The 61,113-nt window shown below is 49.5% G+C and overlaps 3 protein-coding genes across 4 annotated transcripts in view; all 3 read left to right on the forward strand.

Moving 5' to 3' along the window:
- The first annotated feature begins 217 nt into the window (after nt 1–217).
- On the forward strand, nt 218–18,897 carry IQCA1L (IQ motif containing with AAA domain 1 like). Its single transcript, XM_049772598.1, has 22 exons — nt 218–228; nt 568–895; nt 2,547–2,666; nt 3,097–3,282; nt 6,056–6,145; nt 7,247–7,434; nt 8,287–8,371; nt 8,688–8,795; nt 9,000–9,008; nt 9,168–9,243; nt 10,242–10,348; nt 11,779–11,865; nt 11,931–11,986; nt 13,699–13,781; nt 14,050–14,157; nt 14,681–14,880; nt 16,166–16,252; nt 16,721–16,898; nt 17,276–17,511; nt 17,770–17,829; nt 17,939–17,992; nt 18,814–18,897. Exons 1-22 carry the CDS (start codon nt 218–220, stop codon nt 18,895–18,897), a joined length of 2,541 nt encoding a protein of 846 aa, XP_049628555.1.
- A 464-nt stretch (nt 18,898–19,361) lies between these two features.
- Nucleotides 19,362–31,287, forward strand: ASB10 (ankyrin repeat and SOCS box containing 10). The gene is made up of 5 exons (XM_049778005.1): nt 19,362–19,671; nt 19,787–20,054; nt 25,769–26,288; nt 30,305–30,418; nt 31,102–31,287. Exons 1-5 carry the CDS (start codon nt 19,362–19,364, stop codon nt 31,285–31,287), a joined length of 1,398 nt encoding a protein of 465 aa, XP_049633962.1.
- A 9,502-nt stretch (nt 31,288–40,789) lies between these two features.
- The window catches only part of GBX1 (gastrulation brain homeobox 1), a 35,637-nt gene continuing 15,313 nt past the window's right edge, over nt 40,790–61,113 (forward strand). Inside the window, exons 1-2 of one of the 2 annotated variants that reach the window (XM_049778030.1) lie at nt 40,790–41,363; nt 52,397–52,399. In XM_049778030.1, coding sequence (XP_049633987.1) covers nt 40,805–41,363; nt 52,397–52,399 — 562 coding nt within the window. In that variant the 5' untranslated portion in view covers nt 40,790–40,804. The remainder of the gene's footprint in view (nt 41,364–52,396; nt 52,400–61,113) is intronic. The other variant, XR_007498240.1, reaches the window with a different exon arrangement.

Below are 61,113 nucleotides of genomic sequence, written 5' to 3' on the forward strand. Positions count from 1 at the left end.
CCCACTTCCTCCTAGTGACTGGCCACGCAGCACTGGTGGAAAGGGTAACCTCCAGGATGGCCTCTGAGACTGCTATCTGCAGCCCCCTCTGCCACCCTCTTGAAGCCTTAGAACATTGGTACAATGGGACAGAACCCATCAAAGCAGGTGGTTCTGAGGGCTGGGAGTTCCAGAAGGTGCCAGACCAACACAAATTGCAGTGTGAGGAACAGGCACCATGTCTGAGAGGTAAGTGAAAGGGCCTGGAGAGCTAAGAGCGAAGCTTCTGGCAGGGAAGGATGGTGTGCAGAGGTGGACTGTCCAAGAATTCCCTGAGTGCCCCCTGCTGGCTTCCCTCCAACCACCAACACCAGCTGCAACTCTTTATCCCACTTCCCACCCACTGCAGCATCCCAGGACTGAGGATCCCCCTTGTACAACATGCCCCATACCCGCCCAGTGACCCTATCTCCTCTGTCTGAGGTTTACCTGACTCTCCACCAGCTTTAATTCTTGGGCACTCCCACCCACTGGCCGCTATCCTGGAGGCTCAGGGCGTGGGGGTGCACACGGTTCCCTCCCTTCCAGAACTTACCAGCAACTCTGGGACTTATCCCACGTGACGCTGCAGGAGTTGCTGGAGCAAGAGCAGCCCTTGCTGCAGCCAGTGCCAGAGCGCCAGCGCCGCGCCTTGCTACACCGCCTTTCATCGCTCTACCTCGTCTATCTGGGGCTCCTGCGCCGGTTCGACACCCTGTATGACCAGATGGTGCACCCTCAAAAACGGCGGCTGTTGCGGAGCCTGCTGGACAGTGTGGCCGGTCGCGTGCTGGAGCTCAAGGACGAGATGGTGCGAGTCGAACTGAGCGAGACACACTGCCTGGACCAAGAGATGTTGGAACAGGGGCTCACTCCGGTGAGCTGTGGTCATCGACATGCTGACTGTGCTCCGTATTGGGCCATGTGGGTGGCGGAGTCCTATCTCATGGGGTCAGAGCCCAGGTCATGTGGGGTGAGATTGACCTTAACTCTGGGGGTCCATGCAACTAGCCAGGCCCCTGGAAGAAGTGATGGGATGGGGAAATTGGCCCAGACTTGCAGCCTTCAGGTCTAGTTTGGGGGGACAATGAAGGCGAACTTTATTTGGGCCCCTGGATTCTACTGGCTCTGGAACAGCTGGAAGGGAAGAATAGGATAGATAAAAGAAGGGTGCTTGGGCCAGAGAGCTAGTAAAGGAGTTAAGGCACTCACCTGGCATAGTGACAACCCCCGTTCGATTCTCCACACAGCATGCCGTCCCCTGAACCCAACCAGGGGTTACTCTTGAGCAAAGTGGGTGCTGGAGAGATAGTATAGAGGGTGTGTCTCTTGCCTTGTATGTGGCTGACTCCGATTCAATCCCCGGCATCACATATAGTCGTCTGAGCACTGCCAGGAGTGATCCCTGAGTATAATAGAGCCAGGAGTAACCTCTGAGCATCACCAAGTGTTGCCCTCTCACACACTCACACACACAAATAGGTTTACCTTCTGAATAAGGATTTAAGGAGTGAGGTATATTAGGTGCATGTTTAGCTGGAAGGCTACACTGGAAAGTCCAGCTGCCCTTGTATCCCCCCTATAAATAGCAGGAAGGGGCCCTGTCAGCTTTGGGGCAACAGTGTAGATCTGCTAACTTTGCACCTGTCTTCTAACAAGACCATCAGGTGAAGATAGCATACAAAACCACCCATGTGCCATATCTCCAAGCCCAGGTGAACAAGTCTGAATCAGGGTCATACAAGAAACAATCCAGACCAGGCTGAGGGTGACACATATATTCTGGCAGTCTTCTACCTAGTATGGAGCTTGCTGTCTGCCAGAACTACCATTTTTATTGAGTACAGAGATCACCCCTGAGTGGGGCAGTAAACCCACCCAGTTTTACAAGTAAGACAATCTTTTGTTTTGGGTGAAACCAAGTTGTGAACAAACAGATACAAAGAAACCAGGGATAAACTTTGTTTTAGGTAAAATAAGGTGTCACCCAATAATAGCACAGTAGCTAGGGCTCCTGAGTCCTCCACGAGTGATCTCTGAGTGCAGAGCACCTGAGCATAGGTAGGTGTGCACCCCCCCAAAAAAAAAAACACAAAATGAGGTCCTCAGGTGATCTATGTGTCCATAATTTTGTTGTCGTTGTTGTTGTTTTGGGCCATAGGCGGTGACGGTCAGGGAACTCCTGGCTATGCGCCAGAAAATGTTCCTGGTTTGGAGGACCATGTGGGATGCCATGGTCTTTCATAGGCTAGCACCGGCAAGGCAGACACCTTACCGCTTGCGCCAAAGCTCCGGCCCCATATACCCACAATTTTAAGACCATAGAGCTTCAAGTAGTACTTGGGACTTGAGCCTACCAAACCCTTGGTGCTGCCCATCAGTGGCACTGAGGGGCTCTGCCCTTTCACCCAGTGGCTTACTGCCCCAGTCTCTGCCAGGGTCAGTGTTCATCACTGAAATGCCATCATCAATCAGACAACCACACTTCATTGGTTCCTGACCTTCCTCTTCTCACATAACCCCTTAAGGCAGACCTGGTGGTTCCGATCCCCAAATATTTTCTCCGAGAGCAGTCAATCGAGTTGAAGGAGCGTGAGGAGATGCTGACAGAGATCCTGTCCAGAGTGAAACCAGCAAGTCTCAAAGAGGTGAGTAGGGAAAAGACCCCCAGACACCCTTCAGTCCCCTCCTGGGATAGAGAACCAGCCTTGGGAGGTAGAGCGAGATCCACTCCAGGGCTGGAGTGATAGCACAGTGGTAGGGCATTTGCCTTCACATGGCCAACTGGGGAGGGGCCCAAGTTCGATCCCTGGCATCCCATATGGCCCCCAGGGCCTGCCAGGAGTGAGTTCTACGTGCAGAGAGACCCACTCTGTGCCCTATGGGTCACTGTTTAGGGAGCCCTGGGCCTCCTTCCAAGCTCTTGCATATTTAATGCCCTTCTAGTGTCAGAGTGGAGCCACAAAGAACCAGAGGATCCTCTCCTTGTCCTTTGAGAGCTGACTTCACAGCTGCCCCAAACATGCAGCCTCTCCCTTATTTTCCCCCTCTTTTCCTCCTCAACCATGCTCCATACAGAGCAATATAGTAATAAGCCGGACAGAAGCCATCATCATAATCCAAATGATTGAGCGAGCCAGGCAAGGCCAACTACGAGCTGCCTTCATGCGGGAGATTCGAGAAGATGAGGAACGGGAGCGGAGGAAACGAGAGGAGGGGTACCCCAAACTCACTGTGGATAAAGCAGCTATCAAAATACAGAAGGTAACCACCCCACCCGATATCCAAGTGGAAATGTGATATAGGGTTACCTTCTTCCTGGAAGCCTGCCTAGCTGAGCATCTGATAACAAAAAGTGTAGGTGTTTGACTTGGAACTTTAATCAGTCAAAAAATCACATACCAGGATTAGAGCCATAGCTCAGCAGGAACTTGCATGCAATTGACCTGGGTTTGACCCCTGACATCCAAATGGCCCACCAAGCCCCACCAGAAGTGATTCATGAGTGTAGAGGCAAGAGTAAGCCCTGAGGGCCCAGAGAGATAGCACAGCGGCGCTTGCCTTGCAAGCAGCCAATCCAGGACCAAAGGTGGTTGGTTCGAATCCCGGTGTCCCATATGGTCCCCCGTGCCTGCCAGGAGCTATTTCTGAGCAGACAGCCAGGAGTAACCCCTGAGCAACACCTGGTGTGGCCAAAAAAAAAAAAAAAAAAGAGAGTAAGCCCTGAGCACTACTGGGTGTAGCACAAAAAACAAATAAGAAAAGCATCCATTATATTTATTATTTTCTCTCTATACCTAGTATGAAAAGTCTTAAGGTGAGTGAGTGAGCATAAGAGCTCCAGAAGTAAGAAATAAGGGCCGGGAGATAGCACAGTAGTAGGGCATTTGCCTTGCATGCAGCTGATCCAGATTGAATGGGGGTTCGAATCTTGGCATTCCATATGGTTCCCCAAGCCTGCCAGGAGTGATTTCTGAGCACAAAGTCAGGAGTAATCCCTGAGCATCACCAGGGTTACCAGACCCACCACCACTCAACCCCCCAAAAAAGAAGCAGATCATTAAAATAGGGGTTGGAGAGATAGCACAGTGGTAAGGTGTTTGCCTAGCAAGCAGCCAATCCAGGATGAACATTGGTTCGAATCCCAGCATCCCATATGGTCTCCCATGCCTGCCTGGAGAGATTTCTGAGCACAGAGCCAGGAGTAACCCCTGAGTACTGCTGAGTGTGACCCAAAAACCAAAATAAATAAATAAAGATAGGGGGCTGGAGCAGTGGCGCAAGTGGTAGGGCATTTACCTTGCATGCGCTAACCTAGGACGAACCACGGTTCGATCCCCAGCATCCCATTGGTCCCCCAAGTCAGGAGCTATTTATGAGTGCATAGCCAGGAGTAACCCCTGAGTGTTACCAGGTGTGGCCCAAAAAGCAATAAATAAATAAATAAATAAATAATAAAGAAATAAAAAAGTAAGAATAGAGGCCCCAGTGATAAGATAGGGATAAGCACTTGCCTTATACCAGCCAACCCAGGTTCCCTAAGCACCACCATGATCTCTTGAGCTTAGAGACATGACTAGCCCTTGAGCCCTTCTAGCTATGGCCCAAATCTGCACCCCCAAATACATAAAATTTGAATAGAGGGGCTAGCAACAAAGTATAGCAGGGAGGGCTATACTATGCCTTCCACTTGTCTAACCCGCCAGGGGGTGTCTGGGGCAGGCCACACACCAAGGCTATCCAGAACCACTATTATCAGGGGCCACTAATCCTATTTCTTCTCTAGTGCTGGCCTTCCATGAGGCACTGCAGATACTATGGGACCTCTCTCAGATGTCTGTGAAATCCTCTAACTGTCCTATTTGCTGTTCTTTCTACAAGGGGCCTAGGGTCACTTAAAGACAATACATCTGAGGAACACCCCACTCTGAATCCCAGCATTTGGGTGACTGCCCTGCAGATGGCAAAGTGAACCTCACCTGTAGGGTCACCAAAGGAAAACTTTGGAGGAGGGTCAGTCAGGAATACTAACTACCCCCTACTCTACCCCCAGCTAGAGCCCACAAACCTTCAGTCCCTGATGTCAAACATCAAGCTTGTAGAAATGCTAGAGCCAGAGCAATAAATCAACATGGAAAGCTCTTGCCTTGCATGCAGCCAACCTGGGTTCCATCCCCAGCATTCCATATGGTTCCCCAAGCATGGCCAGCTGTGATCCCTTTGATCAGAGCTAGGAGTAACACCTGAACATTGCTGGGTATGGCCCTGCCCTCCAGAAGACAAGTGCATAGAAATACTGTTGCATGGCCAGGAGAGAACTCAGGACTGGAGCTGGGCTCTTGCAGTATGTCTGGGCTGTTTCACCCCCTGCATCTCATGGCCCTTGAGTACCCTGGGGAGCAACTTACCACAGATAGTGATCAGCCACAGAGCATAACCAGAAGTGCCCCAACTCTAGCACCAAGTCCTGAGGCCTTTCATATGCCAGTCAGGAAGCAGGAAGACCCTAGGGTACTCTTGTACCCCAAAAACATAGCTAAGAACAACCACTGATGATAGTCCACACTAGAGGGGACACTTATTCAAGGTGTTTGGGCTGGTCTCAGCTTAGCAAAGACAGGCTCATGGGCCTCAGTGTCCTTCTGTCATAACAGTAGATGTGATGCCTGGAAGCCCTCTGGAGTGTACTCACAGGTCTAGGCTGAATCAAGTATTTCTTTCTGGAGCTTATGAGGGGGATGTACAGTGCTGCTGGAGTACGGGGGAGTGGAACCAGGGTTGCCAAGCCAGACAAGGGTTCCCTGGCTGAGCCACATACCCCTCTCGGGGTGGTGTTCTGTGAGAGGGTGGAGATGAGAATTGGGGGGGGGGGGGTGGCTCAGGGAAGACAAACCTTGGAGCTGGGGAGCTGTGATTGTTCGAGGGGACCTGCCTCTGCCCAGACTTCCAGGAGGGAGAGAGTGGTATCTCTTTCAGGGCTCAGCCATATTCTCATGTCCCTGCATCACACAGTCACACAGCCTGCCCCTGCCCCCAGGTTTGGAAGGGGTACTTGAAGAGAAAAGACATCCTTCTGGACAAGCAGACGGAGATGGAGCTCATCGGCATGGTGGGTGCCCCACTGCATGTGTCCCTACCTGCTGCTCCCACAGTCCTAGCCTCAAGCACAATGGAAAGCCCAGTAGTTCAGAGAGTGGGGTAGTCATGGGGCAGAGCTGATGAAGGTACTGCACCTGTTGCAGCCTCTGGGGCATCTCAAGTGGGAGGGGGGAGTCTGGTGCTAACACACTTCGCCTCTCCCTAGTGTTCTGGGTCTTAGGCTCATGTGCCTTGGGTGTCTCACACTTAGCCCTGTGCTGTGCAGAGATGATCAGTGAGGAAATTGCCCTGCCAGGCTCCAACTCTCTCCTCTGCCATTTCCCCTCCTGTGGGTGGAAGACAGGTGGGGCGCAGGTCTTGCTCTCTGAAAGAGCTTTGGAATAGGTGGAAGCCTGGTTGATAAAGGGGTGGGAGAGCTTGGGGAGGCGACTGGACGGGGTGAGGGAATGCTGAGATATTGGAGTCCAAGCTGCAATAGAATAGGGACCCAAGAGGGTATAGGACTTCAGAAGTAGATGAGTACTGGGGAGGGTGGGAGGTACTGGAGAAGTAACCCCAGGAGGTGGGAGCAAGAGGCTGGGTCGGGCCTCTGGGGCGGGGGGCAGGGGGCAGGGGGCCAAGACACACGGAGGGTGAGGAATGAGCGTGGCCGCCTGGGCACATCAACAGTGTGAGCTCAGCGTTTTCAGTAATTGTCTCCGCGCAGAGTGATATTTAAAATACATTTGGGAGCCAATGAGGCGGGAAAGTGGCTGCCGAGCCGCTGCCAGGCGGTGCAGGGTGGGTGGGGGTAGGGCTGGGGCCGGAGGCGGGCGGGGGCAGGCGTGCTAGGTGGGGGTTTGGGGGGGCTCGGGGCGCAGGATGCGCGCGTGGAGCAAACTCATTATGGGAGTAATTTACACAGACGTTTCGGCTCCAGGCCCCGGTTCTCCCGATGCAAGCAAGCCCGTCCTTTTCCTGGGCTCTCCAGGCCTTGGCTGGGATGGGCAGTGAGGGGGACAGGCGTGTGTGTGTGTGTGTGTGTGTGTGTGTGTGTGTGTGTGTGTGTGTGTGTGTTTGCAAGGGGGGGTTAGGGGAGGTAATCACCTGTCTGCCTCTGCCCCAGGCTCACCCTTCCAAAAAGGACAAGGCTAAGCACTTGGGAATCCAAACTAAGGACAAAACTCAAGAGAATTTACAGAGGCTCCGACAGGCGGAGAAGGAGGAGGAGTATCAGCAGGCCCTAAAGAAGGAATACGAGATTCTCAGAGACACTGAGGGGCCTGAGATAAAGGAGAAGCTGACGGGGCAGATCCGACAGTGGTTCATCGAGTGCCAGTCAGTGTCCCCAAGTTTTATCCCTGCCCCTTCTCACCCATCTCCTCCACACTCACTGACCACCTGACCTTCTCCCCCTATGTTCCCCTACCTGGCTCAACAGATAGGATCATCTCCATGTGCTCCATGGAAAATGCCAGAATAAGATGGGAAAAGAATCCAAGTGGAGTCTCGAAAGAAGTCTATCATTTCAATTTATAGCCATCAATCCTTCCCTCTCTCTCCCTCCCTTCTCATTCTTTGTCTTTCTCCATCTTTCTCTCCAGCTGTCTATCCACCTGCCCTTCTACCCAACGATGCACCTGTCCATCCATCTTGCTATCTACCTATCCAACTGCCCTTCCACACACCCACTCATCTGCTATATCCATCCATCTGCTCTTTAAACATCTAGTTATTTGTATCTACCCACCTATACAAACATGCATGCACAAATTTATCTATCCATCAACACACCCATCACCCATATATTCACTCACTACTCTTCCATGCACCTATTCATCCACTCACCCATCTATCCATCCACCCATTAACCCATCCACTACTAGTTCATCAACCCATCCTTTATTCATCCGTCCATTAATCATTCATCCATTCATCCAAACAACCATTCATCCATCTACCCATCTGCCCACCACTCATCCATCCATCCATAGTTGTTCATCCTTCCATCCACCTGTCCATCCATACACTCACCCTTCTTTTTATCCATCATCTATCCATCTACCCACCCATCCATCCATCTATCCATCTGTACCCATTTACCCACTCATCCATCCACCATCCAATAGTCCATCCATCTATCTGTCCATCAGCCCATTCACATGTTCTTCTGATCATTTTCTCATTTAGTGCTTTCACTGGCCACTTTCCTGATTATCCAGATGAGTCTCTGGGTGGATCCAGCATGATCTTTGCAGAAAAGACTCCAGAGCAGGTATTCTGGAGGTGGTGGCCAGAGAGTGTGTGTCCAGAAAGTAAGAGGTGACTGAGAGTTGACTGAGGGTGGCAGTGGGAGACACAGGACACCTGTGGAAAAGGGTCCCCATGTTTGCAGGAAAGTCCCCAGCAGGGAAGTGTCTGGTGAAACCTGACCCCTTGGCAGAGGGGAGAGTCACAGTCTCACTGGTGCCCCTTTCTTCCTGGACCCTAGAGTGGTTTCTGGTCTCAAATCCTGGGTACACCCCTCTACTGCTGGCTGGGTGCTCATTTGATTCCTGTTTCTCTGCCATGGTTTCTTTGGCTGGACACAGGTGAAGAAGGAACTTGATCTGCTGACACAGGATGTCAAAAAAAGGGTCCAAAGAAGAACCAATGAAATGGAGAAATCAGATCAGGCAAGGAAGAAAGAGAAGAAACAGGTAAAGAAGTTTTCTTAGGGACCAGAGAGATAGCATGGAGGTGGGGCATTTGCCTTGGATACAGAAGGATGGTGGTTCCAATCTCGGCATCTGATATGGTCCCTCGAGCCTACTAGGAGCGATTTCTGAGTGTAGAGTCAGGAGTAACCCCTGAGTGCTGCTGGATATGACCCAAAATCTATATAAAAAATTTTTTTTTCTTAGAGGAATGGGGTGGGGGGGGGAGGCGAAGAACCAGAGCAAGCAAAGAAGTAAAAGAAGATCAGGGAGGGGTAAGGATGGTTTCCTGGAGTGGGAAGTAGGTCTGGGGAGCACCAAGGCATGTTGGCTCTAGGTGAGGCAAAGTTCACGGTCAAGCATGTTTCTTCCCAGGACACAGAGGTCATGTGGACAGTCCAGCCATCCAAATTCATCCCCAACCTCCAGAGTGGCCACAAGGAGTACAACGGTGAGGGAAAACTATAGATGGTGCCTGGCCAGCGTGGCATTGTGGATGGTACTGTTGGTCTTGGGAAAGGGCTCGTGTGGGCATATGTAGAGGCAGAAGGGAGAATCCCAAGGAGGGAGCCTGGTGACTCTTGGGATGTGACTTCCTGAGATGGTTTGTTATAGTTTTGCTTCTGAACCCTTGACTGACAGAATGAGAATATAGCTCTTGTAGTCTGGATAGAGGCAGGGCCAGATTGCAGGATGAGGTGAAGGTGTGGGTGCAAACAGGCCACTAAGTCTTTGTGTGTAGGTATATGAGTGAGCAGGGAGGGGACAGAGTGAGAAAGAAAGGAAGACAGTACCTAGGGTACTTGCCTTGCACTTGACAGACCCGGGTTCAATTCCTGACATACCATATGGTCCCCTGAGCCCACCAGGAGTAATTCCTGAGTGCAGAGCCAGGAGTAAACCCTGAACATCACCTGGTGTATCTTTTTTTTTCAAGGGAGGCGGGCAGAGTGGTGGCGCAGTGGTAGGGTGTTTGCCTTGCACACGGCTGGCCTAGGACGGACCTTGGTTCAATCCCCTGGCACTTCCCAAGCCAGGAGTGATTTCTGAGCGCATAGCCAGGAGTAACCCTGAGTGTTATTGGGTGTGGCCCAAAAACAACAACAAAAAAAGAAGACAGATGGGGCCAGAGTGATAGCACAGCTGTAGGGCATTTGCCTTGCATGTGTCCAACCCTGGAAAGACCACAGTTCGATTCCCAGAATCCCATATGGTCCCGAGCCTGCTAGGAGCTATTTTTGAGCACAGATTCAGGAGTAACCTGTGAACTCAGCCAGGTGTGACCCTCCCCCCCCCCAAAAAAAGAGAGGCAGATTGGTCTAAGTCAGCTTTTTATCTTGGTGTGTGTATGTGTGTGTGTGTGTGTTTGTGTGTGTGTGTGTATGTTTGTGGTAACGTGTGAAGTACCTGGACACTGACAACACACCCTTGCTCTTGCTCTGAGGTCAGAAGTATGGAAGAGCCGGTTTGAGGCTACAAACCCCAATCAGAGCTTTGACAATGAGGTGCTCCACTTGATGAAGAGGAAAGAACTAGAGGCAGAAATTCGAGTCCAGGTGTGCCAGCTCCATCCCCCTCTGTCCATCCTCTGTGGCCTCCCCAGGCAGGGACATTCTTGCCTCAATCTGATGTGACAACTGGCTTTCTCAACCTCCTTAGGGGCCTCTCTCCCCAATTGCAGGCCCTGCACCAGAGAGGGGAGGATGGGGGCCTGAGCTGAGGTCTTGGCCAAGATACTTCAGTAGCATAGAGTCTTGTGTGTGGCCACCTGGGCCACTTCTGGTGAAGCAGCTGAGGGGACACAACTACTCCAGTTCTGCATGTGAGAACTTAGGTCCAGAAGGTCCCTGCAGTTGCTCAAGGTAACACCAGGTTTAAAGAGTGAAGTTGAGAGCTTGGAGTGAGAGTACAATGGGTAAGGCCTTGCGCATGGCCAATCTAGATTTGATCCCTGGCACCTCAGATGGTTCCTCAAGCACTGCCAAGAGTGATAGCTGAGGCCCGGAGAGATAGCACAGCGGCATTTGCCTTGCAAGCAGCCGATCCAGGGCCAAAGGTGATTGGTTCGAATCCCGGTGTCCCATATGGTTCCCCGTGCCTGCCAGGAGCTATTTCTGAGCAGACAGCCAGGAGTAACTCCTGAGCACCGCCGGGTGTGGTCCAAAAACAAAACAAAACAAAACAAAACAAAAAAAGAGTGATAGCTGAGCACAGAGCCAGAAATAGCTCCTGAGCACCGCTGGGTGCAGCCCAGAAACCGAAAAATAGAGGAGAGGCAGGAGCAATAGCACAGTGGGTAGGATGTTTATCTTGCATGCAGCTGGCCTGGGTTTGATTCCCAGCCTTGTATATGATCCCCTGAGCCTCCCAGGAGTATTTTCTGAGCAAAGAGCCAGGAGTAACTCCTGAGCACCACCAGGTGTGACCCAAACACACACACACACACACACACACACACACACACAAAGAGTGGAGTTGGGGGACCCACAGGCATAGGATGGAGTTATAAAATTTTCCTGGCACCCAGAGAACTCCAGTTTAATTGCCAGCAACATAAGAAGTGACACACAGAACACAGAGCCAGGAGCAGTCCCTGAATACTTCTAGCTGTGACCTAAAGTCACCACCCATACACACGCACACACACACACACACACACACACACACACACACACACACAAAGTGGATCGGGGATCCAGAACTATAGCACAGCAGGTAGGGTGTTTGCTTTGCACATAGCTGACCTGGGTTCAATCCCTGGCAACCCATATGATCCCCTGAGCACTCAAGAGTGATTCCTGAGCACAGAGTTAGGAGTAATTCCTGAGTACTACCAGGTGTGCCAAACATACATACACACCAAACAAGTGTTCCCCTGGACAGGGAGAGGCACCCAGGCAGAGCACCCCCAAGTGTGGACAGAAGTAGTCTGCTCTTCTCTGGGGCTCCTTACCCCCCCCCCAATTCAGTGCCTATGTGGTTATAGGTGGATGAACTCATGCGACAGGAGCTGAAGAGCCTACGTCTGGCAGTGGACAGGGCGGGCAGAAAACCTTCAAAGATTTTAAAGAAGGTAAGATGAGGGGCAGTAGCAGAGATGGGGGTGGAGCATACCTAATGGCACCTCTTTCCAACCAGAAAACAATAAAGACGAAAATGGGGAAAAGGAAAGAAAAAGACATAACAGCCCACAGGTAAGTCAGGTCTTGGGTACTCATATATCTGAAGCTCAACTATACTCATGAGAGGGTGGGCATGACCCAATACAAGCCTGAGAGAGCTTCAACGATTCCCATAAAGATTCTCATAGGGTTGACTTTTCAGATGGGTACCCTGGGCTATATCCCCAGTATCCCATGAGCATCCCTGGGAGTAAGATGGGTGTCATTCCAAAGTTAAAAAGTGCTCAAAAAGGGCGGAGAGATAGCATGGAGATAGGGTGTTTGCCTTGCATGTAGAAGGACAGTGGTTCGAACCCTGGCATCTCATATGGTCCCCTGAGCCTGCCAAGAGCAATTTCTGAGCTTAGAGCCAGGGGTAACCCCTGAGCACAGCCGGGTGTGATACCCCCCCCAAAAAAAGAAACAAACAAAAAGTGCTCAAAAAGGGGCTGGACGGGGCCGGAGAGATAGCATGGAGTTAAGGCGTTTGCCTTTCATGCAGGAGGTCATCAGTTCGAATCCCGCGTCCCATATGATCCCCCATGCCTGCCAGGAGCAATTTCTGAGCATAGAGCCAGGAATAACCCCTGAGCAACTGTTGGGTGTGACCCAAAAACCACAAAAAAAGGCGGGGGGACTGGAGTGTTAGCACAGTGCAAAGCATTTGTCTTGCACAAGGTTGACTCAGGTTTAATCCCAGCATCCCATATGGTCCACTAGGAGTAATTCCTGAGTGCAGAGCCAGGAGTAACCCCTGAACACCACTAGGTGTAAACAAAAACAAAAAAGTGCTTAAAGAAAAGTAGGTTGAGGGCCAAAGCAGTAGCACAGCAGTAGGGTGTTTGCCTTGCAAGAAGCCGACTCAGAACAAACCTGGGTTTGATTCCCATTATCTCTAATGGTCCCTCAAGCCTGCCAGGAGTGATTTCTGAGCCCAGAGCCAGGAGTAACTCCTGAACACCGCCAGGTGTGGCCCACTCCCCCACCTCCCCTCAAAAGAAAAGTACTTTGAGTATTGTCCTTCCTGATCCTTCCATTCTGTCCCTCCTAACTTTCCCTCCCATCAGGGCCATCTCCTCAGGGAAGTCCATGCTAGGACACTGAGGGGGGCATCAGTAGTCCTCTCCCACCCCCCTGCTCCCTTCCCTGGCACAGTGAGGTTTCGAGCCCATTGATGGTGGCACTTTCAACCACACAGGGGCACATCCCACAAGTGGCTTCATCATCATGAATTGTAGCAAAGCATTCATCTTGGGAGGATATGGGCTTTCTCTGTGGGTTTTGGAGAAAGGCTGCCATGTCACTTTGAGAACTATAAGTATCTCATGCCACATCCCAAACTAAAGATGTTTTGACAAGGTACCTGGCAGTGCATACGTATTACATTGTATGACTTAAACTCAATACTGAACAAATTTTTAACCATGGTGCTTAAATAAAGCAATTCAAAAAACATGCATATTTCTCTAAGTTCTTTCCCCCTCCTTTTTTTATTGCCATTTTTCTCATTCCCAGGTTGCAGTGCACACATGAACATGTGTGGGCATTGCAACTACAGATACCTAGCTGGAACTCAGCCACAAGGGCAGGGAGTCAAACTTGCAGACTTGCCCTTGCAAGGTGGTGGCCTCCCAGGGAGCCATCTCAGATTCATGATAGCTTTTTGGGCAAGAGGCACCCCCATCTCTTTCTTTTATGTCTCTGTCCTCTTTTGGTCCTCTGGGCTCTCTGCTTTCTTATACCAGAACTCTGGAGTCGCTGTTTGAAGAACTAGTCACCTGGGGCTTTCTCATCAAGAACCAGGCAGTAGCACTGAAGGATTACATTGGTGAGACCCCTACCATGGACACCCCTGCAGTGCCCTTTTATTCCCCCATTTTTTTTTGAGCTACTCCCAGTAGCTTACTCCTAACTTTGCACCCAGGAATCACACCTAGATCACATGGAATGCTAAGGGATGAACCTGTGTCCGTCTTGTGCAAAGCAAATGCCCCCCACTATATTATTTCTCTGGTCCATGAACTCTCTTTTCAAGGTACTGTTTTGCTGGACCATGCCAGCAGGGACTGCTCACCAGGACCCACATGTGCCTGCAGGTGACTGTATCTACCTGGGCTCTGCCCTGAATCTGGCCCAGAAGCTGCCAATGCCGTCCTTGTTTGACATTCGCCAGAACATGGCCCTGTATGCAGTGCTCCGGCTCGGTGAGAGGCGCCCTTAGTGGCAGTGGGAAGAAAAGGCAGCTGAGATCAGCATGATTCCTGGTTCCAGGGAGCAACTTCCCCATTCCCCTCACTGCCTTTCCCAGGTTTTGCTGGAGGTCTCACCCTGTTGAGGCCATACCAGAAGTCATGTGGACTCTTGACCTGCTAAGACTCCCTATTATCAGATTATTTCTCAGTTTCCTGGGGCCCTGAAACACAGTCCCGAAACACCAAACCCAAGAGCTTTCTGGAAGAGTTGGCCTTGTCCTTTTTGAGCCCCACCCTCTATAAGTAGAAGATAATGAGGTGGGCTCCCAAAGGACATTGCATAAGGGAAAGGGCTCCCTCTTGACTCCCATATACCTCCTGGCCAGCCGATGGCCACATCCTATAAATCCTCAGAATTGCTTCTGTCCGCTAAGCAGCTCTGGAGATGACTCAAACGTTTGATCTTTAGGGTCTTCCCCTAAGGTCCACAACCACTGCTGGCCCACCACCACCTCTGGCCCCTGTTTTTTTTCAGGCTCTCCAGATATCCATGCCCTGGCACCCCACATCCGTTCCATCCTCCTGGTGGGCCCAGCCGGCATGGGGAAGAAGATGCTGGTTAAAGCTGTGTGCACAGAAACTGGGGCCAATCTGTTTGACCTGTCACCCCAGAACCTGGAGAATAAGTATATGGACAGAAACGGGACAAAGATGATTGTGCACATGGTCTTTAAGGTCAGAGCTCTGACCTGGCATCTCTGATTCTCAGCCTGGGGCAGCAGCCACAGTAGCCTTTGAACTTTGGAAATACAGTCACGGTTTTCAGAGCCCTCAGGTTTCCTCCTGCCATTCTCGGAGCCTGTGGGTCCCTGAAATCTGAGGGTGAGGGGTGAGGATAGAAGTGGAGCTATGGGGCCCGGAGAGATGGAGCATGGAGGTAAGGCGTTTGTTTGCTTTGCATGTGGAAGGTCGGTGGTTCAAATCCCGGCATCCTTTTTTTCTTTTTTTTTTTTTTTTTTTTTTTTTTTTTTTTTTTTTTTTTTGGTTTTTGGGCCACACCCGTTTGACGCTCAGGGGTTACTCCTGGCTATGTGCTCAGAAATCGCCCCTGGCTTGGGGGGACCATATGGGACGCCGGGGGATCGAACCGCGGTCCTTCCTTGGCTAGCGCTTGCAAGGCAGACACCTTACCTCCAGCGCCACCTACCCGGCCCCAAATCCCGGCATCCTATATGGTCTCCCAAGCCTGCCAGGAGCGATTTCTGAGTATAGAGCCAGGAGTAACCCCTGATTGATGCCGGGTGTGACCCAAAAACCCAAAACAAAACCAAAACCAAAAGTGGAGCTATGGGACTGGAGCGATAGTATAGCAGTAGGGCATTTGTCTGGCATGTGGCTGACCCAGGATGGACCTGGTTCTATCCCCGGCGGCCCATATGGTCCCCCAAGCCAGGAGCGATGAGCACGTAGCCAGGAGTAATTCCTGAACATTACCAGGTGTGGCCCAAAATAAAAAAAAAAAAAGTAGAGCTGCTTCTCCCCAAGGTAGAGATGAAGCTTAAGAGGCAACACAGTGGGGCCCGAGTGGTAGGGCATTTGCCTTGCATGTAGCTGACCTAGGACAAACCTGGATTCAATTCCCAGCATCCCATATGATTCCTGGACCCTGCCAGGGGCAATTTCTGAGCGCAGAGCCAGGAGTAACCTAAATGCCACCAGGTGTAGTCTAATCCCTCCCATCCCCCATAGAAAACCTGTACAGTGGGGGGGGGGCATTTGCCTTGCATAGTCACACAGGGATCAATCCCCAGCATCCCCTAGGTGTCCTGAACCTGCCAGGAATGGTTCTTGAGTGTAGAGCCAAGAGTACTCCTAAGCATTATCAAAAACAAACAAGAAAGGCAACCTGGGCCCTGGTGAGTGAGTGGCTCTCTGAAGCAGAGGTGCAGGGTCTGAGGGTGTTGGATTGGATGTGGAAGTGGCCTGAAAGTTCAATCAGTTTCTCCTCTAAATTGCTCAGGCAGCCCGGCTCCTCCAGCCATCAGTGATCTGGATTGGGAACGCAGAGAAGAACTTCTACAAGAAAGTCCCTAAAGAAGAGAAGCAGGTGAGGAAATATGGTTGGGCTGAGAGGTGCGGAAACCTGGACTAGGTTTGCAGGTGGGGATGCAAGGGTGGACCTGGGAGCAGTTAGGCTCTGGGGGAATTGGGAGGTGAGAAAGCACAGGTAAATTGAGGAGACGGTATTATAGAGATGGGTGAGGGAGGTGATATTACAGAGGTGGATTGGGAGGTGATAATGCAGAGGTGGGGTTGGGGAGGTGATATTGTAGAACTGGGCACCATGCCATCCTAAGGCTTGAACCCAGAGTTCTTGCAAAGCAAAGCATAAGTTCCTGTTCTGTGATCTATCTCCAGTGGCCCATATTTGGCTCCATAAAGTCACCCCAAATCTCTCCCACTAGGTGACTAGAACCAGCCTCACCCACTCCAGGCCTTATCTCCTCCTTAAAGCAAAACCTGGAGCCTGGGGCTGCTGAGTCAGCTAGTCCCGGTGACTCTTTCCCCAGAACAGATGGACCCAAAGCGAATCAAGAAAGACCTCACCAAGGCCATACACCTTCTGAACCCTGGGGACCGTGTGATGCTCATAGGGACCACGGAGCAGCCATACGTGGCTGACCTCAGGGCACTGTGTCGCGTGTATGAACGTATCCTCTACCTGCCAAGACCAGACTATGCTTCTCGTTATGGTGAGACCCCAAGTGGGAAGAGGACATCTTGCACTCTCTTCCATCACCCAGAACTGCTCCTTCCCCTGTGAGTCACGAGAGCTATAGAAGCACAAAGTGGGGATCCGGAGAAATAGCACAGTGGCGTTTGCCTTGCAAGCAGCCGACCCAGGACCTAAGGTGGTTGGTTCGAATCCCGGCGTCCCATATGGTCCCCCGTGCCTGCCAGGAGCTATTTCTGAGCAAATAGCCAGGAGTAACCCCTAAGCGATGCCAGGTGTGGCCAAAAAAAAACAAAAACAAAAACAAACAAACAAACAAAAAAGAAGCACAAAGTGGGCAAAGGCGCATTTTGCCCACATTCTCCCCCAACCCTTCCCTGTGTTTTTAATCCATAGTGCTCTGGAAGCAAACGGTGGAGACCAAGGTCCTTGTGAGCACAGACTTGGACTTCAGCTCCCTAGCCAAAGTGTCTGATGGCTACACAAGCGGGGCCATCATCCAGACCATTCAGTCTGTGCTGACTGAACGGAGACTCCTGCATATGGCCAAGCAGCCCCTCGTGGCCTCAGAGTTCTTGGGGCCTCTGGCTAAGCAGGAACCTGTGTACGCAGAGGAGGAGGAAGTCTTGAAGGTGAGGGTTTGGGAATACATGAGGAATGGGGTTTCTTCATCTGCTTCCTATGCAGACTCCACCCCCTCTGTGCAGTTCTAACACTCTTTCCCAAACCCCAAGGCAATAGGATTCTCAGGGAGGGGCACAAAAGTGAGGGCTGCAGTTGACTGCTTGAGTGGGGAGCACATGGTGCCGATGGATGGGAGACTCCTAGGGAGGAAAGGAATGGAAAGGAATAGGGGTTCGAGGTCATGGACTAGCCCTTCTGCCCCCAAGGAATGGTACTTCAAGACGCCTTTGGGCAAGTTGCGAATGAAGATGCTCCAGGATTTGGAGGTGGCTGCTGAGGAAGCCAAGCAGGGGAAGTAGTGAAGCAGAGGCTGCAGGCTGGTGGGAGGGCAGGGGCATAAACTGCTAACCTGCTCTCTTTGCCTCTGTCCGTGAGCTCCAGTTGGGAATTGCGGGTGCAGGGACAGCCCTGCCGTGCGGGGGAGAGGTTGTGAGTGAGAGGCAAATGTCCCCACATCCCAGGTGCAGCTGCTTTCTTCTCAGTGAAGGAGACCCCCAACCTGGCCATATGACTCCCACTCTCCAGCTGGACCCCAACAACCACAACAAACCCAAGTGCATAGAAAGGGCCCAGGGGTTAATCTGGTCATGGTTGTTAGAACTGAGGGTGGACATTGGGGATCAGCACTGAGGGTGGATTTGGAAGTCATTTCTGAGGGTGAACACAAAAATCAGCACTGATTGTGAACCTAAAATCTGCTTCCAAGGTGAAGTTGGAGTCTGCAACTATGGTGGACATTGGGGGGGTCAGCATCTAGGGTGTGTTACAGAAATGACAATTGGTCTGGGGTGGCATCAGGGATGCATGATTTTGTTTTGTTCTTGCCTTCTGCATCCCTTGGGTAAGAGCGGGTCTGGGAATCTCCCTGGAAGGAGCTCTAATGGACTTGGGAGGGCAGGACCTATGGGGGCGTCCCGACTCCTCCCTCTGGGGCCTGGGAGAAAACTGTTGGAATGGTGCATATTGGGGTTTACTCTTCCTGCATAGATGGACCCTCAGGACCTAAACCCTGGAGCCCAGGTGTGTGTGTGTGTGTGGGGGGTCTTATACACCCAGAAGTTTTTAAAGACAGTCCTGGGGACCATATGGTGATGGGAAGATCCCAGAGCTCCAGCAGGCAAAGCCTGGCACCCATTCTGCTGTCTGTGGAAGGCTCAGCCCTGCTTCTCCTGGCCCCTCCCTGGGTCTTGCTGGACTCTATTTATGGGCATGGCTGCAGCCCTGTGTGCCTCCTGCTCCTCCTCCACCAGCCTGCCTGGCTGCTGGCCCAGCTCCCAGCAATCATCCAGGGCCTCACCTCCTCCGACTACTACTTTGGTTTCTCCTCTAGATAGGGCCATGCCGGGGGACCGCAGTTCCTACCCTTGCTGGTCGCTTAGGGTAGGGTACCAAGGGCCACCGCCACTGCTGTGCAGGGACATGGCCCTGCAGAATTCTCTGTACACGGGCAACCTGGCTCGGCTTCAGGAAATCTTCCCCCCGCACAGCACCGCACACTTGCTGCTGGAGAGCCGGTTGGCCGAACCACGCTGGGAGAGCTGCCAGAGGGGTGAGGGGTGCTGGGGCGGGCACTGGGGACCCTGAGAGTACCTGAGGGAAAGGGAAAACCTGCGCTGTTCCCCACTCCTACCCCTACCCCCACTCCTGGACTCTGCGCCCTTGACCTGGCTGAGGATAGATTCAGAAGTCACGTGGAACCCAGAATAGCAGGACGGATACTCAGGGAAAGACACCGTGGCCGTGTGCCTGCAGTCTCCCCTTCTCTAGTTAGGGGTCCCTTCCTTTACCTCTTTCCCTCATGAGCCACACCCCAGAAGATTATGGGGTGCAGGGAGAGGCCCCTGGTGATGGAAACCCCCTGTGCGCCAGGCTGGTAGACAGGCCCAACAGAGAGCCCAAGGGGTGCCCGGAGCCTGGCCCAGGCCCCATTGTCGCCTGCACAGCCTCCGGGCCTGCCCTGGCCTTCTGGCAGGCTGTGTTGGCAGGGGACGCAGGCTCCATCTCCCACATCCTCTCGGACTCAGGCTTGGGCCTGGCCCCGGATTCAGTCTTTGATACCAGCGACCCTGAGCGATGGAGGGATTTCCGCTTCAACATTCGTGCTCTGAGTACGGGGCTATGGGGGGTTGTGAGAAGCGGTGGGAGGGTCTGCATGGGCAGTGCCAGCTCTGGGTCTTTTCCCATTCCCTACAGGACCCCGATGCACCTCTCTCTGCCACCTAGGACTCTGGTCACTGACCTACGAGGAGGAGTTGACCACGCCGCTCCATGTGGCTGCCAGCCGGGGCCATACAGAAGTGCTACAACTGCTGCTGAGGCGGCGGGCACAGCCCGACTTCGCGCCTGGGGGCCACACGGCTCTGCACGAGGCCTGCACTGCTGGCCACGCGGCCTGTGTTCACGCACTGCTGGTGGCAGGAGCTGACCCCAACCTCCCTGACCAGGATGGGAGACGCCCCCTGCACCTGTGCCGGGGGGCTGGCACCCTGGAGTAAGTGGCACCCCACACCCCATCCCTGCTCCTTTGGGGGGATGTCAGGGAAGGGGTTGGCTTGGTAGGTCAGCTTGGTGGATGCATCAGACAGGACAAGGTGTGATTCCTATCCTAACCATGCAAACATTAGCTTTGTTTTGTTTTGTTTTGGGGGGGTCACACCCGGCAGTGCTCAGGGGTTACTCCTGGCTCTCCGTTCAGAAATCACTCCTGGCAGGCTCGGGGGACCATATGGGATGCTAGGATTAGAACCACCATTCTTCTGCATGCAAGGCAATCGTCCTACCTCCATGCTATCCCTCCGGCCCCAAACATTAGCTTTGACGTGTGAATTCTGACCTGTGAACTCTAGAATAGCTCGATATCAAGCAATTTTGGCTTCCATATGGGTAGAAGAAGGTTGCACATAGGGCCCATCTTTGTGACTTGTCCTGAGATGATGTCCTGGTCCATGGTAGAGTGTACTTTAAAGCTTCTGTATTTTTTCTTCTTCTTTGTTTTTTTTTTTTTTTTTTTTTTTTGGTTTTTGGGTCACACCTGGCAGTGCTCAGGGGTTACTCCTGGCTCTATGCTCAGAAATTGCTCCTGGCCGGCTCAGGGGACTATATGGGATGCTGGGATTCGAACCACCATCCTATTCCATGCAAGGCAAACACCTTACCTCCATGCTATCTCTCCGGCCCCATGGATCACTTCTGGCAAGACTTGGGACCATATAGGGTGCTGGGGATCGAACCCAAGTTGGTTGCATGGAAGTCAAGTGCTCTGCCCACTGTACTATTGCTCTGAACTCAGCTTCCACCATTTCTGAGCTTACCCCATTCCCAGGCACTATGCTGAATGCATCGTTCACAGATATGGCTGTGTCCACAAGGAGCCTTCAGTCTAGCCAGGTGTAGAGAATAATGGCTTCCAGACAGAACCAGGAACAGTCCCCAGAGCCAGGGTCTCTTTCAAACTTTGTCAGGTCTGACATTTCTCACAGCTAGAATCTGAGCCCAACTAACCAAACTCACAAGAAACTATCACCCCCAAGACCCCAAGAGAGACAGCAAGTTATTTCTTTTTTTTTCTTTGTCTCTTCTTTTTTTATTTTAATTTTTGTTCTTAGCAAGTTATTTCTGAGTGAGAATATCCCTTTGTAGTGACCCAAGTAATTATGTCATATAGGTAGGGAACTTTGGATATTGAGCGTTTTCTGATGAGTCTCAGTGAACCTATGAAGGAACCACCTCTGTTGTGAAGGACTGTCAGCAGAGGCTCTGGGTGGGGGCTGTTGTTGGATCCTGGGCTCCCCTGCCTTTTATTCACACCCTCTTTTTGGACGGGTTGGGGCCACACTCGGCGTCAGCGCTCAGGGGTTACTCTTGGCTCTGTGCTCAGAAATCGCTCCTGACAGGCTGGGGGGACCATATGGGATGCCAGGAATCAAACTCGGATGTGTGCTGGATTGGCTGTATACAAGGCAAATGTCCTACTGCTGTACTATTGCTCTGCACCCTCCCTAACTGCACCAGCCTCAGAGGATCACATGCATCTAATTGTGGCTAACAATGAGAACATGACATGAGGCACTAATGGTTAGCAAAAGACACAGACGGGTCACATTTTTCTAGCATTCCATCAAAACACAGAAAATAGATAGGATTCATTTTTCAAATTATGATGAAACATGCACAAAAATGTGCTATTTTAAGCATATCTAGGTGATTAGAGATACTAACTTCCCTTTTCTTGTTGGGCAGCCAATCAATTCACTACCTGAAGTGTTTTTTTTTGGGGGGGGGGGCTTTGAAGGTCACACCCACAGTGATTGGAACTTACTTCCACCACTCATGGGATTATGCAGTGCTGGGTACCAAACCAGCACTGGCTGCATGCAAGGCAAGTGTCTTAACCCTGACACTCTCTCTCTTTGCTCCCCTGAATGTATTTTTCATCTTGCGAAGAAAACGGTTTCCTTTGAATAGTGACTTCCCCCCCACTACCTCCTCCTGCCCTCCCCCACCTTTTATTCTCACTGTGAAGTTAAAGATTTCGTGTACCTGGAGTCAAAAAGCATATGTTCTTTTGTGAAGGTTTCTTTCTCTGGCACAATGTCCCTGGCTTCAAGGGACTATAGAGGTGTCAGAACTTCTATTCTCCATTGTATAGAGATGTCATTTCTGGTCCCATCCATTCTTCTGTTGATGGATGCAGTAGCTGCTTTTCACTCTGGCCACTGTGCCTGAAGCTGCTAAACAGCTGCACAGGAGGCTGATCTTACCCAGGTGTTGGATTGAACAGTATTTCCGAAATGTGACTTGAACATGTCAGCAATAAAAAGCAAATGTCTCTATTTTATTTTTTTGTCTTGTTTTGCTTTGCTTTGCTTTGCTTTTAACCACACCTAGATGTACTCTGGGCTTACCTGGCTCTACATCAGGAATTATTCCTGGTGGGGGTGGGGAACCATATAGAATGCCAGGATCAAGCCCAGGTTGGCCACATGCAAGGCAAAGTGCCCTACTTCTGTACTATTGCTCCAGTCCCAAATGTGCTATTTTTTGTTCTGGTTTTTATTATGATGATTATGATGATTAATTTTGTTTTGTTTGGGGGCCACACCTGGCAGTGCTCAGGGCTTACTCCTAGCTCTGAGCTCAGAAATGACTCCTGGCAGGGCTCTGGGGACCATATGGGTTACCAGGGATCAAATCCAGGTGGGTCATGTGCAAGCGTAAATGTTCTACTCTCTGTACTATAATTCTAGTCCCAAAATGTGCTATTTTCTGCCCTGACTTTACATCTTTTCAATGCAGGCATGTTCTAGACACATACGACAATTCATGCAAACCACAGATGAGCACACAAATGTCTCTCCATGTTCACCTTCCACATAGCTCATCTCATGAAGCCTGAGTGTCAGCCATTCCCCCTACCACACCATCCCCACACTTGGGGATACTTCCCAGGGGGTCCTGTGAGGGCAGAACCAGCTTTTTCATGGGTTCTCCCCTTTGACTCACACAGCTCCCACACTCACTGCAACTCAGCTTCTTGTCAGTGTGAGATGTGCCCCACTCAGGAAGGAATCCAGGAATCTATAGGACAAATCACTCTTCTCCCCTATGCCAGCCACCTCCAGCATCAAATTCTGGAGCTGGAGTTTAGCATCAAAATTCTGTGCTATAGGGTGGGACTTTATTTACAAATGGAATTTGCCATGCATCCTATTGGTGGTGGCACTAATCATTCAGAAAACTTCTGAGAGTGAGTTTAGTTGCTTTTTTAATTTTTTTGTGGGGTGGGGTGCAAACTGGTGGGTACTCAGGGGCTGGGTTATTCCTGGCTCTGTGTTCATGAATGACCGTTGGCAGTACTCAGGAGACTGTATGTGGTTGTTAGGGACTTGAACTAAGGTTATGGCTGCCCAAAAGCACATGCTAGGGGCAGAGCAGTGGCTGAGCAGTAGGGCGTTTGCCTTGCATGTGACTGACCTAAGACAGACCAAACCAAAACCAAACCAAAACCTCACACATGCTATACCTCCTATGTGATCTCAAGGCACATGCTACATGCTACATCTCCTATGTAATCTCTCCAGCCTAGAAAAGCTGCTATTTTATTTCAGAACAGAAAAGGAAAAGTTAGCACTATATTAATTGTTATTTTATCAAATAGATAGGACAATATAGCTATTTTCTCTTGTTTGGGGGGCCATACCCAGCAGTGTTCAGTGTCATTCTAAGGTACTCAGGAGACCGTGTGGTGCCAAGGATCAAGCTTGGGCCTTTCGCATGGAGAACACATGTTCCAACCCTGAGCTATCTCCCATGTCCAGGGTTAGAGATTTTATAATCCCTTCTCCTTTATAAAGCTATAATAAACTATACTTCTTTCTTTCTTCATTTTTTTTTTTTGTTTTTGTTTTTGGGCCACACCCTGTGAGGCTCAGGGGTTACTCTGGCTATGCGATCAGAAGTTGCTCCTGGCTTCTTGGGGGATTCGAACCGCGGTCCCGTCCTCAGGTTAGCGCAGTCAAGGCAGGCACCTTACCTCCAGCGCCACCGCCCGGCCCCTCTTTCTTTTTTTTCTTTGTTTGTTTTTGGGCCACACCCAGTGATGCTCAGGGATTACTCCTGGCTATGCGCTCAGAAATTGCTCCTAGCTTGGGGAATCATTTGGGACGCTGGGGGATCAAACTGAGGTTCATCCTAGGTTAAAGCGTACAAGGGCAAACTCCTTACCACCTGTGCCACTGCATGGCCCCTTCTGATAGTATTTTTATAATGATAGCTACATATTTAATTCTGGGACACAAGTGAAAAAGAGAGGAAAGAAGAGAGGGATGGGGCCTGGAGAGATAGCACAGCGGCGTTTGCCTTGCAAGCAGCCGATCCAGGACCAAAGGTAGTTGGTTCGAATCCCGGTGTCCCCATATGGTCCCCCGTGCCTGCCAGGAGCTATTTCTGAGCAGACAGCCAGGAGTAACCCCTGAGCACTGCCGGGTGTGGTCCAAAAACCAAAAAAAAAAAAAAAAAAAAAAAAAAAAAGAAGAGAGGGATGAATAAAGGAATCAATGCATGAGAAGCTGTTATTTTTGTTGGTGTTCATTTTGTTTTGGGGCCACACTCAGCAGTGCTCAGGACTAACTCTTAGCTCTGCACTCAGGAATAACTCTTGGTAAGTTTGGGGTGCCATTTGGGTATGCCAAAGATCAAGACCCAGTTGGCCACATGTAAAGAAAGCACCCTACCTACTGTACTATGTCTCTATCTCCAATTGTTTCTTTCTTTTTTTTTTTTTTTTTTTTTTTTTTTTTTGGCTATTTGGGCCACATCTGGGGCTATGCTCAGGTATCACTCCTAATCATGCTCAGGGGACCATCGGGGGTGCCAAAGGTCAAACCTGCGCCAGTTATATGAAAGGCACGTGCCCTATTCTCTGTGTTCTGGCCCGTACGTACTGTTCTAATTATGCATGCCAGTGGTCTGAATCCCACTTAGGACATAGGGCATCCCCTGCAATTGGACTAGTAAAGAAGCCATTGTAGGGCTGGAGCAACAGTACTGTGGGTAGGAGTTCCTGAGTGCAAAGCAAGGAGCTATCCCTGTTCAACGCTAGGTATGTTCCCAAAACAAATAAGAAACAAAAATCATAAAGAACAACAAAAAAAAAAAAGCCGTTGTGGAACCTGCAACATTTTTCTGGTGATGGGGACTGACAGAAAGGACATGGCCAGGCAGACAAAACTAGGCACTTGTTTTGCTAGGAAAGTCAGGAAGCAGGGGTAAATATCTACACCCAGTTTCTTTTCTTTTTTTTTATTTTCTTGGGGGGATGTCATACCCATTGGTGCTCAGGAGTTATTTCTTTCTCTGCACTTAGGAACCCCACTCTGGTGTGTTGGGGGACCATATTGGATGTAGGATATTGAACCCAGGTTAAAAACATGCAAGGCAAGCATCATACCTGCTATACATTGCTTCAGCCCCTACACCCCCCCCTTTTTTTTGTTTTTTTTGGGCCTTACCCAGTGACACTCAGGAGTTATTCCTGGCTATGTGCTCAGAAATCGCTACTGGCATGGAGGACCATATGGGACACCAGGGGATCAAACCGAGATCCATCCTAGGTTAGCGTATGCAAGGCAAATGCCTTACTGCTTGTGCCACCACTCCAGCCCTTGTACCCCATTTTCATTCTCCCCACTGTCTTACCCTGACTAGATGTGCGAAGATGCTCCTGCGGTTTGGGGCGAGCGTGGATGGTCGATCCGAGGAGGAAGAGGAGACCCCTTTGCACGTAGCTGCCCGTCTAGGCCATGTGGAGCTGGCAGACCTTCTTCTGCACTGGGGTGCCTGCCCCAATGCCCGTGATGTTGAGGGCCGGACGCCACTGCTAACTGCCTGTGATACCAGCTGCCCAACCCCTGTGGAAGCCAAGGCCACCACTGCCTGTTGCCTCCAGCTCTGCCACCTGCTACTCTCTGCAGGAGCTGATGCTGATGCTGCCGACCAGGACAAGCGTCGGCCCCTGCATTTGGCCTGTCGCCACGGCCATGCACCCATCGTGGAGTTACTTCTATCCTGCGGCGTCAGCACCAATGCTATGGACTATGGGGGGCATACTGCTCTGCACTGCGCTCTGCAAGGGCCCCTTGCAGCCATGGCCCAGAGCCCAGAGCACATAGTACGAGCTCTACTCAACCATGGTGCTGTCCGAGTATGGCCAGGTGCCCTTCCCAAGGTACGGGGCTGGGGAAACAGGGAGAGTCATGATGCTGGGAACACAGGAAGATGCATGCTGCCCCTTGCTTGGACAGTCTGGATGTCAATGCTTCCACACCTTGGGTAGGGGGAGTGGAGTGTTTATGCCACATCTAGTGGTGTTCAAAGTTTACTCCTGACTCTGTGCTCAGGAATCACAGCTGGCAGGGCTTGGGGACCTACACAGTGTCCAGGGATCAAACTCTATCTGTTGTGTGCAAGACAAAAACCTTATTTTGGAGAGAAGGCACACTTATTGGGTTTAGGGGTTACTCCTGACTCTCTACTCGAAATTACTCTTGGCAATGCTCAGGGGACAATATAGGATGCTGGGAAACAAACCAGGGTCAGCTGCATGTATGACAAGTGTCTTCCTGGCTGTGCTATCCCTGTGGCCCCCAGGTCTTTGTCTTTCATTTGACAAGTAAACAGAGCCCCCTCTCTGCCCCCCCATCCCCAACCCCAGTCCAAGGCAAGGACTTTTGGTAGGAAAGATGCTTACATCTGTGAGTCTATCTGTGCACATACATGAACAGGATTCCATGTGGATCCAAACATGAAGGCACACATGCATTTTTTTGCATGATAAGATAGAATGTGGGCAATGGAGTTATACTACAGTGTCTGAAAAAACAGGGAGAGCCCATGTTCATGAAGGAAACTACTAGAAGAAGCTTTTTAGAAAATGTCTTCAAGCTTTGGACAGTCTGTTTCATAAGAGACTCTAAGCCCAGGAGTGATCCTCCTGGACCATTGAGGTTCTCTGCCTCCAGGCTGTCTCCTGTCAGTTCTGGTTCTGGAGAGCTGAGAGGACCAGCACCACATAGACCAGTGACTTTTGGCCCTCCACCGGAAGGACAATGGGCACTTTCTAACCTGCATCTTTTTGATGTAGTTTCCCCAAGAGCAGTATTTTTTATTTATTTAGGTTTTTGGGTTATACCCAGCGGCGCTCAGGGGTTACTTCTGCCTCGGCACTCAGGAATTGCTCCAGGCAGGGGTCAGAGAGAGAGAGCACAGTGGCAGGGCTTTTGCCTTGCACGTAGCCAATTCAGAACTAATGGTGGTTCGAATCCCAGCATCCCATATGGTCCCTGTGCCTTCCTGAAGTGATTTCTGAGTGCAGAACTTGGAGTAACCCTTGAGCACTGCCAAAAAAAAGAAAAGAAAAGAAAAGAAAAAAGAAATCATGCCTGGCAGGCACGAGGGACCATATGTGATGCAAGGATTCGAACCACTATTTGTCCTGGATCGGCTGCATGAAAGGCAAATGCCCTACCACTGTGCTACCTCTCCAGCTCCTCCAAGAGCAGTTTAACTTGAAGGCCTGGGCTGAGGTCTGTCTGAGGTCTTGTCCCAGGCCTTGCCATGTCTACAGAGGGGGACATGATGTCACAGAGGCCTGGAGTGGGGATCCCCCAGTTTCTGAGAAATCAAGTCAGACAGGATGTCGATGGGCAGGTTCTTTGGTCATACTTCTGGCCCAATGACTGACCCCTCTCCACCCACTCCGGATGCTTCTGTCCCTACTGATCCTTTTCACGCAAACGGAGGAGCATCTGTCTAGATTCCTAAGCAAGACCAAATAATTAAACAGCCCGAGAGTTCGGCAGATTGGTCTCCCCTTTGGGAAAATACAAGAAAATCAACAATTAACACTAATTAATCTCCTATTAACACCAGATAATTAGGAGAGGAGCAATTCCCTGTAATCTGAGGTGCCTCTGACAGCTAATGATTTCCCCATCCGGGAGGAGTTGGGAGGAGACAGAGCAGCAAATGGGTTTCCCAGGACCCTGCTGGTGGGCCCAGCTCCACCCAGGCTGAGGAGCAGGTGGGCCAGCACAACCAGTGGGAGCCTGGTCCTCCCTTACATCTGGATACCTGTCCCAGAAGAGGGCATGTGCAGAAGAAGGGAGTGGACTCTGCCCTGAGGAAGGAGCCCCATCCTTTAAGGAAACAACCCCTTACCCTACACACCCTACCAAACAGGAGCCACAGCCCCCTGGCTGCTGCGGGGTCCTGGACTCTGGCTCTGGCCTTGATGCTGGTCCTTGAGCAAGTGGAGGCCTCACTGGGATTCTCAGAGCCCAAGTCCTGTCCCTGAGAAGGTTCTGCCTGACAGTGTTGAAAAGCTCTAGGGACAAGTTGGGTCCCTGACACCTCTCTTACATATGCAACCCATCATCTAGGTCCCCCTGTCTCTTCTCCCAACCACTTTGGGTAGACAGTGAGCGTAAAGTGAAGGCTCTGGAGTTGGAAAAATAGTACAGTGGAGAGGGCACTTGCCTATCATGTGGCAGGCTGGGGTTTGATCCCCTGTACCCCATATGGTCCCACAAAGCTGCCAGCAGTGATTGTTGAGCATAGAGCTAGGAGTAAGCCCTAAGTAGCACTGAGTATGAGCCCCAAACTAAAAAAAACTGTGAGAAAGCACTGGGACAGCTGTCAGGCATGGCAGTAGACAGGGTAGAGATGCATGAAAAGCCTGGAGCAGAGCCTGCATGGAGTGGATGGGGCACAGGACAAGGCATGCTGGGGACAAAGCGGGTGGTTGAGAGGAGCAGAGGGTGGGCTAGGCCAGTTCCAGGGCCCTGAGGACAGAAGCAAGGATCAGAGGGTCTTGGGGGCATAAAGAACTTTCTCTGGTGAGTCCTGAATGAGGGGGACTCCCGTTCCCATCAGCAGTAGAGCCTGACATAGAAACAATCCCCATCTATAGGGACAAACTAAGGCCTGTGAGATCCTGTGGTCTGGCCCTGATCCTTGAGGAAATGACTGCTTATTTTTATATTTTTGGGGGGTTTCAAGGAATCACTTCTGATCACCAAGGATCTAACTGGAGTTGACAGTGTGCAAGGCAAGTGCCTTAGTCACTTTACATATCTCTGGCTCCTGCCTACGAGTGATGCTCTCAATATCCAACTGACCCCTGGCACAAACAAGGGACCCAGGCTAGTTCTATGGTCACATACTATATGGATGACATGCATGTGGATCATGCATGGTATGGGTCGTCACATACATGTGGGTCATGTGTGGGTTGTATGTATGATCCATATGTGCATGGGTCTCATGTGTGGCTTATATGTATATGCCACATGCATGTGACAATGTGTTGTCCACATGTGTGTGTGGGTATCGTGTAGGTGATGTGTGGTATGGGCACATGTGTGACTCACATGTGTGTGAGTTTGTTTGTGGGGGGCTGAACCCACTAGTTGTCCAAAAGCCAGAGCTGAGGCTGTCTGCAATTTGACAAATGCTCCGAAACCATCCCAGAAACTTGACATGCCCCAGGATGGAAGAAGCATCCCGGGTATTGTGTCTTTCTGATCATGGGTTGTGCCTTTTCTTTTTTTTGGGGGGGGGTCACACCCAGGAGTGCTCAGGGTTACTCCTGGCTCTGTTCAGAAATTGCTCCTGACAGGCTCAGGGGACCATATAGGATACTGGAAATTGAACCACCATCTGTCCTGTGTTGGCTGCTTGCAAAGCAAATGCCCTATCATTATGATATATCTCCAGCTTTTGGGTGTGCCCTTTCTGAGCACCCCAGAACTGGCCCGTGGCTCTCAGGCTAGTCGCAAGCATGGTTGTCTGTGTGTGCTATCTTTCTCTGATGAATACCCCCAGATTACAGGGACTTATCCATACTCCTCAGAGCTGTCCATGCTCCGCCCACTGTGGGCTTCTCTAAAGCTACAAGGCAGATGTGGAAGCCACACCCACAACCTCTCCTGGCCACCTCCCTTCTCCCCAGCTGCCCTCCTGGCCAAATTCTCTCTGCTGTCACATGCAGGATCAACCCCTACCATCGTGCTTTATCTCCAGGACCTCCAGTTATCCCCCTACCCACCTCAGGATAATGCAACCGAGTTTTCAGTTGAGTCCACACCGATGAGTGTTGGCCAAAAACAAAACAGAAATGGGTACTTTGCTGTCTACATGTTTGGTGGCCTATATGTGTGGTACCCCTTGTGTTTTCATCCCCAGGTGCTGGAACGCTGGTGTTCATCCCCTAGGACCATTGAAGTTCTGATGAACACCTACAGTGTTGTGCAGCTCTCTGAGGAAGCCAAAGGACTGGTGCCTCCTGAAATCCTGCAGGTAAGAATGCCCTGAGTGCCACTGTCTCAGTGCACCTCACAAAATTCCCCCAAAGAGATTCTCTTTCTTGGTCCCATATAAATCACCCAGAGGGGGATAGCACAGTGGGAGACACTTACTTTGTATACAGCTAACCCTGGTTCCATCTGGTCCCCTGAGTCCTGCCAGGAGTGATTCATGAATGCAGAGCCAGGAGGAAGCCCTGAGCACCACTGGTGTGGCCCAAAAACAAAAACAAAAATTCCCCTTGCACGCACTGACCTAGGACTGACTGTGGTTCGATCCCTTGGTGTCCCATATGGTCCCCCCAAGTGATTTCTGAGCGCATAGCCATGAGTAACCCCTGAGCACCACCAGGTGTGGTCAAAACCCAAAATAAATAAATTTATGAGCAAAGCAGTAGGGCAACCAGGGTTCAAACCCCAGCATCCTATATGGTCCCTCAAGCCTGCCAAGAGTAATTTCTGAGCACAGAGCCAGGAGTAACTCCTGAACACCGCTGAGTGTGGGCCAAAAACAAAACAAAAAATAAATAAATGTAAACAAAATGACTCCGACACCAGAAGGAACGTCAGTGAGCAGCCCAGCATTGCTAAGCACTTCCCATAGAGCCAGTGGCCTCTTGCCTGGGCCTTGTGCGCAAGGCTGTTCACCCACTGATCACCCACTCTCTCCTCCTCCAGCAGCACCACCGTTTCTACAGCTCCGTCTTCGCACTGGTGAGGCAGCCCCGCTCCTTGAAGCATCTTAGCCGCTGTGCCCTGCGATCCCACCTAGCCACCCACCTGCCCTCTGTCCTGCCCCAACTCCCATTGCCAGCCCGCCTGCTCCGATACCTGCAGCTGGACTTTGAGGATGTGCTCTACTAAGCGAGTCCTGGCCTCTAAGTGTGAATGCTGTCCTGTGGGGGAAGTCAGAGGACAGTGGGGCTCCAAGCAGCCAACCTTCCAGAATCCCTACACCTCACTGGAATGGAAGTTCTCCTCCTTGCCAGCCTGAGAATAGAGATTGCAGCAGTGCCACCTTGCTGCTTCCACTCTGGCCCAGTGATGAACTGACTTGCCTTCGGCCAAGGCATCCTCTTGGTGAGAGGGCCTCTGCACTGACAGATGTGGATGACACAGGTCCTGTGTCATGAGATGGATCTGGGACTGACTAGGAGTGCTCTGCTCTGCGGTCTCCAGGTGCTCCTTCCAGCCTGAGCAGCCCTCTACATGCATTAAAATCTTCAGGCCTGAATCTGAGATTATTTCTTTTGTGATGGCTTCCTTTAGGGTACTAGGATAGAAGCCTGACAAGGTTCCTCGGATCTGCTCCATAGTGCCACTTGTACAACCTTACCTTCCCCTTCTGGCATCCTTCAGGGGGAGATCCTAGGGGCTGGAAAGACAGGACAAGGACCCAGGTTTATCTCCAGTACTAAATAGGATTCCCTGAGCCCTTCTAGGAGTGATCCCTGATGCAGTCATGAGTAAACTCTGATCATAGCTAGGGGTAGCCCAAAACCAAAAACAAAGCAAAATAAATGTGGTAGAGACCCAGGCATACCTGCCACACTGGCCCATATGCTGAGCTGCAAGTGAAGGTGTGTTAGGCAAGGGAACTAGCCAGCTGTTGAGCACAGCCCTGCCTGGGAGAGCTCTGGGGATCACAGGACTGCTAGGTAATGAAGCCAGGTAGACATCAGGCCGGGTAAAAGACATCTTTGGCATCAGGAGGGCAGAATAGGTCAGGAGGCAGGAAAAGTGGGTGCATCCACTAGGGTGCATAGTAACTGTGGTTCAGGGAAGACTGAATGACACAGGTTTAGAGAAAACTAAATCAGCTTTACCTAGTGTCTGGTTAGTGCCTGGGTGGAACCAACTGCACCCCAGATTCCTACCACCTTCTTTCTCCTTGTTTCAATTTAGCTTGTCATTAGTTTGTGGAACAAGCATCTTCTCTCTGAACTTCAGTTTCCCCAACTGTGAGACAAAAGAGGGTTCTTTGTCGCAGCAGGAAATCCCTGCAGGCGGCCAGGGAACACACCTACAAATCCCGAAGGTGAAAGTGTCAGGAGTCGCAGAGCAGCCAATCAAGGGCACTGTGACCTGTGACGTCAAGAGTCGCAGGTCAGATTTCCCAGGACCCCGGACTGTTTTCCAGCCAAGGGGCGCGCTCAAGAGGGGTGGGGGCGAGGTCGTGAGAGGTTCGGGCCTCATAAGGCGGGCCCTAAGCGCTATGGGCAAGGGGGCGGGGCTTCAAAGGCTTGAGGTGTTGTGGGCGGGGCCTCGACGTCTTGCGGTGTCGGGGCGGGGCCTCAAAGGCTTGAGGTGTTGGGGGTGGAGCCTCGATGGCTTGAGGTGTTGGGGCGGAGCCTCAAAGGCTTGAGGTGTTGGGGCGGAGCTCAACTTGAGGTGTTGCGGAGCTTCTACGACTTGAGGTGTTTGGGTGGGGCCTAGAAGGCTTGAGGTGTTGGGGGCGGGGCCTCTAGGGCTTGAGGTGTTGGGGCGGAGCTTCGACGACTTGAGGTGTTTGGGCGGGGCCTAGATGGCTTGAGGTGTGGGGGCGTGGCCTCTAGGACTTGAGATGTTGGGGCGGGGCCTTGAGGCCTTGAGACTGTGCCTAAAGGGCTCACAGCATCAGGGTGGGACTGAAAGGACCCTGGGAAGTTGGGGTTCCTGTGCAGGATGCCCCCCACATGAGTCCCACACGTTGATTCATTCACTTATCAGCCATGAGCACGTTCGCTCGGCGTCCTGTCACCCTGCCTCTCTTCCATTGTGGGTGTGGATGGCGGGGCCGTGCAAGGCTCCCGAAACCGGGCTGCATTCTGGACCCAGCAGCACCGGATTACACTCCGGGTAGCCTTCTGGGTCGTGCATGGGTCCCAGGCAAAGGACTGCACACAGGATCGTGCATGGGGCTTGGTGCTCACTCCTTTGACCCCCAGCTCACACATGCCCCCAAAGTGACCCTCACTTTTTTTTATTTTTTTGGTTTTTGGGTCACACCCGGCAGCGCTCAGGGGTTCCTCCTGGCTCTATGCTCAGAAATCGCTCCTGGCAGGCTCAGGGGACCCTGTGGGATGCCGGGAATCGAACCACCTTACCTCCATGCTATCTCTTCGGCCCCTCACTTTTTAGTGGCACCACCGCTGGGGTGGGAGGGGGTGTCACCCCTGGCTATGCACTTTGCAAAGGGAAAATCCAAAGGGCCCGAGTGCATGTGGAACGCGGGATGATTAAACTCATGACCACAAGGATCCCGGGCTGGCTCTCCCAGCCTCGAGCGTGTTCTCCTCATCTCCAGGCCGTGCTGGTGAGGGTTCTCCTCTATTTCCGTCCCCGGCGAAGTGGGGGGGGGGGCTGGTGTGAACATGCAGCCCTTCCAGGGTCCCACAGTGACTTGCAGAGCTAGAAACATCTCTGATGGAGCGACAGGGGAGCCTCTTTGAGGATTCGAGGAGTAGGAGAAAGCCTGCGAACCTGCTGAACATCAGGGGGTTTTGCTTGCTGGGGGCTGGAAGGGGTACAGGAAAAAGGAGCCTCAGAGGTGCCTCTGTGTGGACTGAACCCCAGGATGGAGGTTGTGCTGCGGGAATGTCTGGGAGGACTATAAAGGACCTGTAAGGCTCATTATAAGCTCATTTGTACCCAGGACTGGAAATTGTAGGAGGCAGTTCTGTGGCTAGATGCTCATCGGTCTGTCTATGATGTTTAAAGCTCTGTTCCAAGCACCCCACTCTCAAGGGTTCCTTTTGTGTGTGGGGGTCATGCTCGTCAGTCTCTTTTGGGGGGGGGACACATCCAGCCATATATATCCTGGCTCCTCACTCAGGGATCATTCCTAGCAGGGCTGGGGACCACATGGAATGCTAGGGATCAAACATGTAGTTTTACCGACTGTCCTATTACTCTGGTCCATCTGAACGAGCAATTCGGACAGAAATGCTGTGAGGTTCATTTGGGCTTTCCAAATTCCCTGCTTCAGGCCCCAGATTCAGAGATGGGAATCAATGAGATCCGCTCCTGCCCTCAGTGAGTTCTATCTACCCTAGTATAAGGATCCAGCCAAAGGCAACAACAGTGTGAATGCCAAAGCAGGGGCTGAGCCTGAGAAGAGACATAACAGATGCCAGACAGAGCTCTAGCATCTCTTAGAGACATGAGCCTCTCTCCAGGTAAGGAGTGGGAGTGTTCTGGTCATATGTTTGAAGATCCTCCTGGGGTGGTGTTTTGAAAAGAGGAAGGAGGGAAAACAGTGCAGAATGGTCACTAAGCAGAGCTGTTGCCCTCCCTTATGCCCTCTCCCCTAGCTGGGAAGTGTTAGTATTTTTTTTTTTTCTTTCTGGGGTTAGATATCTCCACAGTCATGCCAGCCAGGGAGCTTCCTCCCCAGCCTCCTGCTTGCTGGTCCCGCGGGCCCAGAACCTCTCCCCGGTAATTGCTTTCTGTAATGTGTTTGCTCCGAACCAATTTCACGCCTGTGTGAGGACTCCGCCCTGCATTGGAAGCGCAGACCTCCCCACCACCAGCCTGTCCGCGTGGAACCTGTGCGCGCACGAACGGTAGACATCTACCGCCACGGATACACAGGGGCCAAAATCTTTGCACACAGCGGTGGACCCGGACGCATGCGCGGAAGGCTTTCGACCACCCTTGCAACTTCCCAGTGCAACCAGCGTGCTCCCAGTTAAGGATCCGGGAGCACGTTTCACTCCTATGTCCCGAGGCTCAGCTTGGTCCAGGCCCTCGGCCCTCGGCTCATCTTCCGGATCGACGCCAGGTGTCGCTGTATTACTCGCATCGCACTTGTTGTGACGCAGTTGCAATTGATGGCCACCTGAGGGCGGCCGCGAGCAGGGTCCCACGCTGTCCACTGTGACTGGCCTCTCCTGTCCGTCGTGAGTGGCGCGCCCAGCTGTACATCTTTGGCTTTGACTTTAGCTCATTTAGTTTTTGTTTTTTCGTTTCTTTTTTTAGACATCCTAGATGCCCGGTTCATTTCTTGAAGAGGGAGCTAGACCATGCGGGTTCTGCATAGGCTCAGGCAGAGAATTTTCAAAATGAAATTCCTCTGGATAGGTGAACCTTTCTCCAACAGGTTCCCTAAAAAGAGTGAGATAAACCAGAGCATGTGGAATAAAGCATCCTTTGGGGGGTTCTTTTTTGCCAATAAGAAGAAGCTTTTGTCCACAGAGGTCCCATTGAGAGTCCCACAGCAGCAGTTTTCTTTTGAGTTGCTAGCTTCTGTCCTTGGTACTGACAGAAGGGGACACAGCCCTTCTCCAAAGAGCCTCTGACTTCAGGGCCTTCCACTCCTGGCCAGTCGACTTTGTTCACTGAGTGAAAGATAAGTTCACTATGAAAGGCATTTCCTCACACTCACTTGATCCTTGGACCTACTTTATGACGAGACAGTGGAGATAAAGTGCCCTCTTTCACAGATGGAGAAATAACGTGGATAATAGGGCCAAGGCTGCAAGACTCAGTAAAGAATCACAATATGAATAAACTCCAATCAATGTTTTCCTCATGCCCTGCAGTCACCACAACTACACTTCAGGAAAGGGCAGGGAAAAGGCCTGGACTTTTTTACTCGACACTGCTTTGGTCAGGCTTTTATAATAGTGTAGCTCTTGAATACCAAGGACAATACAGATCCATTTCGTGACTCTAACCTGATACAGAAACAAATTGAGGATATAAATGGGTTATAAAATACAGTATCTTACCACATGCCGACAGATACAAAATCCCCAGAGTCCTACTAGCTTCTTTGCAGAACTGGTCACTAGGTGTTGGCAACAAGCTTTATACCTCTCTCATTTGTGCAGAGAATTCCATCTTAGTACATGGATGTGGTCCTAGAAATGAGTGTATGGTTTGAACTGGGTGACATATATCTAGAGATCTTTATCCTTGAGTCCTTGACAAGGCATGATCCATTCTGTCCCATCAAAGTGATAGGCTTATTAAAGTGGCTTTTTTTTCAGTTGGGGAAGACTGGTGAGAGGAAGAGGTTTTGACATTTATCTTTACGAGGCTTTGGAATTTGGTCTGTGATTTTATTATCAATGCAAGAAAATTCATTCAGTAGCTCTTGGAGTGGGGGGGCACTCCTGGCAGTGCTAGAGATCAAGTGTCATGCAACCTTACCATCTCTCTTTGGCCTGGGGTTATTTTTGCGGGGGGGGGCACACCCAGTGATGCTCAGTGGTTACTCCTGACTATGAGTTCAGAAATCACCCATGGCTTGGGGGACCGTATGGAATGCCAGGGGCCCTAGGTTAGCGCATGCAAGGCATGCGCCACTGCTCCTGCCCCATTGGCCTGGCTTTTTAAAATAATCTTTTCCAGGGCCGGAGAGATAGCATGGAGGTAAGGCATTTGCCTTTCATGCAGGAGGTCATCGGTTCGAATCCCGGCGTCCCATATGGTCCCCCGTGCCTGCCAGGAGCGATTTCTGAGCCTGGAGCCAAGAGTAACCCCTGAGCACTGCCGGGTGTGACCCAAAAACCACAAAAAAAAAAATCTTTTCCTTTATGTCTTATTTGATTTGTGCTTTCACTCTTACCTTTTCAATTTCCATGATTGTGGTCCAGAGTTTCCTTAGTTTATTTAATGTCTCAAACCAGTATGTTTCTACAGTGTACTCAGCACTGTGAAGCTGTCACACCAAATTCTGATCTTTAGCAATTGTCTTTCATTGTTTGGGTCACCCCAGGCTTATGCTAAGATTTACCCCTGGCTTTGTATTCAGGAGTAGATTATGATGGTACTTGGGAGGACTATATGATGGTGCCAGGGATTGAACCTGGGTCAGCTTCATGCTAAGTCTGTATTGGCTCCTGTATTATCACTCCAATCTGATATTCCACTTTAATTTTTTTTTTGTGGTTTTTGGGTCACACCCGGCAGTGCTCAGGGGTTACAACTCCTGGCTCCATGCTCAGAAATTGCTCCTGGCAGGCACAGGGGACCATATGGGACGCTGGGATTCGAACCGATGACCTCTTGCATGAAAGGCAAACGCTTTACCTCCATGCTATCTCTCCAGCCCGATATTCCACTTTATAAGTAAAATCTGTACTCAAAGACTTGATTTTGATTGATTTTGTAAAATCATTGTTGATTTTGTAAATGTAAAATGTTGATTTTGTAAAGTGCCTGGTTAATTTGGGCTGGAGCGATATGCAGCAGGTAGGGCATGTGCCTTGCACACAGCTGGCCTGAGTTTAATCCCCAGCACAATGGTCATTTGAGCACTGCCAGAGTGATTCCTGAGTGCAGAGCCAGGAGTAATCCTTGAATATTGCTGTGTGTAGCCCAAAAAATAAATAGTAAGAAAAAAAAGTAAAGTGATTAAAATAAACTAATTTAGAAGTATTAGGTTAATTTAACAAAGGGTTGCCCCGAGGCCCAGAAGATGATTCAAAGGGTTGAAATGCCTGATTTTCATGCAGGAGCCCTGGGGTACTTCCCTAGTATCTCATGGTCCCCCAAGTACTTCTGGGAGTGACCCAGTACCAAGCCAAGAGAAACTCCTGGGTACCGCCAGAAGTAGCTCCTAGTGAGTGCCAGAATACTCCAAATTTTGTCTTTGCCTCCCAACTCCACTGGTGGTGGTGGTGGGGAACAGGAGGGAAAGAGTACAGGCAAAGCCAGGGTTGTGCTGGAACAAGAGCCATCTTCAGAACAAAAAGCATTGTTCTGAAGAATATCAGTAGAAAATGCACAAGAATTGATTTTTGGGGGACAAGACTCTGGGGTTAATCCAGGCTTTGCACTCAGAAATCATTCCTGGCAGTGCTCAGAGGGTATGGGATGTTGGGGATTGAATCTGGGTGGGCTGCAATGTAAGACCCTTATCTGCTATACTAACACTACAGCCCAATGTACAAGAATTTTGAATACTTGGGGGGGGGGGACACACACCCAATGGTGCTCAGGGTTTACTCCTGGCTTTGCACTCGGAAATCATTCCTGGCAGGCTCGGGGACCATATGAGATGCCAAGGATCAAACCCAGGTCAGCTAGATGCAAGGCAAACACCCTACCTCCTGTGCTATAACTTTGGTTCCTCCCCTTTTTTTTTTTTTTTTGTTTTGTTTTTTTGGGTCACACCCGGCGGTGCTCAGGGGTTACTCCTGGCTGTCTGCTCAGAAATAGCTCCTGGCAGGCTCAGGGGACCATATGGGACACCGGGATTCGAACCAACCACCTTTGGTCCTGGATCGGCTGCTTGCAAGGCAAACACCGCTGTGCTATCTCTCCGGGCCCAAGGTTCCTCCCCTTTTTAAATCAATCTCCAAGGACCCAGGAACCCAAGAACCCTCACTTTACCATTGAGTCATATGTCTGGCCCCTTGGCTCAGTACTTTTGTGCTGAGTTGGGCCCCAAGTTCAGACCATCTTTCTCCGTGGTAGCATCTTCTGCATTGGCCTTGTCTCTTTGAAGCATTAACTGGAGACCAGGAACGTGATTTCCGGAAAGAGCACCCAGGATGAATCCTTGGCACTTTAAACACAGTTTCTCAGTTTCACATAGAGGCTGGAGTGGAGCGGGGCTGTGGGGAACCTCGCTCTTCCCTCTTCATCTTTCTGGTGCTTACCAATCAAGCAGTACCAGCGGGAGCGCCCTTCCAGTGTGCCAAACTCTCTGCTCCTCTTCCACTTGGGATAAAGCAGCCTTTAGACCCTGAGTCAGCGCTACTCATCAGGCAAACGGTGCTCTTGGCCTGAACAAACCTCACCAAGATGCAGATTTCTTCCTGCAGGGCTATGGAGTGACTCAGGAATGCCCAAGCTCTGGCTTCTAGGTCAGTTTTTCTCCTCACTTGAGCCAAGTTAACTTTCCCCCCCTCATAGGCTCCATCTTCTCCCTTCACCTGGCTTTGCTACCGATACTAACTGTTCACTCCTTCCCTCCCCTCACCGCTCCCTTCCTTCCCCCTGCCACTCGGGCCACTCTGGCTTAAGTCTGTCCATCCGCTGCCCCCAGGCTCCTAGCGAGTGCCAATGCCCCTGACTTTTGCTTCTGCCTCCCAACTCCACTGCGGGCGTGGGTGGGAGTGGGGGGAGCAGAAGGAGGGGGGACAGGGTAAAAGGCAAAGCCAGGGCAGCGGCTGAGACGGAGGAAGCGAGCAGAGTCATCCGCAATTAGCGGATAATTAGCGCTGCTGACCCTTGGGGCTCATCAGTGCTCCTAGGGCCAGCCCCTAGCAATCAGCCAGGGCAGGTCGAGAGTGTCAGGTCGGGAATGAATAGGGCTCATCAACAGAACTGGAGCCTGGGAGCCAATCAGGGAAATTAATAGCAGTAGAGGAAAAGAGAGAGAGAGAGGGAGGGAAACGCAGACAGACAAACGGGCAGGCAGACAGACAGACGCAGATATAGGGAAGACATGAGAAAGAAAGAGGGGGAAAAGGCTGCGTAAGACGGACTAGGACAGGGAATGAGTGAATAGGCGGCACGCGGGATAGGAGACTGGGACTAGCTAGAGCTGGGCACGGGGCTTGGGCAGAGCAAGGAGGGACCAGGGTGCAGAAGATAGGAGAGGTGTGGTGGGACAAGTGGGGCTGGTAAGTATTGGGCAAGCGAGGCCACTCCGGGGGCCACCCCAGACGTGAGAGGCTCGGGGCAGCAGGGGCGCAAGACGCAGGGGAAGGAAGAGGCGATGTCCAAGCCAGGAGAGTTGGCACGGCATGCGCACGCACGCGGGGACCCCAAAGCGCCCGCGAGGAGGAGGAGGAGGAGGAGGGCGAGCCCCTTCGTCCCTAGCCCCCCTAGACTCCGCATCTCTCTCCGCACCTCTCTCCCCTGCTTGCATCCCCGGGGGGGCCTCGGACGCGCTGCCCGCGGGAGTCCCGCGCAAAGAGCCGCGCGGACCATCCGCTCCTCCGCCGCGCCGCGCCGCGCCTGGTCCGGGCGGGCCGGCTGCGGGGAAAGAGAGAGGGAGAAAGAGGGAGAGGAGGGAGGGCCGGTGGCCCGGGCAGCTGCAAACTTTCACAAAGCGGCGTGTCCGGCCTCATCAATCTCCATTAATAATAGTTGGTTGGGCCGCGGGGGCGGGCGGGGTCCCGGGCCGACCGCGCCGCCGCTGGGAACGAACGAACGGGCCCCGCGCGGGGAGAGCGGGCGGGCGGGCGCGGCGGCGGCGGGCGGAGGGAGGAAGTGAAGCGTAATTTGAGGAAGATGGATGAGTCCGGAGGGCGACACCCCCAAGCCCGCCCGCCCGCCCCCTCCCTCCTTATGAGCGCGGGGGAGCGCGGCGCCCGAGTCACACTGCGCCGAGCCCGCGCCCCGCCGCCACCTCGGCCCGGGAGCTGCGTGCGAGCGAGCCGGGCCGCGCCGTGCGGGCGCCCGGAGGGAGCGGCCCGTGGCGGCCGCGGTGCCCGGCGCGATGCAGCGAGGCGGCGGGGGCGCCGGCGGCGGCGGCGGGGGCGGCCCGGCGGGCAGCGGCGCGGGCGGCCCGGGCGCTGCCTTCTCCATCGACTCCCTGATCGGGCCGCCGCCGCCCCGCGCCGGCCACTTGCTCTACACCGGCTACCCCATGTTCATGCCTTACCGGCCCCTGGTGCTGCCGCAAGCGCTGGCGCCCGCGCCGCTGCCCGCCGGCCTCCCGCCCCTCGCCCCGCTCGCCTCCTTCGCCGGCCGCCTCACCAACACCTTCTGCGCCGGCCTGGGCCAGGCCGTGCCCTCCATGGTGGCGCTGACCACCGCGCTGCCCAGCTTCGCCGAGCCTCCCGATGCGTTCTACGGGGCCCCCGAGCTCGCCGCCGCTGCCGCCGCCGCCGCCGCCGCCGCCGCTGCCACCGCGTCCCGGAGCAACGCGGAGCCGGGCGGCCGCCGCCCCGAGGGCGCGCTGGACACGGACGAGCTGCTGCCGGCGCGCGAGAAAGTGGCCGAACCGCCGCCGCCGCCGTCGTCGCACTTCTCCGACACTTTCCCAAGTCTGCCCGGTAAGTGCGGGGCCCCCAAACCCCAAAACAGCCTCCGGGAGAGAGGAGACAGACAGGCAGGCGAGGCGCGTCCCACCCGCACGCGCGCACAGCGCACAGCAAGACGACTTGAGACAGACGAGACGGGGACCCGCTCCGCTCCGCGCCGCACCTCGGCGGCACCGGCCCGGAGCGGCTCTCACCCCAAGTCTCCGTCCCCCTCCCTCGTCCCCTCCGACTCTCCTCCCCGAGAGGGCCAGGGCGTGTTCTCTGAAGCCATCTCCAGCTCCCTGGCACTCCTGGGGACTTCTAGAGCTCGCGGCCGAGGGCCGGGCTCGCTCCGTCTCGGAGCGCAACCAAGCCACAGCAAAGACGCGCGGGACTTGGATCCCTCCTTGCCTGTCGGGCTTGCCCCGTCTCCCCCTTCACCTAGACCCCCTGCTCAGAACCCCTTCATTTTTCTCCTCTGCGGGGAGCAGAAGCTGCCAGAGTGCCACATACACCCTCCCATAGTGAAGATACCTGGGGAGGGAGGGCGCTGACAAGTCATGAAGAGAGGTACCTTTTGGCATCCGAGCAGATAATATTATTTGTCCCCCTAATATCCTCTGGGAATACCGGGCTTTGACCCGACCTGCTTTTCAGTACTAGAGATATTTGGGGACTCGCAATTTAAGGGCTGAGTGTCCAAGGTTCCGCTAGAAGGGCTCAGGGAAGGGCCGCAGGCCCTGAGAGGGGAAAGCTGGGCCAAGGTGGGTGTGGCTCCAAGGCCCAAGAATTCAGTCTATTGCCACCAGTGAAACTGGGCTAAGAGGACCCAGGGCCGCTGATGGTCTATGAGAGGCCTGGCACAGGGCACATTGAAGGGATTCTGATTCTGATCCATCTGCCCAGGATCCTAGTCTCTTTACGGATACTTAAACTTCTATAAGCAAGAAAGGCTTTTCCCTGTAAATGACAGATCCAGGAGTGCTCAGATCCGGCTGGAGCATGGGTATGATTTGACAGGGGAACCTTGTCAAGAAATGAACCCCAGACAAGTGTAGGTTCTGGAAGCTGCCACTCCTTTTGCATCACATGAACCCATGTTCTGCCCCACCATTCTCAGGAGCCTGTGACTCCAGGAGGTGGGAGATTGATCCAAGCCAAGATAAGGAGCCTATCCAAAGTCCTTTTGTCCTTGATCCCATCAGGGCACATCAAGAACAGTTTCTGGGCCTTCCTGGAAATGTTTTGTGGGACTCTGCTGGAGGCTCTCCTCTTTTCCTTTGACCCTAGATATTTGGGATTGGAATTCAACTACACACTGGCTACTGAAGAGAGGTTTCCAAGGAAGTGGTAGAGCAGCTGTGGGGAGGTAGCAGGAAGCACCCATAGACTAAACAGGGGAGGTGGCTGGCAGGATTTTGAGAAGAAAGGACTCTTAGGAGTTCTGAGATAGGAGAGTTCTAAAGCAAAGTGGAGGAGAGAGGACATCAGAAGGATGGCTCTGGAGGCAGAGCTTGAGAAAGCAAAGCGACTACATACCTTGAGACATGAACTGAAGGAGGGAAGCAGGAGGGAAGCTGGGGTGGTCAGATGCTCAGAACATGGAAGAACATGCAATTCATGTCACCTACCCTTTCCATGTTATGTCATTCTTATTTGTCATCCTTGCTAGATTGCGGGCTTGAAGCAGAGAGAATATTAGCTGTAAAAGAAATGAAAGGGGCAGGGGAGATGTCAAGGGGGAAAAAAAAGAAATGTGGAGATCAGAGGAAAAAAATAAGAACTGAGCTGTATTCCCAGGTTTTTTAAAAAAAATGTTAAGAGGCAATAGGGGCCAGAGAGATAGTACAACAGGGATGGCACTTGCCTTGCATGCGGCCAATCTAAGTTTCATCCCCAGCATCCCTTATGGTCCCCTGAGCTCTTCCAGATTTATTTGTAAGTGCAGAGCCAGGAGTTAGTTTTAATTACAGCCAGAAGTGCCCCCCCCCAAAAAAAAAGAAGTAAGATAGACTACAAGGAAGGAGAAGGTAGGCTGTTTGGAGAGGTATTTTCAAAGGATCAGGGATTTCTAGCCAGAGCTAAGTGAAAAGGGAATATGAGTTTGGGATCAGAAGCAAATGTGTGTGATATATTGAAGAAAATCAGAAGGGAACTGAATAAGAACATGAGTTGGAAACAAGAAAAAAGTTTCTAGCATGAGGGATAATTTTTCATTAAGGTTTTCAATAACAGGAGTAATGGAAAACTGGAATTTATAGAGGATGATGAAGAAAAGATATTCATTACCTGGGGAAATGTTGGAAGAAATAATTAAGATCTGTGTATTCTTAGAGCAGGACAGGAGTGTCTCTGCTGAGAGTGAGGGGCAGGAAGTGAGTTTCAGGGGGTTGTAGTAAAGACTGGACAGAGACACACAGAAAGTGTTTACACTGGGGTGTCTGGGGGAGAGAGTAAGGAGAGATTTAGAGAAATGATGAAGAGAATACATTTCTGATCTGTAATACTTCTTAGCACTCTCAGCACAAATTTCCCAGCCCTTCCCTCAAACAGTCCTGACCACTACGCTGGGTCACAACCCCAACCCCAACCCCTTGAAAACAGTTGATGTGGGGGAGGCAATTATTAAAATGTTAGCTAAAATGTTGGGGAGGGGAAAATGGCCTATTATGAAAAGGGGAGGGGACATGGGAACTTTAACTTGGGAATTGCATTTGAGTATTTAGTGAGAAATAAAGAGTTTTCTGCTGCAAATAATGGGATTGAAACCTCAACATGTGGAGGGTTTAGAGAAAGAATGCTATCTCTAAAGTGACACAAGAGAAATTACTGTCCTGGTATGGATGGGTAGCATTGTTCTGAAATTATTCATTTACATTTGTTAGGTGTTTTACAATGACTACCCTTTGAAAAGAAATTTCACCAATTTAGTGAAAGTGAGTGAAGTTTTTTTGTTGGAAATTAAAGGGCCTTTTTTTTTTTTAAAAAAAAAATAGTATCTTTATTTAAGCACCATGATTACAAACATGTTTGTAATCAGTTTCAGTTATAGAAAAGAATAATCCCCCCTTCACCAGTTCAACCTTCCCACCACCAATGCCCCCTCCATCTCCCTCCTCTCCCACTCTCTGCTTGTATTCAAGACAGGCATTCTATTTCTCTCACTCATTGCCATTGTCATGATAGTTGTTAGTATAGTTATTTCTCTAACTGCACTCGTCACTCTTTGTGATAAGCTTTATATCATGGGCTGGTCCTTCCAGCCCTCATCTCTATTGTCTCTGGGTATTATGACAGAAACAGGGCCATTATATTTTAAGACAGTTACTATTCCACTAGAATTAATGAGAAAGAAAGTAGAACTTTATTATAATTTAATTGTAGGGGTAGAAGCCATACTAGGAAAGAAGGAAGGAAGGAAGGGAGGAAGGGAGGAAGGAAGGAAGGAAGGAAGGAAGGAAGGAAGGAAGGAAGGAAGGAAGGAAGGAAGGAAGGAAGGAAGGAAGGAAGGAAGGAAGGAGAAAAGATATTGAGAAGATAGATTGTAAAGGAGTCTAAATATGGAGAGTGAGGGGCCAGAGCAATAGCACAGTGGTAGGGTGTTTGCCTTGCAGCGGCTGACCCTGGATAGGCCCAGGTTCGATTCCCAGCATCCCACATGGTTCCCCAAGCCTATCAGGAGCTATTTCTGAGTTTAGAGCCAGGAGGAACCCCTGCGCGTCACCTGGTGTGGCCCCAAAACCAAAAATAAATAAATAAATATGGAGAGTGAAGAGGTAATTGAGGAAGGTGTCCTAGTGAGAGTAAAAGAGAATAGAGATTTGAATTAGTAAGAAAAAAAATTAAAGTATAAACCAAGAGAAGAGCTTGGGATGGTAATGTTGAGCTAGCTACTTAAGTCATTTTAAAAAATTGACAGGGCCGGCGAGATAGCATGGAGGTAAGGCATTTGCCTTCCATGCAGAAGGTCAGTGGTTTGAATCCCTGCATCCCATATGGTCCCCTGAGTCTGCCAGGAGAGATTTCTGAGCCAGGAGTAACCCCTGAGTGCTGCTGGGTTTAACCCCCCCCCAAAAAAAAATTGACTCTCTCTACAGCTCAGTAGGGAGAGCTCAGTAGGCTGGGCTCATGCTTTGCATACAAAAGGCCTGGGTTTGAGCCATGGCACCACAGGGTCCTGTGAGCACAGAAATAAGAGTAGCTCCTAAGCACCATTAGGAGTAGCCCCTGAGCTTTGATGGGTATGATTTCCTCCCCACTCATGTTTTTTATTTATTTGGGGGCCATACCAAAGCTCAGAGGTAAGCTCAGTAGACAATATGAGATATTGGAAGTTGAACCCAGATCAGCCACATGCCAGGAAAGCACGCTGCTATATTATTTCTCCAGGTGACAAACCCTATTTTTTTTTCTATCAGCCATTTTTTTATTATTATTTTTGGGTTTTGAGTCATGCCTGGCAATGCCCAGGAGTTACTTCTGGCTTTGTGTTCAGAAATCACTCCTGGATCAGGAGATCAGATGCTGGGAATCCTACCTGGGTGGACTACATGTAAGGCAAAATGCCCTGCCTGCTAAGCTATCATTCAGGCCCTTGTTTTTGTTTTGTTTTGAACCATACCTGGCGGTGCTAAGGTGTTAGCTCTGGCTATGTGCTCAGAAATTGCTCCTGCAGGGGCTGGAGCCATAGCACAGCAGTAGGGTGTTTGCCTTGCATGTGGCCAACCTGGGGTGGACTTGGGTTTGATCCTCAGTGTCCCATATGGTCTCCCAAGTCTTTCAGGAGTGATTTCTGAGTGCAGAGCTGGAAGGAACCCCTGAGTACTGCTGGCCCAAAACCAAACAAACAAAAGAAAAGGAAAGGAAAGGAAAGGAAAAAGAACGAAAGAAAGAAAGAAAGAAAAAGAAAAAAAAAAAAAAGAAAGAAAGAAAAAGAAAGAAAGAAAGAAAGAAAGAAAGAAAGAAAGAAAGAGAGAGGGAGGGAGGGAGGGAGGGGGGGGGAGGGAGGGAGGGGGAGAGGGAAGGGGGAGGGAGGGGGAGGGAGGGGAGGGAGGGGGGAAGGAAGAAGAAAGAAAGAAGAAAGAAAGAAAAAAGAAGAAAGAAAGAAAGAAAGAAAGAAAGAAAGAAAGAAAGAAAGAAAAGAAGAAGAAAGAAAGAAAAAGAAAGAAAGAAGAAAGAAAGAAAGAAAGAAAGAAGAAAGAAAGAAATAAAGAAAGAAGAAAGAAAGAAAGAAAGAAAGAAAGAGAGAGAAAGAAAGAAAGAAAGAAAGAAAGAAAGAGAAAGAAGAGAGAAAGAGAGAGAGAGAAAGAGAGAAAGAGAGAAAGAGAGAAAGAAAGAAAAGAAATTGCTCCGGGAGGGCTCAGAGGACCATACTAGATGCCAGGGATCAAACCCAGGTCAGCCACATGCAAAGCAAATGCCCTACCTGACTGTACTATCACTCCAGCCAAGATGTACTATTTTAATTAATTAATTAATTAATTAATTAATTAATGGGTTTTGGGCCACACCCAGCAGTGTTCTGGGGTTACTCCTGGCTCTGTGCTCAGAAGTTACTCCTGGCAGGCTCTGGTGACCACATGGGATTTCAGGGATTGAACCCGGGTATGCTCTACCTGATGTGCTATAACTTTGGCCCCTGTATTATTTTTTATTTTACTATTATTACCATGTTTATTGCTATACAGTGTCGAGGATCCTACCTCCACATACATCATTTACATTTGCATTCATTTCCATCATGAAGCAAGTGAAATTAATTGGGGGGGGCACTACACCCAACTGTTTCAGGGTTTATTCCTGACTCTGTTTAGGAATCATTCTTGGAAGCACTTTGGGAGCCCTCTGCAGTGCCCCCAAATTTGGGTTGGTGACATGCAAGTACAACTCATTACCTACTTTACAGTCTCTCCAGCTCTATAATACTTTTGGGGGGTGGTTACCACATTGAATGGTGCTCAGAAGTTACTCCTCACTTTGTGCTTGGAAATTACTTCTGGCAGGCTCAGGGGGACCCATATGATGTCAGGGATCAAACCCGCGTCAGCAAGGCAAACACCCTACCTACTATGCTATTACTTAGGTCCCTCTTAATACATTTCCTTGAATATGATATGTTCAGAATCTGATATCAGTGTTAGTAAAAATTGTTACTGATATGTTTCATATTCTCTTTGCATGCTAAGATCTTCAAATGCAGGATTTCACATTGCCAGTTTGTCTCAGTTCAAACTAAGCTTTAGGTCGTTGGTCCCCTCAAGTGGTCGGCAGGTGACCACAGACAACATACTTGTTCTATTCAGTTGTCAGGATAGTCATGGAAGTAAAAGGATTTGAATTGAGGTGCAGCATAAAGTCCTGAGGTGGGGGGGAGAGCAAAGAGTAAGCACTAAACAAAGAGTGTTTGGAGGACAGAAAAAAATTCGAAATTGGAAATGTCTATAGCAATAATCTCAACATTCTGAGAGGGTTGGATAGCTTAAAAGCAAAAACTTAAAAAAGTGGAGAATGGTAGAGGCAGAGAGATAATACAATGGGAAGGGTGCTTGCCTTGCACACAGTTTGATCTTCTATATCCCACATGATTCCCCAAGTCTACCAAGAGTGATTCCTGAGTGTAGAGCCAAAAGTAACTCCTAAACATCACTGGCTGGACCTCCAAAAAAGTAGCAGATGGTGGGTATCCCCTGTGTACTTGTTGGGTGGGTGCTATAAATAAAGTGAGATTGATGAGAGGAATTGCCAGTATTGGGAGTGGCAAAGAATATTGTGGTTGAGATGCGAGCAGATAAGACTATTTGTTTTCATTTTGTTTGCACCTATGGTTGTGCTCAGGGATTACTCCTAGCTCTGTGCTCAGGGAGTGTGCTCCCTGGGGGACCACCTGGGGTTTCAGAGACCAAACCCAGATTGACAAGTAGTAAGTGCCCTTCCCACTGTACTATCTCTCTCTTGCTCAAAGAGAATTTCAAGGGATAAACCTGTCAGTGTCTTGTGTGTGTGTGTGTGTGTGTGTGTGTGTGTGTGTGTGTGGTTTTTGGGTCACACTCGGCAGTGCTCAGGGGTTATTCCTGGCTCCAGGCTCAGAAATTGCTCTTGGCAGGCACGGGGGACCATATGGGACGCCGGGATTCGAACCGATGACCTCCTGCATGAAAGGCAAACACCTTACCTCCATGCTATCTCTCCGGCCTCTCCTGCCAGTGTCTTAATGAGCATTTGTTTTGTTTCTGGGGTCACACTATATGTGGTGTCAGGGTTCAAGCCAAGGTTGGCCATGGAAAAGAAACGAGTGCTTCACCCCCTATCCTGTCTCCAGTCTCTCCAGTTCAATAAACATTATTTTTAAAACTAAAACAATCAAATTTAATATTTAGTGAATAAAAAAGGGCAATAATGAAATCATTTCAGGAGAGCATGGAATCTTACTATGAGCATTATATTGGTGTATGAGTGCTGGGAACTCAACACCAAGTGGGAGCCAGAAAAGAGTTCAGAGGACAGTCAGCTTTTCTATCTGTAGCTGTGACATTTCTTCAGCTATGTTTCCTGAGAGGAAAACAGAAAATAAAAACCTAGCATGGAATCAGGGTATCTGTAGTGAGAGTAGCGAAGACCCAAGTATGTTTTTCTAGAAGAGACAAAGAGCAGCCACAGAGGGTGCAAGAAAGACAAAACCTTTAAAGTACACCCCATGGATTAATGAGTCTAAAGCAGGGTCACACATGAAATAATTCAGTCCAGGCTGAGGGTGAAATGCACATAGTCTGGTTATCTGCTACCTCGTATGGAGAGCAAGCTGCCTGCCAGACTACCATTTTTATTGGATACAGAGACCACCCCTGGGTGGGGCAGTAAGGACAAAGTAAGTACAGATAGCTCAGACTATCCTGAGCCAGTCCCACCTAGGTTTACATGTTTTGGTTTTGGTTTTGGTTTTTGGGCCACACCCGGCGATGCTCAGGGGTTACTCCTGGCTATGCACTCAGAAGTCGCTCCTGGCTTGGGGGACCATATGGGACACCGGGGGATCGAACCTCGGTCCATCCAAGGCTAGCGCAGGCAAAGCAGGCACCTTACCTCTAGCGCCACCGCCCGGCCCCTTAGGTTTACATGTAAGATATTCTCTGTTTGGGTGTAAAACCACGTCGCAAACAAATAGATATAAAATAACCAGGGATGATCTTTGTTTTGAGTAAAATAAGGTATAACCTAAGGTACATATTGCCTCAGGTAAAAGTTAATTTTTCTGGCTTAAGGGAGGATGATTGACATGTAGACTGTGGCTCTCTTAAGATTATGAGTGAGAAAGATTATATATTTCACTAACTAAAATCTGGTTATTCCTTTAAATTTGAATGTAGGTTTCTGAATAGAACCTAAGATTTTTAGCAATGGGCATCAGATATTTGCACATAAAGTTACAGTTTTTGCAGGCTCTTGTTGAATAAATGTATCAAGATGTGTGATTGTCATAAACTCATTTAAGATAGTGATTGTTAATATAAATGACTTATGCTGTAATTTTATGTGTTTGATGTTATATACCTATGAGAATTCTGAGAATGAGGTTTATAAGACTTTATCAGTTTGCCAACAAGGTTGTGGCACAAAAGGGTTAAGAACCCCTGCGGGAGGGGCCGGAGAGATAGCATGGAGGTAAGGCATATGCCTTGTATACAGAAGGATGGTGGTTTGAATCCCGGCATCCCATATGGTCCCCGGTACCTACCAGGGTCGATTTCTGAATCCAGAGCCAGGAGTAACCCATGAGTATGACCTAAAAAACAAAACAAAACAAAAAAAAACTATGGGGGGGAAGGGAGAGAGAGAGAGAGAAGAGAGAGGGAGAAATCTAGAAATGTCAAGAAGATGGGACCAGAGTGATAGGACAATGGAAGAGAGTTTGCCTTTGAACCTGGCCCAGGTTCGACCCCCAACATCCCATATGGTTCCCTGAGCCTGCTAGGAGTGATTTCTGAGTGCAGAGCCAGGAGTAACCCCTGAGCTCAGCTGGGTGTGGCCCAAAAAAACAAAAAAGAAGAAAAAGAAATGGCAAGAAGAAAGTATTACTGGAGGAGGCCAGAGTGATAGCAAGTGCTAGGGCATTTGCCTTGCACACAGGCTGACCAGGACAGACCTGGATTCAATTCCCGGCATCCCATATGATCTCTCGAGCCTGCCAGGAGCAATTTCTAAGCACAGAGACAGGAGTAACCTCTGAGCACCACCGGGTATGGCCCAAAAACCAAAAAAAAAAAAAAAGTGTTACTGGAGGCTTGAAATGGAACATTGAAATGCCTTGTACTATAGTAGTGAACTTAATAGTTAGGGGGTTGGAAGAGAATAAGAATTTTCTCAGTGGCTTCTAGCAATGAAAAGCAGATATATTCTGCCTCAGTCCCAACCCTTATTTCACCCCATCTTCCCATGTAGGTGCAGCTCATGACATGAAGCTCAACATATAGAGTGATGAGTGCAGTTAGAGAAATAACTACACTGAAAACTATCATAACAATGTGAATGAATGAGGGAAAAAGAAAGCCTGTCTCGAGTACAGGTGTGGGAGGGGAGGAGAGAGATCTGGGAAATTGGTGGTGGGAATCTTGCACTGGTGAAGGGGGGTGTTCTTTATATGACTGTAATCATACAACTACAATCATATTTGTAATCATGGTGTTTAAATAAAGATAATTAAAAAAAGAAAAGCAGATATATTGATGATTAGGTGGGCAATACAAAACATAGATAATTGCTATATACATGATTTTCTAGATATAGGTATAACAATGATTAGGCCAAATCTGGTGCTCAGTAGTAGGTGTGAATAGCCCATAATAGGAGCAGAGGGGTAGAGAAAGGCAATAATTGGAATAATAGGGACCAGAGTGATAGCACAATAGTAGGGCATTTGCCTTGCATGTGGTTGACCTGTGACAGACCCCGGTTCGATCCCCGGCATCCCATATGGTCCCCCAAACCTACCAGGAGTGACTTCTGAGCACAGAGCCAGGAGTAATAAGAGCTGCCGGGTGTGACCCAAAAACCAAAAATCAAAAAAAAATTGGAATAATGTTGAGAAATATTTTAATTGTATAAAGGAATAAAATATTATCAGCAAAGCGCTCTACTGTGAAAGCAATTTTATGAGAGAAGCAATAGGGAAGACTTTAGCCTTGGAAATATAGAGGCAAGAAGAATGTTTATAATAAGGCCGATTGTGAATTGGAAGATAGACACAAAAGAAGTAATGGGATCTTAGTACAGTAGGAGAAAGGTGTAAGGAGGAATGTGAGGAGGAAAGTTAGGTTGGCTACAACTTTTTTTTCAGGGTGGTCCATACCCAGGCAGTGCTCAGGGATCACTTCTGGCTTTGCATTCAGAAATTACTCCGGCTGGTGCTCAGGGGACCATAGGATGTTGGATATCAAAGCTGGGTCAGCTACATGTATGGCAAGCATCCTACCTGTAATATTCCATCAAGGAGAACTTTTGTCCTGAGGGAAGGGAGGTAGTACTTACTGAGGTAGCAAAGTAGTACTTGAATAGAGCTGAGAGAAAAACATTGCTCAGTGCAGTGGAGACATTGGAGAAAGAAAGCGTCTAGAATCATGTTGGAGAAGAGATTCTCAGCAATGCAATGGTGTTGGGAGAAGTTAGCAGAACAGAGTTAGCTTGAAGAAGCATCGATGCCCCAGGGTGGCTAGTATCCTGGCTTTTCCAGATACTAAACGTGGCTTTCTTGGGTGATGAAAGAGTGGCATATACAGATTGAATTTGTGGTAAGCAAGACAGTCTCTTTGAGCACATGGCCTGGATGGAAATAGTGTTATTATTTCTTCCCCTCCTGAAAGGGAAAGAAATCATCATTCTCAGAGCCAGTGTGATAGTGGTAGTGCATTTGCCTTGCATGTGGCCAATCCAGGACTGACCCTGGCTCTATCATTTGCCTTGCACGCAGCCAACACAGGACGAACCCCCTTTCGAATCCCGGCTTCCCATATGGTCCCACGAGCCTGCCAGGAGCAATTTCTGAGCACAGAGCCAGGAGGAACCCCTGAGCGCAGCTGGTTGTGGCCCCAAAATACATCCCTCCAAAAATAATCATTCTGTGATGAGATAGCCTGCAGTGATAGGAAACAGGACCCTGCAGCAGTGAGGATAGGATGAACAGGGGTTATGGGGCTCCCCGGGACACTGAGTCCTCACAAAGATCACCCAAAGGCTGAGCTGGGAGTGATGGGACAGACAAGTGGTCAGAGAGGTGAAGTAGAAGGGAGGAAGATGAACTTGGCCTGAAAGTGAAGGAGAAAGATCTTAGTGTTGCAGTGGGGCAGAGCTTATCTATAAATCAAGTAGATACTACAAGAGTATTAATGGTCTTGGGTAAATCTGTGTCTGTGTCTGAGCTTTTTTTTTTTGTTTTGATTTTGTTTTTGTTTTTGGGTCACATCCGGCGACACTCAGAGGCTACTTCTGGCTCTGTGCTCAGAAGTCTCTTCTAGGGCCCGGAGAGATAGCACAGTGGCGTTTGCCTTGCAAGCAGCTGATCCAGGACCAAAGGTGGTTGGTTCGAATCCCGGTGTCCCATATGGTCCCCCGTGCCTGCCAGGAGCTATTTCTGAGCAGACAGCCAGGAGTAACCCCTGAGCACCGCTGGGTGTGGCCCAAAAACCAAAAAAAAAAAAAAAAAAGTCTCTTCTGGCAGGCTTCTGAAGACCATTATGGGTTTTTTGTTTTTTTTTTGGGTTTTTTTGGGTTTTGGTTTTTTGGGTCATACCCGGCAGCACTCAGGGGTCACTCCTGGCTCTATGCTCAGAAATCACTCCTGGTAGGCTCGGGGACCATATGGGATGCCGGAATTTGAACCACTGTCCTTCAGCATGAAAGGCAAACGCCTTACCTTTATGCTATCTTTCCGGCCCCAGGAGACCATTATGGGATGCTGGGATTTGAAAAGGGGTCCGTCCTGTGTGACTGCGTGCAAGTCTTACCACTGTGCTATTGCTCTGGTTGTCTGAGCTCATTAGTTACATACGGAGCTTCAGGGGCCCAAGCAATAATAATACAGCTGGTAGGGCATTTGCTTTGCATGCAGTCGACCCGAGTTCGATCCCCGACATCCCACAAGGTTTCCTGAGCCTGCCAGGAGTGATTTCTGAGAGCAGAACCAGAGTAACCCCTGAGTGCTGCTGGGTGTGGCTGCAAAACAAAACAAAAAATATATAAATGAGGAATTTCAGTTAAGGCCATGTAAAGGTTGTTTACATATCTTCCATTCTGTTTTTTGGTCTATCTTCACACCTTTCCTAATGAATTGTTTCTGTTTTACAAAAAGCAGCCTGAGTCAGAGACATAGTACAGCAGGTAGAGTGCTTGTCTTGACAACCCAGGTTTAATTTGGGCATTTCCTGCAGTTCCTTGAGCCCTACTTTGAGCTCAGGAGTGAGCACAGAGCCAAGAATGAGCTCTGAGTACAGTTCCCTGCCTCAAAAAAAAAAAAAAAAAGTGTTTCTTGTTTTTGTTTGTTTTTAGTAAAATCTATACTCTTCCAATGCTGAGTTACAAGAACCAAGGAGAAGGAAGCAGATAGGTTGGGAAATGTAAGCAGGCCTGGGGTTCAGGATAGAGAAAGCTTTGTCACCTGACTGGTAGCTGTGGACTACTGTCCTAGGAATGAGAGGGGAACATTTTATGAAGGCAGGATTATATGTGATCTGGACCAAACAGATTGAGGTTCAGGGGTTGGAGCAATAGTAAACCTCAGAGGGCACTTACTTAGCACGCTGAAACAAACAAACTAAAAACCCCAAAGAACCAGATGGGGATTGGTTATGACTGACTTTCTTTGATAAGAAAGGGAGTGGGTAAAAGCAATGTTGGAAGTCAGTTCCTGGCATTAATTCTTTAGCAGCATTTCTCCGTCTAGTATCATACATTTGAATTCAAGTTTGGAGCCAGAGAGATAACACAGGGACTGAGGCTTTTACCTTGCATGTGGCCAACACGGATTTGAATCCCAGTATCATGTGAGTCCCCAGGCACCACCAGGAGTGACCCTGTGCAAATGGCCAGGAGTAATCCCTGAACACGTCTGGGTTGGACAATCCTGTCACCCCCACAAAAGAAGTCAGTTGTTTTGTTGTTGTTGTTGTTGTTGTTGAACATTAATAAACATTTGTGGCCCATAGAAGCCAACACTAATTTTGTGTTAAATTCTTGGGAATCAGTGAAACACTCCCCACTGCAGTTTTGGATTCCTCAGCAGTAAAATAAGAGCAATAGAACCTTCTCTCACAGTTAAGGTTTAAGGCAAATGTTTGTCCAGCAACCTGAAAGTTCGGTGTGTGAAGAAATGAATTAGTCAGGGTGCTTGCCTTGTGTGTAGCTGATATGGGATTCAATCCTTGGCATCCCATATGGTCTCTTGAACACTGCCAGGAGTAATTCCTAAGCATCACCAGGTATGGCCCCCAAACAAAAACAAAATCAGTCAGAGCTGGGCATTCATTTGGGAAGCAGACTCTATGAGGATCAAGTTAGAGATTGTGTATATTTATGTATATGAAGACACATATGCATATGTGTATATGGGGTCATGGTGGACATGATGTTGAACTTAGGAAGGTTAATGCCACAGACTGATTTACAGATGGATACAAATTTTGTCTTAGCCATTCTCCCTCCTTTTGGTCCCCCTGGCTTACATTTTGGCATTCTCTGTGTATCCTAAGGTGTCCCAGAGTCCTGCTCTTTCCCATGGGGGTCTGCTCACTCATTTGCATGTTCAAAATATGAATTATTTCTTCATCAAAACTCCTCTCATCTGTCTGATATCTGTTGGACATGGGGCACAAAGCCATTGGAAATAATGTCAAACAACACTCAGATTAACTTGTGTGCATGTGAGACAGTGTTTGAGTGTTTGTGAGTGTATCTGTGTGTATCTGTGTGAGTTTGTATGAGTGTTTGTATGTGTTTGAGGGTATGTATGTATGTGTGAGAGTATGTGTGTATATTTGTGAGTGCATGAGTGAATATGTTGTGATATGTTTATGTGCATGTGAGTGTATGTGTGCAAGTGTGTTTGTGAGTCTGCGTGAGAGTGTGTATGTATTTCTGTAAGTACACGCGTGCAATGTGGGGATTTAATCCGGGTTCTTAAATATATGCAAGACAGATTGCTCTACCACCTTACTACATCTCCTACCAATTAAGATAGTGCAGAGCGATAACACAGCAGATACCTTGCACACGGTCAACCTGGGTTCCATCCCCAGCATCCATATGATCCGAGAGCCTGCCAGGAGTAATTTCTGAGTGCAGAGCCAGGAGTAACCTTTGAGTACCACTGGGTGTGACCCCAAAATAAAAACAAACAAACAAACAAAGATAGTACAGGTGGGAAGGCACTTGCTTTGCATGCATCTGGCTCCACATATGGGCCCCTGAGCTTTGCCAGGTATAGCCCAATACAAATAACAAAGATGTTTTTTATTTAGGGTAGGGGAGCAAGGGTCATACCAGGCAGTATTAAAGGCTTACATGTCAGGTAAGTGTGCCTTATCTCCAGCCCTGATTTTTTTTAGTTTATATATATATATATAAATATATATAATATATTCATATATAAATAAACAATATATAAATGAATATATTTATACATAAATATATTTATATAAATAAACAATATATAAATGAATATATTTATATATAACTAATATATAAATGTATATATTTGTTTTGGGGCCACACCTGGCAGCTCTCAGGGGTTACTTCTGGCTCTGCGCTCAGAAATAGCTCCTAGAAGAATCGAAGCCGGGTCCATCCTGGGTTGGCAAGGCAAACCTACCACTGTATTATCGCTTAAAATAATTTAAACAAAAAAATGACTTACGGGGCTGGAGAGATAGCATGGAGGTAAGGCATTTGCCTTTCATGCAAAAGGTCATTGGTTCAAGTCCCGGCATCCCCTGTGGTCCCCGTGCCTGCCAGGGGCTATTTCTGAGCAGATAGCCAGGAGTAACCCTTGAGCACCACCGGGTGTGGCCCAAAAACCAAAAACCAAAACCAAAAACAAAACAAGAAAAAAAAAAAAAGACTTGCTTTTTAAGCCCATATTCTCCCTTAAACACACATCCTGCTTGCCGTTCTCTTTGTTTCTCTCTCTCTATTTTGTTTTGTTTTGTTTAGTTTTGGAGCCACACCCAGTGGCACTCAGGGTTTACTATGGTTCTGAGCTCAGAAATTGCACCTGTCAGGCACTGGGGACAATATAGGATGCTGGGAATCAAACTTGGCTTGGGTCAGTCATGTGCAAGACAAACACCCTACTGCTGTGCTATCACTCATGTTTTTGTTTTTCTTTTGCCTTTTTGTTTGTTTGTTTTTGGGTCACACCTGGCAGTGCTCAGGAGATACTCCTGGCTCTGCACTCAGAAGTTGCTTCTGGCAGACTCAGGGGACCATATGGGATGCTGGCGTTTGAACCAGGGTCCATTCTGTGTTGGCCATGTGCAAAGTCAAATGCTGTGCTATCGCTCTGGCTCTGTGCTATCACTCTAACCCCTGCTTTCTCTTTTTACTGTGGAGAAGCCATATTCTTTCCTGAACACATATTTCCTTTCTTTCTTTTTTCCCTCATATCTTTTCAAGCAGTTTCTTTCAGTAAAAAAAAAAGAAAATCAGGCCCGGAGAGATAGCACAGCGGCGTTTGCCTTGCAAGCAGCCGATCCAGGACCAAAGGTGGTTGGTTCGAATCCCGGTGTCCCATATGGTCCCCCGTGCCTGCCAGGAGCTATTTCTGAGCAGACAGCCAGGAGTAACCCCTGAGCACCGCTGGGTGTGACCCAAAAAAAAAAAAAAAAAGAAAATCTTGGTGAGGCCAGAATAGTAATTTCAGCAGGTAGTGTGCTTACCTTGCATGTGGCCAGTCCAAGTTTAATACCTGGCATCCCAAATGATTCCCTGTGTCAGCTAGGAGTTATTTCTGAACATAGAGCCAGAATAAAAACCCTGAGCATCACCAGGTGACCCAAAACCAGAGTGAATAAATAGGGGCCGGAGCAATAGCACAGCTGTAGGGTGTTTGCCTTGCAGGAAGCTGACCCAGGACAGACCTTGGTTTGATCCCCGGCATCACATATGGTCTCTCAAGCCAGGAGCTATTTCTGAGGTCATAGCTAGGAGTAACCCCTGAGGGCCACCTGGTGTGCCTCCTCAAAAAGAGTGAATAAATAAATAAAATCAATCCTGCTTCACTAAAATTTTATAAAAGAAATTAAATTTGGGTGGTTTTTTTTTTTGGCTTGTTTTAGGTTTCTTTTATAATTTTTATTTTTATTTTTTTAATTTTTTTATTTTGAATTATGAGAACAAAAGATGCAAAGAAAGAGGACAAGGTAAAGTTACAGTGGAAGGACAATCACCCATAACATAATTCTCAGAAGAAGTCCCCTTGCTGATATCTTAACTTTGAACTTTCAGCCAAAGAATGTTAGGATAAATAAAACAGAATCCGGGGGCCGGGCGGTGGCGCTGGAGGTAAGGTGCCTGCCTTGCCTGCGCTAGCCTAGGACGGACCGCGGTTCGATCCCCCGGCGTCCCATATGGTCCCCCAACAAGCCAGGAGCAAGTTCTGAGCACATAGCCAGGAGTAACCCCTGAGCGTCACAGGGTGTGGCCCAAAAACCAAAAAAAAAAAAAAAAAAAAACAGAATCCATACACAATTACTTTGTCCCTCAAGTCCCCAGATTGTAACACATTATAATATTTCTTAACAGCACACAAGGCAAGCTAAAGCCATAAAACTTACGTAACTCCTTAAACATTAGAGGCATAGTATTTTTTACATTTCCATGTACATGCATATTAGCTTAAGCTAACCTCAAATTTTAAGTGGGTTTGTTCTTTAAGGATTAGAGTCAAAGGAGCACAGTAAAAACGGTGTTAGAGTGGCAATTGTTGTTTGCATAGGCCCACCAAAATATGAGAGGCATGGAAAGGAATAACCTTGGCCTAAATACAAAGAGACCCTACCCCTGAAGTTTCCTGGCATAAGACCAACTCTAGGCTTCAGGCAAGCTAGATCGTCCAATCCAAGACATTGTCCGTAGTGCCAACACACTTTTCACACAGTCTCTGTTGTTGGTATCATGTTTCTGTATTAAAGATCCTGGAATCTGCATATCCTACATTGAAGTCATGATGTGGAGCGCCTTCTCATTTCACCTCACCATTAAAGGGCAATGCAGGAAGCCCTGTCCTGTAAGCAGGTAGTTGTTGTTAAGTCTTCTCAGTGTTAAGGGAAGTCTCTTTTGAGCAGGTCGATGTCTGAGCAGTGGTAGGGTCTTCCGTGGTAGAGGATTGCTTCCAGGTGATGTTATAGACAAACCTCACAATTAAGGGGCAATACAGCAAGCCCTGTCTAGTAAGTAGGTCATTGTTCTTGTTAAGTCTTCTCAGTGTTAAGGGAAGTCTCTTTTGAGTAGATTGATATCAGAGCAGCTGTAGGGTCTTCCCTGGTAGAGGAATGCCTCCAGGTGATGTTATATACAACCTTGGATGTTTTGTAGATGTCTTCTCTAGATCAGGGGTGAATGGAGAATGCCCATTCTTCTGAGGCCTGTGCCAGGTCTTTATGTCAATGTTCAGGGTGTAAGGTCCCATTGCACTACAAGATTTGTGTGTTCCCATATCTATTAGATAAGAACTTATTGGTATGTATAGTATTTTCTATTTTAGTGTGCCTAAGCAAACAAGAAATAAAGCCACGTGGCGCTATCAGAGTATATGGGGGCATAAGAACATTTCCAACAATACCCATGACTTGGTTCAAACATAAGCATTAAACTGAGGGATTCTTTTATACCAAATTCCATATTGAGCAGTTCACAAAGAGAAGATAAAAAAATGGGGGGGGGATCGTCACTGTATAAGAAAATATTCAGCAAAAGTTATAGCCATCAAAGAAAACACCCATAAAATGTCGAAAAGACATAAGTGTCCTTTTTATGCCTTTTAAAATAGTTGGGTGGGTGTTAACGCCAGGGCACCACTTTGGTCTGTGACTTAGGACTCTACAGTACTTAAGTTAGAAAGGGTAAATGAGGAGTAATGATGATAGGAGTTAAGGAAGTTAAAGAGAAATATGATTTTTTGAAGGGGTATGCAAAAGGGCAGATTACAAAATGGACATTCTGCATACATAAAAACATAATTCAATGATAGTGAGTACTATTAATGTTTCTTGTGCGTGGGGGGGGCAGTAGCCCCCGAGCGATTTTGAAAATATAGACTGGAAAGAGATTACCAGTGACTTCAAGAAGCTGGAAGGCCAGAAGTTCAGAGCCCCACCCAGACCCTCCCTAAGGAGCTGAATGGATAATGGGGGAAAGCCTAGGGTACCTTCAAGCTCCACCAAGGGGCCCAACTCACCGGCTTGCCCAGGCACGTGGCCCGGGGAAGCCCTGGAGATCTGGAGCAAGGTGGTAGAGAGGTGCTGGGGTTACCCAAGTCCCGCACCCCCCCCCCAGGCCTGGTTAAGAAGGCCTCCGGCATGACGGGGGCCTGCCGAACCCCATACTGCTAGACTCCCGGCTCCCAGGAAGGAGGTTAGGTTTCTTTTATTTATTGATTGATTGGTTTTTGGGCCACACCCAGCAGTGCTCAGGAGTTACTCCTGGCTCAGCACACAGAAATTGCCCCTGTCTGGAGCCGGAGAGATAGCATGGAGGTAAGGTGTTTGCCTTGCATGCAGAAGGACAGTGGTTCAAACCCAGCATCCCATATGGTCCCCCAGGGGCCGGGCGGTGGCGCTAGGGGTAAGGTGCCTGCCTTGCCTGCGCTAGCCTAGGACGGACCGCGGTTCGATCCCCCGGCTCCCCCGGCGTCCCATATGGTCCCCCAAGAAGCCAGGAGCAACTTCTGAGCTCATAGCCAGGAGTAACCCCTGAGCGTCACAGGGTGTGGCCCCCCCAAAAAAAAACCCATATGGTCCCCCAGCCTGCCAGGAGCGATTTCTGAGGGTAGAGCCAGGAATAACCCCTGAGCGCTGCCAGGTGTGACCCAAAAAATGAAAGAAAGAAAGAAAGGAGGAGGAGGATGGAAGGAAGGAAGGAAGGAAGGAGGTTGGATTGAGGACGGAAGGAGTAAGGAAGGAAGGAAGGAGGAAGGAAGGAGGAAGGAAGGAAGGAGGAAGGAAGGAAGGAAGGAAGGGAGAAAAAGAAAGAAAGAAAGAAAGAAAGAAAGAAGGAAGAAAGAAGAAGAAAAGAAAGAAAGAAAGAAAGAAGAAAGAAAAGATAAGAAAGAAAAAAGAAAGAAAGAAAGAGAAAGATAAAGAAGAAAAAGAAAAGAAAGAAGAAAGAAGAAAGAAAGGAAAGGAAGAGAAGGAAGGAAGAAGAAAAGAAAGAGAAGAAAGAGAAGAAGAAGAAAGAAAGAAAAGAAGAAAGAAGAAAGAAAGAAAGAAAGAAAGAAAGAAAGAAAGAAGAAAGAAAGAGAAGAAAGAAAAAGAAAGAAAAGAAAGAAAGAAAGAAAGAAAGAAAGAAAGAAGGGGAGGGAGGGAGGGAGGGAGGAAAGAAGGAAGGAAGAAGAAAGAAGGGAGGGAGGGAGGGAGGGAGGGAGGAAAGGAAGGAAAAGAAGGAGACGGAACGGAAGGAAAGGAAGGAAGGAAGGAAGGAAGGAAGGAAGGAAAGAAAGAAGAAAGAAAGAAAGAAAGAAAGAGAAGAAAGAAAGAAAGAAAGAAAAGAAAGAAAGAAAGAAAAGAAAGAAAGAAAGAAAGAAAGA

Source organism: Suncus etruscus, chromosome 1, assembly GCF_024139225.1.
Source record: "Suncus etruscus isolate mSunEtr1 chromosome 1, mSunEtr1.pri.cur, whole genome shotgun sequence".
In the NCBI taxonomy this organism is placed as follows: domain Eukaryota; kingdom Metazoa; phylum Chordata; class Mammalia; order Eulipotyphla; family Soricidae; genus Suncus; species Suncus etruscus.

What these genes read in the sequence shown, in the direction of transcription:
- IQCA1L (XM_049772598.1), top strand. An exon ending in CAGTGGTTCATCGAGTGCCA is followed by an intron (nt 7,435 to 8,286) that starts GTCAGTGTCCCC and finishes TTTCTCATTTAG; the next exon opens with TGCTTTCACTGGCCACTTTC. An exon ending in TTGTGCACATGGTCTTTAAG is followed by an intron (nt 14,881 to 16,165) that starts GTCAGAGCTCTG and finishes TAAATTGCTCAG; the next exon opens with GCAGCCCGGCTCCTCCAGCC.
- ASB10 (XM_049778005.1), top strand. Translation starts at nt 19,362, where the DNA reads ATGAGCCACACCCCAGAAGATTATGGGGTGCAGGGAGAGGCCCCTGGT. An exon ending in CGGGGGGCTGGCACCCTGGA is followed by an intron (nt 20,055 to 25,768) that starts GTAAGTGGCACC and finishes TACCCTGACTAG; the next exon opens with ATGTGCGAAGATGCTCCTGC. An exon ending in GGCCAGGTGCCCTTCCCAAG is followed by an intron (nt 26,289 to 30,304) that starts GTACGGGGCTGG and finishes TTTCATCCCCAG; the next exon opens with GTGCTGGAACGCTGGTGTTC.